The sequence below is a fragment of the Gobius niger genome (assembly GCF_951799975.1).
Source record: "Gobius niger genome assembly, chromosome: 9".
NCBI lineage: Eukaryota > Metazoa > Chordata > Actinopteri > Gobiiformes > Gobiidae > Gobius > Gobius niger.
The window spans coordinates 12,553,952-12,626,040 of NC_136860.1; positions in this window are offsets into that span (position 1 = coordinate 12,553,952).

The window sequence follows — 72,089 nt, forward strand, 5'->3', positions numbered from 1 at the left end:
TAATTTACAATTTATATTATTATTCATTTCACGTTAAAGTACGTAAAGCTTATTTTGATTCATTCGTTGGCAAGTAGTTTCACTGTTCTCTGCAAGTTGACTCAAACAGACCATTCCTTCAGCCCCGTCCTCCGATCCCCAGGCTCTCCTCTGGCGCCTGTGTCCAAGAATTAATATGACTTTGATGAGGGATAACCAGCTCTAATCACCAAGCGCTTGTTCTGTTCGTCGTGTAAAAAAAAGTCTTGCCAACCGTCACGGCACCCCCTCCCCGCCGCCGCCGCAACTGTCCGGGCCCCCTTCTGCGAGTCTCTGCCCCGCGTTGGAACCGTCTCACGCTGGAGAAGAGCCAGAGCCCAGTGACAGGAACTTGGACGGGAGCGATTTCTGGACCTCCTGTGTTTAAAGCTTGTTCCGCGGATGCCCAGAGTGTGATAGGCTTTGGTCCACATGTCAGTGTTAGCAGACTGGGGGCTGACAGGTGCCCATAACCTCAGAGCCTGAAGTCAGAATAAGTATGACTGACATCGAGAAATAGAACGGACAAAACTGTTTGGTCTTTGGGTAACTTGGTCCTCAACGGGGATGACTTCTGGACCCACGTGGATGGCTAGTTCATACTTCATATTTTTTCTAGTAGTGAAATGAAATGTATCTGGTCCTTCAGTGTGTTGTAGACATTTGTGAATAAAGATGTCTACGATGAAGCCTTTTTATTGACAGAAAATTTCCAGGATAGCGGTTAACAAGTAACAACAGCCAAGTGTGATGTATGACTATCGAAGGATGGGTCAAATGCAGAGGCCAGATTTCCCTACGGGCAGAATAAAGTATACCTTAATCAGTTTACACACAGTTTAAATAAAGTGTATGAACAATTACTTTACAACTTCAAAAACACAAAAATTGCACCCGAATTGCTGTATGGCAACACGACAGGGACAAACCTTTCTCCTTGTTGTGAAACAATGGCATCAACAGAAAATCTGCACACTGCCACCTGTTGGCCTGGAATGTGCATTTTAAGGCTTTTAAAATAAGCCATACAAATGTATTTAATAAGTAATAATATAAAAAAACTTTATTATAAACTTTATTGCTGTACCTGGACCCAACAGGCATCAAAACTGATTAAATCTGTTTTTGACACCTTTTACATTTTGTTTTCCACTACCAAACCAAATTTTGTACATTGTCACTTTATAACAAAGTGTAATATCTTGTACCTATTGCTGGGTTGCAGGTGACATCACAGCGTTCTAAAGGCCTATACTATTATATAGAGGAAAAATTATTTTGTTTTTGAGGAAATTTTTGGTCTTGTACAGAGAGATCTTGGACCCAGTGACTGATATTAAAGATCATTTTTCAATTTCATATATTTTCTTTTTAGCTATGACTTGTGAAAGTGTAATGTTATTAATAGGAAAAACTGGCTCTTGCCCCCCGCTGGGTCCGATGACATCATCACATTCTAGAACCTGCAACCCAGCAATAGTATACACAGTGGGAAAATGTGTATTTGTACTTAAGAGGTACATAATGTAATACGACATAAGGCCCTTAGTGTTAGGACTTGAGGTAAGAGATAGTGTCTTGTATCTCCAAACTACAAATACATATTATTCCATTGTGTCTAATCCATAGATAAACATTATTACACATGGTATAACACATTGCATTGTACTAAATTTGGTAGGTAAAATGTATTAAGGGTAGTATGTTTGGTATTACCAGTAGTACCAAAGTAAATATATATATATATATATATATATATAAAAAAAAACAAAAAAAACCTAACTCTTCCTCACCCTCCGCGGGCGGTCTCTCTTTTTCCTCCTGCTCGGGTCCTCTACCAGAGGCCTGGGAGCTTGAGGGTTCTGCGCAGTATCTTTGCTGTTCCTAGAACTGCACTTTTCTGGACCGAGATGTCTGATGTATTTCCTGGGATCTGCTGGAGCCACTCCTCCAGTTTGGGGGTCACTGCCCCGAGTGCCCCAACGACCACGGGCACCACTGATGCCTTCACCCTCCAGGTTTTCTCCAGCTCTTCTCTGAGCCCCTGGTATTTCTCTAGTTTCTCATGTTCCTTTTTCCTGATGTTGAAGTCGCTTGGTATTGCTATGTCGATCACAACGGCTTTCCTCTGCTCTTTGTCCACCACCACAATGTCCGGTTGGTTCGCCATTACCATTTTGTCCGTCTGTATCTGGAAGTCCCACAGGATCTTGGCTCAGTCATTCTCAACCACCTTTGGAGGTGTTTCCCACTTTGACCTTGGGGTTTCCAGCCCATACTCTGCACAGATGTTCCTGTACACTATACCAGCCACTTGGTTATGGCGCTCCATGTAAGCTTTCCCTGCCAGCATCTTACACCCTGCAGTTATGTGCTGGATTGTCTCATTGGCCTCTTTGCACAGTCTACACCTGGGGTCTTGTCTGGTGTGGTAGATCTGGGCCTCTATTGCTCTGGTGCTCAAGGCCTGCTCCTGTGCAGCCATGATGAGTGCCTCTGTGCTGTCCTTTAGTCCGGCTCTGTCTAGCCATTGGTAGGATTTCTGTATATCCGCCACTTCAGTTATGTTTCGGTGGTACATGCCGTGTAGGGGCTTGTCCTCCCATGACGGGACCTCCAGCACCTCATCTTCTGTTCCCCATTGTCTGAGACATTCACTGAGCACGTCATCTGTCGGAGCCTTGTCCTTGATGTACTTATGGATCTTGGATGTTTCATCCTGGATAGTGGCTCTCACACTCACTAGTCCTCGGCCACCTTCCTTACGGCTAGCGTACAGTCTCAGGGTGCTGGATTTGGGGTGGAACCCTCCGTGCATGGTTAGGAGCTTTCGCGTCTTAACATCTGTGGTCTGTATCTCATCCTTTGGCCAGCTTATTATTCCTGCAGGGTATCTGATTACTGGTAGGGCGTAGCTGTTTATTGCCCGGGACTTGTTCTTGCCATTGAGCTGGCTTCTTAGGACCTGCCTTACTCGTTGGAGGTATTTGGCCGTAGCCGCTTTCCTTGTCACCTCTTCGAGGTTGCCATTTGCTTGTGGGATTCCGAGGTACTTGTAACTGTCCTCAATGTCTGCTATTGTTCCTTCTGGGAGTGAGACCCCTTCTGTGTGGACTACCTTCCCTCTCTTAGTCACCATCCGACCACACTTCTCTAGTCCGAATGACATCCCAATGTCTGCACTGTATATCCGGGTGGTATGGATCAGTGAGTCGATGTCTCGCTCATTCTTAGCGTACAGCTTGATGTCATCCATGTAGAGGAGGTGACTGATGGTGGCCCCGTTCCTGAGTCGGTATCCATAGCCAGTCTTGTTGATTATTTGGCTGAGGGGGTTCAGACCTATGCAGAACAGCAGTGGGGACAGGGCGTCTCCTTGGAATATGCCACATTTGATGGAGACTTGTGCAAGTGGCTTGCCATTGGCTTCAAGGGTGGTTTTCCACAACCTCATCGAGTCTGCAATGAAGGCTCTTAGAGTCCTGTTGATGTTGTATAGCTCCAGGCATTCAATGATCCAAGTATGTGGCATTGAGTCGTAGGCTTTCTTGTAATCAATCCAGGCAGTGCTCAGGTTAGTGTGTCGGGTTCTGCAGTCTCGAGCGACTGTTCTGTCTACCAGGAGCTGGTGTTTGGCACCTCTGGTATCTTTACCGATTCCCTTCTGAGCTGTGCTCATGTATTGATCCATGTGCTTACTTATCTTAGCCGCTATGGTGCCGGACATGAGCTTCCACGTTGTGGAGAGGCAGGTTATTGGCCGATAGTTGGATGGGACTGTACCCTTTGAGGGATCCTTTAGGATCAGGATTGTGCGCCCTTCGGTTAACCATTCAGGGTGATTCCCATCCCTCAGCAGCTGGTTCATTTGCGCTGCCAAGCGCTCATGGAGAGCCGTGAGTTTCTTAAGCCAGTAGGCGTGTATCATGTCAGGGCCTGGTGCTGTCCAATTTTTCATACCTGAAGCTCTTTCTTGGACGTCTGCCACTGTGATGGTAACTGGATTCTGTTCAGGGAGGTTGCTGTGGTCCTCTCTCAGAGCCACCAGCCACTGTGCATCACTGTTGTGTGCTGCCTCCTTCTCCCATATGCCTTTCCAGTACTGTTCAGTTTCCAGCCTTGGTGGGTCTGCTCTGTTATTGTTACCCTGCCACTGAGCGTACACTTTCGCTGGTTGAGTTGCGAACAGACGATTTACTCGACGATATATATATATATATATATATATATATATATATATATATATATATATATATATATATATATATATATATATATATATATATATATATACATGAGTACATTTACTTAATTACTGACCCCCTCTGGTTTGCGGCTATAGCTTTGGTTCAACATTCAGCCTTACAGTGAGACCAGACATGGACCAGGCCACACACAAACACGGGGTAAATGGCCTCTTTGTGCGACACTGGGGTCTGCTCTGTGGAATCCAGGTCTGGTTGCGTTTGGTGCGTGACAGCTGCTGGAAGATAAGAGCGCAAACACTTAACCTGCACTGTACTCCACTGTACTCCATCGAAGGCCGCGGCATTTATCTGCGGAGCTAATCGCACTGATGAAACCTCAACACAGCACTTTGTTCCACTCAAATCTTTAATTTCCTGGAGTGAGATATTTTGGACCAAAGCTGCGTGTGGATGTGTGAGGTTGGTTTGGGATGCAGACATCTGGCCATGGCAGCTAGAAGCATATAGGCGCCGTGTTATTTCTTTCCAGTTCAAAAATAATGCTCAGAATATCGACTCAATAAATAAAATCAGACTCTACACGGGGAGCTTGTTGTAAATTGCTCCACTCAAGGCCGTAATTTCCCAGAGTGAGATTTTTTGGAGCAAACCTGGATGTGGACGTATGGAGATGGTTTCAGATACAGACAGCTGGCCAGATGCTTCTCTGCACAAATGAGTGCTCCATTCATTCTATTGTGGCATGGCGCCTGTCGCACCTCCTCCCGCCAGCTGGTGGCGCCGCGAGTATATAAGCGCAATGCACTCACTCCTTCGTTCTCTGACGTCACTCACTTCCTGGTCCCGCCGGTGTCGGCGCGTTCCTCGCTCTTCCGAAGGACAGGTAGCGTTTGCTCTAGGTTTTCGAATTTAATGTAACTAATTACTGGCCCTAACTGGAGGTTTTGTGGTCTAGCTCCCCGTGGTAACGGTTCCGCGATGTAGCCCCAGATGCTCCATGGGCAGGGATGGTGTGCGTCTGCTGTCATGGCTCCACACCCGTGTGTTGTGCCCTGCGTTAGATGGTACGTTTGGGGCAGAGTTCCACTATTCTACCAGTAAGGCTAGATGTTAACAGTTTTAATTAATTTACAGGTGATCTGGCCGCGCTGGTGCGATGACGGCGCTGTCCATGTTGTTGCCTTGTCTTTTAACCTGCTTTTAATCTGCTCCACTCACGGACTTTACTTTTGTTTTGAATACTGCCAAGTTGTGGTAGTGTATAAAATGTGCAAATGTAAATCTGTGTATCAACCGAACGTTTTACCAACGAAAGAGAAACAAAGTAACTTATTGAAGCAGAATATATAATAGAAAATAAAACATGTATTTTTGCTAAGCTTGGACTCTGCCTGTGTCTATCATAAACGAACCTGCGTGCCTTAAGGTCCGGAGCCTTCTCTCCGGTGGCGTTGTCAATATTTATGTTAAAAGTAGTTTATTTTGGCGGAGATATTTATTTATAAATCGCCACTACCGCTCGTCTTGCTACATTTGGCGTTGTCGTCGGCCGGATTGATTCCCAACACAGGCATGTGTTCCATAGCCTACTGTTTGTGTCAGGCAATGCTAAAGCTAAATTGTCAGTGTAGCAGTAGCCCTGTTTTCATAGTAGGCCAAAGCCTCTCCTGACCTGCCATTTGTGTTTTTGTTGTACATAATTTGTTTTGCATGTTGTGCTTTTGTGTTTAAAAGCGTGATCTCATGTTTTCTGCATGTACATTTAAGTTTATGGTGGTCATGTGACTTACAAACCTACATGAATATGGTGGTAATGCTACTGTTTCAAACGCTTGTGCTACGCCAGAAAACAGCTAAATCTTCCAGTAACTTGAACATAACGATGTCTGTTTTCTGTGTTTTTAAAGACAAGGCAACAGCAGAGGAGTCCAGTTTAGCTGAGGGGAACTTGCAGGACTCTAGTGGGTGAGGTCACAGCATCCTGATGCCCGGTCCTATAGTCCCGTATTTGGTGGCCTCTAGTGGGTGGCTCAAACCCCCGAGTAGCGGTGTAGGTAAGGCGAGATGTGAGTTCCTCGATTAGCTACTAAATGGCGCACAGGCGCGCAGCCGCTGTTACCACTGAGATGGTCAGAGGTAGCCCAATATAGCCTTTAGGGAGCTCAGGATTATTTTAATCATGTGTAGTTGCTCATACCTGGGCAGCGGTGGGTGCATTGGGAGGAAGGATGCCTCAATGACCCATTTGCGTCAAGCAGCCGTTGTAAGAAAGCTATGGAGCCTCTAGTATGTATTTGTTTTGCGCTATCCGTACTCAACACGCCCTTCTGCGGCCTTCACGGCACCTAGTCTAGCCCATGTGCACGGGTTGTACGACTTGGAGATATGCAGTCCTGGTAGTTGGTTGCTTTAGTGCTTCATCTTTTATTTCTGGGAGAGCAGTGTTTGGTAACTCCTCTCTCGCTGTGTGAATGAGTCTGGTTAGTCGGAATCGTGGGAATGTTTTGGTTTATCGTCGGGGCGACGATACAGTTGGCCGGGTGGAATGTGGCATGGCGCCTGTCGCACCTCCTCCCGCCAGCTGGTGGCGCCGCGAGTATATAAGCGCAATGCACTCACTCCTTCGTTCTCTGACGTCACTCACTTCCTGGTCCCGCCGGTGTCGGCGCGTTCCTCGCTCTTCCGAAGGACAGGTAGCGTTTGCTCTAGGTTTTCGAATTTAATGTAACTAATTACTGGCCCTAACTGGAGGTTTTGTGGTCTAGCTCCCCGTGGTAACGGTTCCGCGATGTAGCCCCAGATGCTCCATGGGCAGGGATGGTGTGCGTCTGCTGTCATGGCTCCACACCCGTGTGTTGTGCCCTGCGTTAGATGGTACGTTTGGGGCAGAGTTCCACTATTCTACCAGTAAGGCTAGATGTTAACAGTTTTAATTAATTTACAGGTGATCTGGCCGCGCTGGTGCGATGACGGCGCTGTCCATGTTGTTGCCTTGTCTTTTAACCTGCTTTTAATCTGCTCCACTCACGGACTTTACTTTTGTTTTGAATACTGCCAAGTTGTGGTAGTGTATAAAATGTGCAAATGTAAATCTGTGTATCAACCGAACGTTTTACCAACGAAAGAGAAACAAAGTAACTTATTGAAGCAGAATATATAATAGAAAATAAAACATGTATTTTTGCTAAGCTTGGACTCTGCCTGTGTCTATCATAAACGAACCTGCGTGCCTTAAGGTCCGGAGCCTTCTCTCCGGTGGCGTTGTCAATATTTATGTTAAAAGTAGTTTATTTTGGCGGAGATATTTATTTATAAATCGCCACTACCGCTCGTCTTGCTACACTATCAACATGATCAGGTCCAAATGTCCACAGGAGGAGGACACCAGTGGGTGCAATTTGGGGAGGATTGCGGTCAATCAAAGCAAAACAGGTAAGATTTTGACTGCTTTTTTTGTGTGCATGGCTTTTGTCGTTTCTTCCAATTTGTATGGAGCAAAAAGAAAGCATTCATTTCCATATACAGTACACATGTGAGTCGGGTTGCCATGGGAGAGTGCTATGTATTGCCTAAACCGGACACTTTCCTTGGGAGCGGTCCCACCACACCCACGCAGGAGGAGCCATGTCTCTCAGCTGACCTGAAACAATTCTTCAGTTTATAAAAAAGGCTTGTCTTTTGTGCCTCCACATCACAGCAACCTCTGTCCTCATGTCTCTCTCCTGGCTATCTGTAAAATGTCAGATGTATTTATTTTTCGGTCTGATTTGTGAATTAAATGGGGTAGGAGTTTAACCTCTTAACCCCCACTTTAACCGAGCACATTTTCTCCAGTTTGACTTGACCCAAATCTAAAAGCTTCTTGACAAAAAAAAGGGTCAAAATAGCGACAAAAACAAGACGCAGTCAAACAGGTGACAAAAGCCTCATGACCCCTTCAGAACCCTAAGCTCTGCTGGTCATCCCCAACACTCTGGGACCACTAAAGGGACAGTCAACTAAACCAAATAAGCCTTTGTACCAGAGAAACATTTCATGACAAAACGCTGCCTTGTGTCATCCTTATTGCTAGAAGATAGAATTTGGAAGATTGGAATTTGTTTTTTTTTTCTATAATACCCACTGGACATTTGCGCCATATTTACAGCACAGTCTATCTTACATAATATTCCTCTTCATGCAATTTCACCCCGCGTTATTTTTAAACACGACCCTCCACGCTTTAGTTTGATGCCGATGAAATGTATTTTCTACTTATGCTAAACAGCCTTGCCTCAGCCAGGACCTGCAGTCTCCAAAGGGATCGCGAAGCTTCATCTTTCGCTTTACATACTGTATCCTTTCATCTGCGCTGCCTTTCATTTCTACAGCCTTTGCGCGTACATTTATGGCATCAAACCCTGCGTAACCCGCAGTTCAGCCGGGGTCGCGCAAACTTCGGCTGAAATCTCCAAGGAGCCGCTTCCCTCTCGGTTGGCATTTAGACGGCTTTTATGTACATGTCTTTATGTCTTGGCGAGAATGTTTTGAAGCTTCCGGGAAAAGATGTTGCGTGCAAGAAGAGGAGCAGTGTGAGGTATGTCGAACACGTACCTCGGGATATTTCAAGCACAGGTTGTCAGTGTGTGGTAAGTTGAGGTTTTTGGGTTATTTTTCCAGTGCTGGGGTGTGCTCATTTCTAACATCTGCCTTGTTGTAATGAAATGCAGAGAGTGCGGTGCTTAATGAGTTTGGTTGAGCACCTGAATGATCTCAGCTATGTTGTGGGGTGCTTCGTAGGGACTCCCCTGGTAAAAAGTCCTGATCAGATGGAGAGCAGTTGGTAAGAGACCGACAAGACCAGTTCTGTCGCCTGGTGCTGAACCCAAAGGGGCGTTGTGGGGCGTAGCTTGGCAATCCAAGAAGATAAGAGACCCCTGCGGAGATAAGAGACATAAGAGGCCCCTGCGACTAGAGATAGGAATTGATAAGTCTATGTTTATAAGTTTATAGAGAGGACAGAATCAGGTTGACAATATTATAATAAGAGACTGCGGCACAATTCAGTATCGAAAAGAAAGTAGACATTCCGATTGATTGCTCAAATAAACTACTTTGAAAAAACGTTTTTTTTTTTATTCCCATTCCTACCTCCGACCCATCAACAGATGAGTGGAAGAACATTGGTGTGACCCAGCGTTTCACTAGAGACTAGTCTCCAAACTTCGTGGTGGAAAGCTGCATATAATGCCACAGCTGCCGTGAGACAGAAGCACGGCTGCTAATCTGCACCATTGTCATTTTTGGACCCTTCTAACCACCACGAGTTCACACATTGGTGCTGAATTTGAACAGCTCCCCTTGTGATCAATGGATGAATGCCCTTATGCTCACGATTGGAAAAAAAAAGTTGCCCCTCCTGGAACCGCCACCTTAACATGGTGGAGGGGTTTGAGCGCCTGAATGATCCTGGGAGCTCTGTCGGGGGCTTCATGCCCCTTGTAGGGTCTCCCATGGCAAACAGGTCCTAGGTGACGGGTCAGACAAAGAGCGGTTCAGAAGCCCCTTATAAGAGACCAACAGGCGCGGTTAGAATCGTGAGGCTGTCCTTCCACCCACCACCTGCAGGAAGAGCCTTAAGGGGCTGGTGCAATGTGACAACAGCTGCCCCCACAACCCGGAAACAGAAAAGTGGAAAAAAATGGATGGATGGATGGATGGATGGATGGATGGATGGATGGATGGATGGATGGATGGATGGATGGATGGATGGGAAAATAAGTTCTCAGTTCCTGTGGGTTTTCCGAGGATTGTCTTAACAGTACTTCTGCGTTCAAAGAGTGACGCTTCTTGTTACAATTTTGGCTCGAGCAGCGAACAATGTCGGGCTGACCAGACTAATACCCCTGTTTATAAAAAATACACATGGTTATCATCATATCAGAACGAAACAGGGTAATCTCATGTTCTATGGCTTTTGGTACTGGTCCCTTTCATTAGATTTTACAGCACTGGAAAAGTAGGACTTCAAAGCTCGACTGAGTAAATGCCGTGTCTGAAAGTTCATCTCAAAGACAGCTTATAACATACTAAATTAATTCTAATTATGAATGTGTGTCATTTCAACATTTGTCTTAATGCCATGGTAAATGTTAGGATTTTGTGATCTTTCATGTTCCCAGAGTTAAATGTCACCGGCAAAGAATCTCATACAGTGAGTCACCAGACTGTACTATCGGGAGGACACGTTGTTCTATGTGGAAGATTCACTCGGCACAGTTTCATCACATGCGGGAGAGAATGACTGTAAGAACAAGCTGTGACAGAAAATAAGAAGCATCTTTAAAATTACTTTTCTAGTTCTAATGTAAAAACAACCTTCTGATTTGGTGTAAGGCTGATGAACAAGTTCAGATTGAGAACATTTTCTCACAAACTTTGCAAACTGCTGCAGTATGTGTGGGCCAGTGTATGTAAGTAAATATTCCCACAATCCCATATGCATTAAGTTAAGTTTGTTGACTTAGAAAGTACAAAAACTGCTTGAAATAAAGGCAACAAATTCAACTTATTCACATCAGCATGCAAACCTCTGGCACAGAAGAAAGTGAAACATTTTTGGGGTAACTCAGCATTGAATTTAACATTTTAGGCTTTTGGCTATATTCACACCAAGACAAAACGCTTTTATTTTCAGAAACCTTCTTTGTAAGCACGAAGCCAGCTTAGTAAATGTGTGCGTCCACATGGGTCAACTCAGGTCTGTGAAAACGGCGCAATTCATCTTCCAGGCCTGTGTGAGGCGCTGTGACGCTAACACAGAACAAGATGCAGAGGGCACATGTGCAGTAAACTTTTGTAGAATGTAAACAGTGAAAATGAAACTGATTCAAGGATTTACGATCTACAGAAGAGATGAGGAGGTGAGTTTTCTTTTTCAGATGTAACAGGACTAAAGCAGAAAAACTGACTTTTACTGTCAGTCCAAAAACACAGACTGACTCGGCTGTGTTTTTCTACTTGTCACCTGTGGCTTGTGGACTGCAGAGGAGCAAAGAGGAGCGGAGTAAAACCATCATAGATCCATGAGTATAACTCATTATAAGGTCAGTAGATAATGGATAACAGACACCACATTGTGATGTCATCGTTTTAGTAAAAGTTGCAGAGATGTTGTAACAACGGCATCACGTAAACGCCGTTTTGAGATCTTTCCACTCTGGGACCTAGTTTGGAGAGTGTTCGTCAACAGACCCCCAAAATGCCGGGCTCGTATGGACAATATACTGGATTGATGAAATATCTTTGCGTTTGGTCTAAAATCCTTTCAGAACAAACTAGTACTTCTCTCGGAGTGTTGTAGTGGTACGTTTTTTGAATGGGCAGAAGATGGTTTTGTTTGTCTTGTTTATGTGATTTTATTTGTCATGTGTTTGTTTTGGGTAAGTTGTGTGAATCTCTGACAATGATTACCAGACTACACCGCTTTATATACAAGAGGAAAGCATGTAGCCTGGCAAATGATATATTATTTATGTCTAAAACAAAGAGGGAACATTAAAACACGGTTGAAAGCCCCACCATAAGTATATTTTGCACATTGAAAAGATAAAAGACTGGGAACCACCTGGTCTTTTTTGTTAATAATAATGAAATACAAGGACCTTTCTGGACCTAGCATTATGTCCCCCCTGTGGTGGCTCTGGTGTTTATACAAGACTAAATTAATACATTGGGTTTTTAAGATCAAAAGGCCAAGGAATAAAGTCTGATCCATCTGCACCGTGGGTTGACACAGCAAGTGATTCACACGGGTAATCTGATACAATGTCGGCCGCCTGTGAAGACCGAGGGATCCAGCCTACAAGAATAACAAGGAAAGAGTTAGTATTTTTAGACAACGGTTCAATTAAGATTCAACACACAGGGAATATATTTAATGAGGTGTTAAAGTTGGGGCAGGACATAATTGTGGCGGTGAAGGTTGGCGGTTTGATCCCAGCTCTGGTCTGTGCTTACTGTCGGTTCCCTGCCTGTGGTATCTGTGTTCGCTCATCAATTTACATTGATTTGACATTTGAAATGTGAACATGTAGCTATTGCTAATAACATAAAGGCATGTAGCTATTAATATTGCATCACTTGTCAACTTTGTATGCCTTGAATTACCATAATAACTATAAGCCATGGAAAGTTCCTTGCTACCCTCACTCACTCACTCATACTTCATTCATGCACAGGTAGGCAAAGTGTCTTGCCCAAGGACACAACAACAGCCTGTACCTGCAGGAGCATGGATTTGAACTGCCAACCTTCCGGTTAAAGGACAACCCACTCTATCACCCAAAGCTACGGTTTTAATTGGGGGTATAATCTGGCCTGGGGGGGTAGGAAATAGCTTAGGCCATAATATACTGTACCTCGGGGTATTTTATGGCCTAGGCTATTTTATACCCGGGGTATGAAATGGCCTAGGCCCCTTTAACCCCCGGATGTAGTCCAGATGGGGGGTATACTCTGGCCTGTTACACCGGGTCGTGGGGGCCGCTGTTGGAGCTGCCCAAATCACATTGCACCAGCCCCTTATGGCTCCTCCTGCAGGTAGTGGGTCCACAGAAGCACGGCCTCACGATTAACCGGGCGTGTTGGTCTCTCATAAGGGGCTTCTGAACCGCTCTCTGTCTGACCCGTCACTTAGGACCAGTTTGCCATAGGAGACCCTACCAGGGGCATGAAGCGACAACAGAGCTCCCAGGATCATTCGGGTGCTCAAACTCCTCCACCACGTTAAGGTGGCGGTTCTATAAGGTGATGAGTCAAAAGGTCCGATCTTGTGCATCAGAACGGAGACGATAGCGTGACATTATGCGCTCAGTAGGAGCGCACTTTGTGATCTTGCCACTCCAGACTTACCGCATTTAAGTGGGTGGAGACACACACATTTTCCTCCAACCAGATCGACTCCGCGTCCAGGAGAGTGGTTGTGGGGGGTGAACATGTGCTTTTGTTTTGCTTCGCGTTCACGCCAAGCGTGGGCCGATCCGCGCCACAGCGGACGCTGTAGCTCTTTTTCTCTCGAGATGTGAACATGGTTTAGCTCACGATGGGGTAAATAAAGTTTTTAGTTTGACCTGTGAGAGCCTAAGGCTTAAGAAAGAACGCAAGACAGCGCAATGTAAACGAGGAAGTGAATGTCAGCCGTGTTTCCATCAGTGCAGTCACCTCCTCTTGTGACGCCCCCTCACAGGTGGTGGAGGCGAATGGCACATATAGCGCCGCCACTCGGAAAATAATTCGCCAAGAGCCTGCGCCGCCCCGTGCGCCGCCACAAGATCTGGCCCATAAACTGAAAACTGTTCTGATCTGGGGTGGCTGCAGTTGGTCAGGTCTAGGCTCAGCAACACAATGTGCTCGTAGAATGAGATCAGCTGACTACCCTGAATAACCAGGTGATTCCGTCAATGGATTTCCACTCTGATGACACAGGCATATTCCAAGATGACAATGCCAGTTCAGGGAGCACAAGACATCATTTTCATGGATTGACTACACCAGGAATGTCTTTACGTTATAACATGGTATAACCTCAAAAAGCCAATTTTACCTGATACTACTATGTCCCATCAAGTCAAATCAGCTTGTGTAAATGTGTGCCCCTCCAAAGTAGCACAGCACACGACCCAGTCAAAAACCTCCAGCATTAGTATTTCACGTATGCAGTTTGGAAGATGACTTCATTCTAATAAGGCCTTTCCCGCAGAATACAGTCGAGACAACGTTCCCCCTCTGTAACAGAAACCAGGCGTATTCCTCCTGACAGCAAAGGCGGAAACATGAATCGCCGTGTCAGAAACGTAGCTTCACTTTTTAATAGCGACTTTTTCTCCCCCCCCCCCCCTCCCCTTCGCCCCTCTCACAGACGCGTCACTGTTCCCCCCCCCTCTCCCCCCAAAAGTTGAAAAAGATTCCATTTTCTTTTCTCTCCCCACTATTTCAGATGTAATTCAGGCCACCAGACTCCCCCGGTGAACGAGTTTTAATGTAACCACCGCCGTACGCAGCGTCGGCCCATTTGTCAGGCGTAATGAAGAACCCGAAATGAACATAAGAAAGTAAAAACGGGGAGATTGATATGGCGTTGTCACGAGTTGGGGCGCGCCGGGGAGGAGAGGAGATGTATGACAAAGATCCCTCCTGGGTAAAAGAAGCGGAGAAGAGACACATCTGAAGTCTTCCTGCTGTAATGTCTGTATGAGCGCACTGCGACTTTTATGCTTTTGTGTTGTCATTTTTGAAGTTACGTTTAGAGCAACTCTGTGCTTTTGGGTGTAGCATCTGCGCTGTAGCTATTTTCAATCTGTACTATGTCTCAATTGCCATGTTTTTTTAGCCTCATCTTTTTTGTCATGTGTCCTTTTTTTATGTCAAAGGGCGTGTGCTGGGCTCTTTTGTATCGAGCTACATTATTATAACTTAGAGTGTAAAACTACCAAGCCAAAAACAAACAAACAAACACAAAAAACAAACAAACATCTCTTTCACCTACTACTCCACAACTTCATATCTCAAATTATGGATGTATTTTCTACCAAACAGAGAAGGACTAAGTGGTTCAATGTTCCAAATTTGTCCATACAACTGCGAATGCTAACCATAATGCTAACACTAGCTCCATGCTACATGCTACAGGCAAGATCGAGTGCCGTTTTTTTTTGGCTTCTACTGGACAATATAATGTGTCAAAAACATTCATTAGGAAAGACTTGACTTTGTGTGAGCCAAATAGGCTTATAGTTTGCAACAAAACGTCTAATAATGATTTCCTTTACAGACTTCCTTGCACCTCGCTCGGCCACGCTGCCATGTACTATGCATTGGCGTCTGCTAGGGTTGGGTGGATTGATACCATAGTATCGCTGTATTGATACAAAGCGTCTACTTTTTAAGTATCAGTAATTGGTAAAAAGTATCGATACTAATTGGCATAAAGCAAAAAGCCAGCGTGTGAGCAATAATATACACAAAAAGACAATTCATTTCATTGTTTGGTTCCAAAACGCTCCACAACAGCAGCGGATTGGACTGAGTTTGTCATCAAAGTATTCATTTTAAACTTTGCTATGTATATGTTTATAAAATAACCAGTTTTAGAAATTTATGTTGATTGAAATGCATTCACCCATATGAAATGACCAGTATTGGTATCAATATTGATATCGACAAAAATGACCCCACAAGTATCAGTATTGTATTGATTCTAAGGCAGGACTTGAATCTGGCAAAAGTTTTTTTAATTCTTTGTTCAGTCGTCTTGAATACTGTTGCAACCAGTCATTTTAAGACATAGGAGTTATGCAGGTGATTGAATCATAACAATTCATCAGAAAGAAAAGAGCAAATATCCATACCGTGTATACTGCTACAGACACACCATGTCCAAAGTTAGTGCAAAATGCGCATGTTTTAAATTTATTTTCTAGTGCCACTAGATTCACTTTTCCTTCAAAGGAACCAAACCACTCACCCATCTGTACATGCCAAGTTACACAAGAACAGCAAGCACTGGAGGGAATTGGAACGGAATCACGTACGGGAAAATGCTACCAAACCAGCTATTGCTGCCTCAAATGAATAACAGTTATTTAATATGTGTAAAACTGTGTACTTTGACCCAGAGTCCTTGATCTTAAAGCAGCAGCAACAGATTTATTGTATGATATGCTTTTACTACATACATTTGTTAAGTGTGACATCTCACACAATAATAAGCTACTTCTTTATCTGAATCTCCTGCTGAAATTAGAATAATTTGAATAATATAGCTCATCATTTCTCCAGGCAAAATTAATACTATATAGCATTTTTTTTTTTTAAATAAGCCTTTGTTGGTATGGAAAACATAATTTGATAATTAAGGCCAGAAAAGCATTATTAAAGAAAATTCAGGGTAAATTTTATATTTCTTTGTGATCAGATGTTTAAATAGAGCCTTGTAGTTGGCTCTACAACAGGTTAAAGCGAATCCCAAATCCCATTGCAGTGAATAGGGCTAAAGTTGGACTCGGAAATGGGCCGATGACATAATCACTTAACAAACGGATATAAAAAATGACATTCTTATCAGTTACTTATGCGCAAGTAAGAACAGTGCATTTACTAACCTTTTCACCGTCGAGTTGGGACACCAGTTAAATGTTCACTCTCAACTCATGGCTTGAAAACGTGCTTATTGCAGGCTTATACGATGGACCTTTTATGGATTCTACACACAAAGAAGTCAGAACGTACATCTTTTCCGCTACGAAATGTACATTTTCACCCCATACGTCAAGCAAAAGACGCCATGAATCTGAGGAGATAGCGTTGATTTCCCTTCAGCGGCCCCGCCTCCTCTGCTCCGCTCTCCCCCAGCTGCAGTAATGGTGTTGGCAGACATCTGGAACTGCTTTGGCCCCGGCGCTGGAGGTCACTGTCTGCACCAATAGAGTCCGCTGCTCAACCTTTACGAAGTGACAAGTCTTCATATATCTCCCCATACCGTCAGCCCCTATGTCCCGATGTCTTGCCCCCACAACAGCCCACCCCACCCCGCGCATTCCTCCCACTCATTTCCTGTGGCCCTCATCTTCACAAGTGTAAAAATGCATAAAGACAGTTCAGAGGAGGGGGAAAAAATAAGCTAAATACACTTAGATGAAGGCTCTTTCCTTTAGGACTGGATTAGTACATGAGGTTGCAATACTCTCTTTGTAGCGTGAACAGTACAAATGTGTGATACAGGGCGTCAGAATACAATTAAGAGTTTTTCACAACCAACTTTCTGTTGGGAATTTTGTCTTCTGCGTTGACCCATCCTGTAACAAGTCCTGAGAAACTGGTTGAAGCGACCCATCTCCAGGTCTTGAGTGAGAATCTTGATCACAATGACTTAGGTTGAGGTTTCTAGCCATCTGTGCTTGTTTTCTAGTTGTAGGGGAAACCAAAATGCAGTTTTATGTTTTGTTGAAAGGTCAGGGATAGGAACGACACGGAAAAGTGGAAGAAAATGGATGGATGGATGGATGGATGGAACTTCAACCTACTCCTATGAAGCGAGTCTATGTTATGCTACTCAAATAAAACAAAAAAGCCAAGTGAAACAAGGGCGACGGATCAAAAAAACGTGACCTTTGTTGGTGTGAAGTGAAGGATTTCTTAGTCAGCAGCAGTAGAGATGGTCACGACACTCGGAACTCCAGCCGACAAGCCAAAAATCCATCAAGTTATGCACAACACACATTTCCCTAAACAATGCATACATATACACTATTTTCTTCATAAGGACCAAATTCTGCCCAGAACTTTCAGGTCAAAAGTGGTCTTTATAACGATGGAAACCACCCAAATCAGAACGTGAGCCTCGTTGTCAAAACTTGCACACACAGAAATACACAGCGAAACACGGAATAGTGAATACTGTTTAACCGACGAGATGATGAAGGTGTGTTCACTTTTTGCATTGCGTGCTGTGAGTGATGAAAAACCGTGGTCAAAGAAAGAGTAGTTTTACGACTGTTTGCTAACCATGAATTTGCAACGTCCCAACAGAGATCGTGACAAGTACGAAACGTGTGTGCGTTTAACTGAGGAGGCTACGAGAAAATGAAGTATAAGAACTGTGATGAGTTAGTGTCTGTTTTCCTGGTACAGGTGATTACGAGTGTGGCAAATTGTAGGACATCATGCATCATCATTGCAGGAGTGTCTGCAAGTTTGACAGAACAGCCAGGTATATATATAACACAGAGGCTGATTTTATAACCCTAAAACAAAGCATCTTTATCAAAAGGACACTAAATACACATCCCGTGTCAGATGACTACTATCAGATGACTTCAGTTCCCTGATTAGCAATGTCCTGATTTCCTTTGTCACTCATGCCATTCTGTTGAACAAGCAGGTCACATACCTAATCTCATGACATTGTTATACTAGAGAGCTAAAGAACACATAGTATTTTCAAAATGCATAAACAAAAAGACATGTATTTCCTCAAGTCCAATGTATAAAGATGCTCACATTTACTTGCACAGGAGCTGGAACCCAAGGAGGAAATTAGGGTTTTTGCAGCAACAAGGTAAAATTCATCCCTTCCTTGTTGTAAATGTGAAATCGTACATTGTCCCAGGATAAGTTTGAGGTTTTTTCAAGAGCCATGTTTTGGAGAAATTAGTTTGTCGCCATTGGCATTGGCGATAGCAAATATCCTGTCATTTTTATTCAGAATTTCACATCACGAAACTAGGACTTTCATTAACTATAGCCTCTGATACTGAAAGCATCTTAGCTTTACGCATGAGCTTTACACAAACCAAACAAACTTTGGCATTTTCTAAAAGCCATGATATTTTATCCTGCCCTCTGAGTGTTCACAAACTACCAAAAAAAAACAACTTGGGAAACATCACACACTCACTGTCGAGTATTGGTACGACCCCTTACTTTATTTATTTACTTCTTTCGCAAACCCCGTGCCTTCTTTGCATCTACAGCCCTCTGTCCTCTGTAGGCCCCCTTGTCTCGAAGCATGGCAAAGTCATGTTTTAAGAGCCCATATTGTTTTACTGTTTATTTGGAGATGGGCTGGTTGAGCGGGGCTGGGTTTATTTGGTTTGTACGAGCGCATATGGAGGAGTGGTTTGTTGACGACTGCAAAGATTTATCCGAAACACTGACCTTGTATTAAAGAAGCCGCGTGTGCAGATGCCGTTTGCGTCCTTGACGAGCTGGAAGCATCTGGAAAAAACGTGGCAAGCTACTACTGTACTTCGCAAAAAAAAACAAAAAAACAGTGGAATGCTTGTGAATTTTGGACTTTATCAGTGTAGCAAACACTCCTGCCCAATGGAAAACACACACACAAAAAAGTGCATTGCGAGACTAGAACTGCCCTGTGCATGTATTATTTCTCCTTCATAAAGACTATACTTGTGCTGGGCCTGTTATTATCTCGTCCTTTTTGTGCAGAAAATGACTCTGCGTTTATGTTTGACAGAGCGGGCGTGGCGGGACCAGCCGTTTGGGGAGGATGTGAGGATATCTCCCTCAGCTGTTTGGGAGACAGACGGACAGCTCTGTTTGTCAGGAAGGGGCAGCCAGCATGCGGGCGCCGCCATCTTTGTGTGGGATGACACCTTTCACACCCATTCATCAGTGTCTGCCGCCGAACAGCGCTGACCTTGGACGGGGGAGGAGGGAGGGGAAGACGGGTTGGAAAATAGGGATGTTCAGGGGTGGCATTTTTAGTTTGTTGTCCCATAGGTTGGAGGGGGAGGTGGGAGCAGGTTTGCAAACAATTGTCAGAAATTTGATCCCACTAGTGCATCATTTTGTTGAGTCCTTGGGCAAGAACATAGACCGTAAAAAATGACAGACAACTCCTCCTCACTCACTACGTTCAAGGGGGGCGGATTCCTCCTCCCCAGCCCTGACAAAGCATGTTCCTAAAAAGGGCATAAGGGCGGGCTCCTTACTGTACACTCGGCCTCGTGTAGTTCACGCAGCCCCAATGCTAACAGTCTGACCCTCATTAGAATTTGTTTTACGAAAACCAATCTGTTTTTTTTTTTAATTGTAACTAGCCCAGCGTTATCACAGGAGGAATATCTAGCTGTAGAAATTTAGGAAAATTAGAAACCTGGCTTAAATGTTACTTTTAATGTGTGTAAAGTGCAATGCATTCCAATGGGTGACTAGGGGCTATATGGAGGTACTACAGCAATTTCGGAGCAATGGCGGCCCCCATATTTTAAAACCGTCTTTCCTTCAGGACAAAGTTAGCCGAGGAGATAGGCTCCTAACCCGGACATGATCGGAATGATGACCACTAATTTGCCATAGGAAAGACCAGGTTGTCAGTGGTTTTTTAAACTGCCGACTGCTAGCATTAGCCGCTATTAGCTTACAGCCTCATAGCCTAACTTTTTGCTCTGGTGGTTATTGATACGAGCGATTGTAACGTCGTCATGTCCGAGACTTTGGTAGACAACATGAAAGTACTGAATAAAAAATATTAGCTCCATGATAGCATGATGTTTACAAACAGAGCTAGGTCCCCCTTTTCGATTGGATTTTTTTCTTTGAAAGTAAAAAAACAATAAATATGGTCTTTTCTGTTTTGCCCTTCAGACGAGTTAACGCAATTTTGAAGCTGATTTTACACGTAAAATCACCAGGTCCTCTCGTCTGGTTGCCACATGTATCATCCTTGCTTCCTGTTTGCTTGGGCCGAGCATTTCCCTGGGATTGACCTGACAGGCGCTGCAGCATTGCGCCGTCCATATTTTTTTCCACACAGGACTGGCCAATTCTCCTCTATTAAAACGCACCACGCGAATATCGTGATCGACCTTTATTTACATCTCGATTAGATTCAAATTCGATTCATTTCCCAGCCCTGCTCTTGTATGACACATACAAATTAACCATTTACAGACATTTTAGATTTTCCTCTGAGTTTAAAGGAGCTATACCTGATTGTACAAAGAAACAGGGTCACTCAAATTTCAAATAGCTATTTTCTGGTCCAAACTCATCTCAAACTTTCCTAATGCATGTACAACATCAAAATTCGTCACAGGGACTGAGTTTAAACCAGGCTTCACAACTTTCAGGGAGGAAAACTGTCACTTCACTGTAAAAAATGCCGGCTAGTCTGACATTTTATGACTGTTTAAATGGCTTTGAAACCAGTGTTTTTTGGATAAATGTCTGCTTTTACCATATACAAAAGGACAAAACAAATTGTAATCCAGTACCAGAGAATTAAAGAGGGGGTATTATGCTTTTTTCAATCACATAGCACCAGTCTATATCACACTACAATGATGATGATGTTGGTCTGTAAATGCAGTAAATTAGAATAAATGCCTTGTATAAAATTGCTCTCTCAAAATGGCTGTAGCGAATGTCTTGAAATAGGCCTCTGTCTCTTTAAGAACCTCTGACCCTTTCCAACACGCCCCCTCCACACGCTGTCTGTGGCATCAGTGGGGAGGGGGTTCTGCTGAGGAGCAGTGGTTGGTTACTCGGCTCGTCGGAGGCGTCTCCAGGAGGTGGGGGCGTTCCTAGGAGGACTCAGGCAAAGCTATCCCTAAAATGGCCGCCATCAGAGTTTTTACAGATTACTCAAAAATACGTGAATGTGCCAAGACAACACTTCAGGCATGTTTTTAATGAGGGAATGACATAATAACATGATGTGAAGCTTGAAAAAGTCGATTTTGCATAATACCCCCCTTTTAAAAAAATCAAAAATCAAAGAAATTAGCTTATTAAAAAAAGTTGTCTTCCTGGCACTGCTCTTTGGGGAAAGCTCTGTCGATGAAGGTTGTTGTTGGAGCAAAGTAACCTGGCTTACTCTAAACTGTACCAAGTTCCTCCCTCCAAAACATACAGTAAAATGCCTAATTCACACAACGTTGCCTGATATAAGTTAAGTATTCAAGGACAGCTATCTACATATTAAAAACTTGCACTTTACAATTTAAGTACATAAGAAAACTTTACAGAGCACTCGTTTACTTAACGTCATTAAAACTGTCCGTAACAAGTCGACAAACAATGAAGAACAACGTAGATCCCAAAATATGAAACATATGAAGTAACAAAACGCATACGGCAGAACTATATTTAAAGATATTAAAGTTCACCTTGCTCATCTCGTATCAGTAAAACTCTTGATTGTTGACTACGTTATTTCCACCCCTGCCACTGCAAGTCTGGCTCATGTACATCAGGCTTCAAAGACATCTGGCGACTTAGCATGGAGTATATAGAATGCGCCGCACCATATGCAACGCCCAGTGTGACGCCCAAACAGCTTCAGCTTCACGAGACAAGCGAGTCTTTATCACAGGCCTCGCGTGTTGCTCCATTCGTCTCCGAAATGAGGTGCTAACTTATTCTCGTCAACGTGATCGAAAGTCAAACATTACCGTCCATTTGTTATGCTAACGTCTTGATAATCTTGGCCCCGACATAGCGGCAGACCTTCCAGGTGCTCGGGGGTGACAGATGGCTCGCCGGATGGGGGCCCTCCTTTTCGGCCTAGTCCTGGTCATCTTCTCTTACACTCCTGTGAACTCACAAGGAGAAAGCGGCAATTACGCAAAGCACTTTTTGAAGGAAAAGGGGGAGAGAAGGAGTTTGATTATGATGAGTTTTTGGCCCGGGATACAGCAGGAGTTGGGTTTTTTTTGGTGCGACTGGGGAATGCGAGGAAGATGGATGATGCATTTTAATCACGAGGAATTGTTTAAAGATTCCTTCATCGGAGAACCTCAGCATTGGCATTTCACATCTCGTATCTGAAAATGTATGCATGATTTTTTTGTTTCATAAACGGTGTCGATGTGGTGCCATACTCGTATTCCAACATGGCAAGACCTCAAAAAGACTGAAAAGCAAAATACGCGCTGAAAATGAAAAGAAAAAAGGCTAGATTATGCGTGGGTAGAGCAGGAGTTGTGGTTCCAGTCCAAAGGCAAACGTGAGAAAGATGGATGGCACACTTATATCGCAAGAAATCAGTTAGTTTAAAGGATTTGGAGCATTTGTTGCTACACGAGTTGGCTGTAGCTACAGGAAACATATGGTTCCGATATACGACTGGACTTCTTCATATGTTGCGGCTGTCTCGTGAGAACAATGCATTTTAGGCAAGAGCATGCAAAAAGCTATTACATATAGCAGAGATGCACTTTATTAAAGATATGAAGCCTTTTGGACACATCTTTTTTGCTGTCTTAAACTTTGTTGGTCAGAAAATGCAATATTGATCTGTAAGAGTATAACCCAGATCAAGCCACACCCACCGAAGCACACTTTTCTGATGTCTTCAAATAGTAGACCATTTACATTTCGATTTTACATAAGAGCATGTTTGTGTGTGTCAAACTCATTTTGGTCGTGTGCCGAAGAGAAAACATTTTTCAATAAATCAATGATAAAAATGAGCTGGGATTTCAAAATAGTGGCCCGACAGAACTGTAGCCTAATAAATCATTATAACGGCTTGCATATGTTGTGCATTACAAGTTTCTCAAAGTGCTACATTCACCACGTGGCTATAATGTGTTGTTTATATCCTGATCTCTTATTATGTCAGTGCCCTCTGCTGGACACACGTGGAATTATTTCCCCATCTTTTGTATCTAAGCCGCCCCCTAGTGGTTGGAGGAGTGAGAATTCTGGTTATTTCTTCAGAAACGTATAACTCTGCATAGGAACGGGCTAGAGACTTACAGTTTTCTTTTTGCATACTCATGAATGTACGCTAAGTCGATGCTAATGCTATAAGTCGGAGTTGTGTTTGACACATGTGAACTATCGGGGTAGTACGGCTATGCCTGGTAAAAATCCCAGCGGAGTCTGAATTTTTTTGGGTCGTTTTCAGAGCCCATTACATGACATAGATAACTGCAACTTGTATGATTTGCTAATTGCCATAATTAAAGTGAAGAAGAAGTAAAGGCTGCAACTTGGTTTGCAAGGACCCGACCAAAACATTGAGTAAATCGGCAAAACATGCCTTCGAAATTTCTGAAAGCATTTTGTTGGCAACTTCGCAAATTGAAAAGCACTTAAAAGTCAGTCAGAAAGTAAGTGTGTTTGCAAGGCCAGAGCCCAAAGAACAAAACTGATTAAATAGTCAGTCAATGGTCAAGCGTGTTTTAATATTATTTGAATGTAACTGGTTTGGAAAGTTGAAATTAAAAAAGAAAATCACTAAAATTGAAAATTAAAGATTATTGGTAAAGCTTTTACCTTGATCAAATACACAAAATGTAGTCACCATGAGTTGTGTGAAAAACTGGATAATAGGTAAAATCCAATTTCCATTCTTAAATTGAAACTATACAAGAAGTTCCATAAAACAATTTCTTATTAAAAGCATTTGTGAGAATTTACTCAGTATACAGTATATCATGAACCTGTGTGACACTTTCTCCTCCACAGTGAACCCTGTAAACATCCTTTTGCTCATCTCCTCCGGCAATCATGAGATTTAATTTTTATTTTTTACTAATGAGGCTTGATTACCTAATGGTCTCAATTACATTGGTCATTAACATTTGTTTTTGAGAGGCACTCTCAGAGCTTTTCCAAGGATCGTTGAAAAAGCCAGAGCTCACAAACAAACATTTACTTGGTGTTCAAGCAAACTAAGCAAGCCGGAGTTTGGATATACGGGGTCTTTCAACACGTGTCTCCTCAGTGCACCAAAGTAGCAAAAAAAACTTTAAAAGGACAGGAAACCGAGGCCCTCAAATAACGTTGTTAATAGGTCTTTAGTTTAGTTCATTAAAACATCACTGACGCATTTAGGCCCTTGTGGGTCTTTGTTTCAATCAACTGGCCATGATGAAAAAAGAAAAAGGCCATTTATTTTCTTTGTGTGCCTCAGTTCCTCATCTTTTTTAAAGATTTACCTTTTTGTAAATCTTGCTCAAGGTAGCTTTATCTAAAAAAAACAAATTACAACTTTTAAGGAAGCAGATGGCGACGCATACGTTCCATCCGTCCAACCAACAAAAACCCTAAACAAACATTTGTTCCAGGAGCGTCATAGAGGCTACCTGACCACTCAGCCTCTGGGTTTCTTGAAGGTCAAATCCGCATTGGTATATTTGTTTGTTTTTCTTTGATTGAAAATTCCATAATGCACCTTTAACTTGCAAGGGATAATGCAATTGTCTGGATCATTGGGACACAATGATCCTGATGATTCTAAGGGGATGCCAGGGCACTGAACACTTATGCACACTGAGACGCTTTGACCCGCCTCCTTTATTTTCTATGACAGAACGCTCACCTTGGTTGCAGTGAAAACACATGCTTTTAACCATTCTGCAGTTTGTCTGTGACAGACAGGGAGACCGCTATACACTTTGTTTGGAGGGGCAAGAGGGGCTGCTGATAAAGTAAAAATTAGGGCTCAGTCTGTGCTTGGGAAACTCGTGTCTGATGCCATCTCGCTATTTACCTGCATCACAGACATACGTGTCTTATTTTATTTAAGATGAATGTGTTAATCACGCGTTTAAAGCACCGCATGTTCTGAGAAAAGCCTTTGAAGCGCCATGTTCTGGTGTGCGCTGACCTTTAACCCCTTAACTGCCACCTTAGGGTTAGGGTTAAGATTAGGGTTAGCAATTATTTACATCCAGATTTCATAACAAGGAATTGTGTCTAGAGATATTAAAAAAAAAAAAAAAAAAAAAGTGGATGTCTTTTTTTTGGTCCTATTTTACATTACCCTTCGCCTTTTCCATTTAAAGCCCGCACCACTCTGTCTGAAAACTTTGCCGCAGGACGACGCATAAGTCAGTGGGAATGGAAGTTGGCCCCGTTGTAAATCTCTCCGGTGTTGACTTGTATATGAGCGCTTTATGCCGTGTTTACGACCGTAGACAAATCAGTTATCCGCGGGGCATTCACACCCCCGTCACTCCGAGCTTCCCTGCTGCTTCTGGCCCGCCGAAGTCCCACTAAACCACGGGCACTTCTCGCATGCCTGACCCCCCCAAGCTCATGTGCTTTCTCCCCCATTATTTATTGTACAAATGTCCGGCCGCCTTCCGTCCAATTAAAGGCGAGTGCAGTCTTTCGCGCGGACGCCAGTTCATCACGCCTCTCTCACGGGACCCATCGGTTGAAGCAACGTCGAGGCTTTTTTAAAATTTCGTCTGACCTGCTTTCTCCGGGGGTCACCAGAGCCACTTGCCTTTAAGGAGAATGCCACTGGATTTCATCCCTCAAATATATTAGAGGCGCGGAGCTCTCGACAGTTCAATTTGCGGCGGCCGGAGTTAAAGGCGGTCTGGAGACGATTCATTACGAGGCGACACGTGTCACGACGTTTTTGAGCGTGAGAGTTGTGCGTTAGCCCCGCGTGTTTTTTTCACCCCCAGATGTAGATGTGAAGTCAAGAACGCTGGTGATTGCCCCATACGTCTTCAGGTTGCATGCCATACAGGTGGTTTATGCTGGTGATTAAATGAAACATTGCGTCATTCACCAGTTTGGCTCCAGATCCTAACTATTGCGGTTTTGTTTTCACGTTTGGGAGGATGAACGGAAATGTGTAATTCTGACCAACATGAGACTAAATGGAGTCTAAAGTGAAGGAAAACCAAGTCAAATGTAAGCAGCAAAACACAGACCTTAAATGCACTTTCTCTCATTAAAATTCAAGAAGTTTAACATTGCGGATGACCCTGAGTGCCATCTGAACAAGCCCACGTGTTGGCTGCACCTATGGTTTCCACGGTTTGAAGAAACATACTTCCAAACGATGTTCCTGAGTGCAACATCTGCAGGGCTGCCATCTATCATGCTTTCACACATGCTCTCAGGCCAAAGGGTGGTAAAGTAGACATTTTAAGCACTTTTACTCCATGCAAGTGCATTTGGTGATGAATGCTTGTTCCCTTTACGACATTTTGAAGACGGTATCTGGACTATCTACTCCACTGCAAAAGTAAAAGCCATTTTGATAGAGGTTTGAACTGATTTTCTGCGAAGTCTTGCTAATCAGAAAATACAGTAAACGGTGGAAGATTTAGTCTCTGATGTTTTCCTGGTTTAGACACAGCTACTTGAGTGAATGTCACTGAGTGCTACCCACGTCTGCATTTGGATTAAAGCTGATGTGTTCAGTGTTATGACGATCAAAGCTGGTGTTTGCAAAGTTAAAGCGATCAAACCTAGTGTGTTCAGTGTTATGATGATTGAAGCTACTGTGTTCAATGTTATGATGATTGAAGCTACTGTGTTCAATGTTATGATGATTGAAGCTACTGTGTTCAATGTTATGATGATCAAAGCTGGTGTGTTCAGTGTTCTTATGATCAAAGCTGGTGTGTTCAGTGTTATGACAATCAAAGCTGGTGTTTGCAACGTTTACGTGATCAAAGCTAGTGTGTTCAGTGTTAGGATGATTGAAGCTACTGTGTTCAATGTTATGATGATCAAAGCTAGTGTGTTCAGTGTTCTTATGATCAAAGCTGGTGTGTTGGGTGTTTTAATCATTAAAGCTAGTGTGTTCGGTGTTAATATGATCATGGCTGGTGTGTTCAGTGTTGTAATAATCAAAGCTGGTGTTTGCAACGTTTACGTGATCAAAGCTAGTGTGTTCAGTGTTAAAGGAATAGGCCACCGTTTTTACATACTGAGATATGCTCTTACCTCACTTTAGCCGAGTTAATATATCCCCGTCTGGTCTTTGCCCGTGCGCTCTGCCAGGCAAACGGAGCACATACGCAGCCTCTCCCACATGTCACATAGCTCTAAAAAAGCTCACGATAGAAGCTACCAAGCTCTTCCACGTGTTCCCTATTTAAATAAAGTTACGTGAAGTGTTTTCATGCGAAGTATATTTACACAGAAATGTAACATGTCGATTTTATAAGCAGATAAAAAGGGGGACTATATTGTGAGGCGTAATGATACGAGGAGCAAAACGTCCGCTCCTAAAGACTCCTAAAGACTCCTAAAGACTTCCCCCTGCTCACTTCCGTCAATAACCTTTAGAGACCAGACGGGGATATATTAACTCGGCTAAAGTGAGGTAAGAGCATATCTCAGTATGTAAAAACGGTGGCCTTTTCCTTTAAATGTTCATGGCTAGTGTGTTTGGTGGTGTAATGATCAAAGCTGGTGTGTTCAATGTTATAATGATCAAAGCTGGTGTGTTCAATGTTATAATTATCAAAGCTAGTGTGTTCAGTGTTAAATTTTCATGGCTAGTGTGTTGGGTGTTAAAATGATCATGGCTGGTGTGCTCAGTGTTGCAATGATCAAAGGTGTGTTAAATGTTATACTGGTCAAAGCTAATGTGTTTAGGATTATAATAGTCAAAGTTGGTGATTGATGTGTGCTTCCTTTATTAGTATTTTTATAGTCGACGCAGAGCAGACTTAAGCTTGTTGTGAATTACTGTATTGGGGATATTCACAGTCTTTGTAAAGAATGTGATCTTGCACATGCTCCATTGTTGGGAGCGGTTTTATTGTATTTGGCTGGTGGCGACAAAACGACATTTGGACTCAAGTCAAGCAGAGAAGGTTTCGTTTTCTGTTGAGTGTGTGGATTTATAATCCTGTCCGGGCCACTGCTGGGAAGTGGTACCTCCCAGTTATTTCAGTTTAGACTTATATGGACATTGGACACATATAAATGTATTTTATCGGACAGCCTTGGAAGTATATCTGTTCAGTACACACTTCAGTAACTTAACTAATAATGGCATAACTGAAGTCATATTATAATCAGCAAATAGTCAATAGAAAAGTACCTCATCTTCTCGCTCAAGACAATAAAAACATAAAAAATACAAAATGATTGCACATATGCTTCTGATTAGGCCTATTTAAGTCGCCCACGAACTATAACTAAACCAACTGAAGAAGCAACTTCTAGGGTCGACCCGGACCATTTAAATTTTCGAGCGTTTTTCTCTACAGTTCATTACCGCTCCATCACTCTTGACCCACCTTCACATCTGTCTCTCCTGCCTCTCTACGGAACAGCCCCTCCTTTGTTAAAGTTGACAGCAGTTTGGAGGCTAACGCAGCGGGTCGTCGAGCTGTCTTCTTGATGCTTTAGCGAGGGGACGGGCGCATAAACAAAGCGTGGCCTCCAGGACCCGAGAGGACTGTTAGCAGAAAGACGAGCACATAAATGGACAAAACGTAGTGCCTGCGATAAAGGCTGTATAGTCTTAAAGTCAACAGAACAACAGTAAAAGTGCATTGATGAAGTTATGAACAAGGTCTGGAGTCAAGAGGTTAGGTAGAGTGTGGTGATGGCAGGGCAAGGCTCCAGCCATGTGAATATAAAGTAAAGATAACCTAACATGGCGTCGTATGAATGTTTTATCGAAAAAAATACTGTGTTTTTGTGTCCTTTTTGTTTTGAATTGTGGTAATGTGATTTTGTGCATTTTTTGTGGGGAGATTTTGGGCTATGTTTTTGTGAACTGGAGAGCACATATTTTGCTAGACGCAAGTAAGCAACACATTATTATTTTTTTAAACATAGACAAAGCTTAATTGGAAGTTAATGTGATGTCATCTCTCCAACTGGGTTTGGGTCAACCCCAAACATGCCAACAAGACCAATCGTGACCATACCGCCTTTGATCTGCCCGATCACGTCAGACATTAGAAGCTAAGCAGGAAGGGCTTGGTCGGTACTTGGATGGGAGACGGTTTGGGAACACCAGAAGCCTGGGTCAATGTAGTGAGTGAGTGGTTTGGTGATTGTCGGAGGGGCCTATAGCACAGACTGGACTAATGCAATGCAGAGCGTCTTTGAGTGTCAAGAAATATGCGCTATATAAAACTGATGGATTATATTATCAATCCTCCAGCTGCGGGTACCCTCTTGCCAAGATACTGGCCCAAAGTCTGAAGAGTTCCTGGGTGCTGCAATGCTCTTGTGGCCACCACATTCTAAATCAAGTCTACAGAATAACCACATGGTCAAAAAAGTCACTGGCGTAATTTTGTTTGCACTGTATAAGAAAGAAAATGAACCTATTGAGTCACTAAACAAAAAGAAACGCATCTTTCTGAAGGGGGTGACCACAGTGCAACACTTAGTGACTCTTTTCCAGAGTACCTATTCTATAGCAGGAGGATTAGCCATGTTTGGATTCTAGTGATGTGTTTACTTATTTTAAATTCAAACTGATTCAACTGGCAGACATTATCTAAATCAAGAAGAGACATTAATTTAAATTATTTCAGTTTATAAAAAAAATGTCTGATACAAGAGTAGTTATGAATTGTTAAAGGGACTATACAGAGTAAAATGTTCCTTCCTCTACATGTTCCAGGCATGTTCTAATGTGTAGAATGAGCTCAGACCTATTCACCACAACTGCCTCTAAAATCCTGCACTGTCTCTCAAAAAGGTGTAACTTCGGGTCCGAAGTGCCGTCATGCACGAGCTTAGTATAGAGAGTATAGTATAGAGAACCTGCAGTTACGCGTAAGAACTGAGGTGGCAGAAGTGAGTATAAAAATTACCAACCTGCATTTAGTCCCTATAAAAAAAGGCACTATTAGTAAAGGATTTGCAGTATCAAGCAAGGCTGTGGAAACCCAGAGTGCTGTGAGTGCTGTAGTTTCCCCTGGTGGACTGTTTGCGCATTGCAGAAAATATTAATATATAGGAAATCAGCAAATTTGGGTGCAATCTAGTCTGTCGGCACCTCTACCTGTGCTTAGTCAAGTTTAGCACTGTGTCTGCATTGCAGTATTATCAAGATTCAGCCAAAGATGCTCCCAATGTTATACCCCAAAACATGATTAGTGTCCGGGCGTGATCCAGAGAGTTACAGCATTGGTACCAATTTTTTCCTCGGCTCAGTTTTCTCATTCAGCCATCACGACCACTGTCAGTCCCTCATTATGCAACAACAAGTCACGACCCTTTCTAATGACATACCAGGGTCGTGGTTAGCATGCCCAATCAGTTATACGGGGCAGTTTCGGGGTCAGAGGTGGTTTCCCGTCATGGAGAGAAGGGTATAGTTGTAACTCCGTTCTCCACGCACACATACATCACAGTGACATGCTAACCCGGCACAGGGGGCCCCCCCCAGAGGCCTGACCCACCCCGGGACGCAGCATCCGAACCGGGGGCATGTCAGCACCGTGCCCCGGGTGTACACCACAGAGATGGATCTGTTTTCCACTTTTAACTCCCGGCTTCACCTTTCGCCACGTTTCTCTGCCTTTGTTTAAAACATAGACTCCAGGTAGGTTGTAATCCCCACAAGGGAGTCCATCAGTTTTCCGTTTTGTCTCTACTTTGCAGCATTACAGTTGCAGAAAAAAGGACTCTGGGAAAGAATCTTGGGAAAAATATATGGTATTTTCTTCTTGCTTACTGTCAAAGTAAAGACTGCACACGGCGTTGGGGAGAATACTTAAATTGCATTTAGTTACAGATTACTGCCTTTTATAACGTAGTTTGTGACTTTGTCCAATCAGAATACTGTCTTCTGAATACTTAGAATACTTTCACACTGATTTGCTTTATATTCATGAATAAATACGACATATTATTAATAGCATGTTGGCTAAACTTGTCACACCGACTATCAGAAACTCATTTACTGTTAGGAATGCAAAAAAGCATTTTGAAAATGCCCACAGCTCAGAGCGATATGGAGCTAAACCTTCTTTGCGCATTGGGTCTTTTTTTTCCTTTTTTGTTTGGACCTTTTCTTTCCTATTACTGTTATATGAACCTGAAATGTAATGATTAAGTGCTGCAACGTATTCCTTTGATTTTCAGAAAGTAACTACATCTAAATACCTTCAAATGAAAGAGTAACTGTACCTGAATACAGTTACTTAAAGGAACAGGCCACCATTTTTACATACTGAGATATGTTTTTACTTGAGCTTAGACAAGTTGATGCGTACCTGTCTGGTCTTTGTGTGTGCGCTCAGTCACACAAAACGACCAAAGATGTTGTTAGCATTTGGCCTCTCCCAGCACATTCCTATAGCTCCAAACGGGGGTGACGTTGGAAGCTACCGTGCTCTTTCACGGGCACACACAAAGACCAGACAGGTACGTATCAACTCGTCTAAGCTCAGGTAAGAACATATCACAGTATGGAAGAACTGTGTGCCCTCAGTCATGCAAAAAGACCAAAGATGTTGTTAGCATTTGGTCTCTCCCAGCAGATTCCTATAGCTCCAAACGGAGTGAAGTTAGAAGCGACCAAGCTCTTCCACGGGCTCGCACAAAGACCAGACAGGTACGCTTCAACTCGTCCAAGCTCAGGTAAGAACATATCTCCATATGGAAAAATAGTGGTTTGTTCCTTTAAAATGAGTATTGTCACACGCAATTTGACAGTTTTCAGCCTGGATTTGACTATTTTCAGAAATAAGGCCTGTCTCTAGATTTTAGCTGCTCAAAAGTAAAACCTGGCCTCACCGGAATTGGTGTCGACTCTTGGCACCAGCTGGAGATCAGCGTCTGGAAACCAGTGCGGAGACCTGAGCACTGGACTAATACGGTCGTATTTCCTAGATTGAGTCAGGACTCCGGCGACAGCGTTCTGGATGTAGCACATAGAGTCGATGTAGTAATCAAATGCAAGCTGTGTTGAACCACGCCGCAGCCTACTTTATATGCATATGCTCTATATAATGACTTGCTATTAGTGTTGGGCTTGCTACATGTCGGAAAACATTACTTTGGTCACTTACAATGCTATTACTTACACTTTTTTTGTGTGTGTCTTTGGCAGCCTTACCGACCTATTAAAATAAAGCGCTAACTGAAACACATTCGGTCTCTTTTCTTTCCTATTTCTCACCGTTATGCCCAGACATTGTGTTTACGCTCGAGTGTGGCAGAAATCCAGATTATTAGCATTCCATGTGCTGCAGATACCCGCACATATAAACAGGACTTTTTTTTTTCTCTCCGATAAGCCTCTCAAATTGCACTGCGTTTGTACGGCGCAAAGTAGGAAAATATACAGCCTCCAGCCGGCCCGGTATTTTGTCAAACAATCTTACTGTAATCTTACACAGAACATACCCTATAGAACGGTCTCCAAGAGGTCAAGGAGCGTTTAGCCGGCAGCTGATTGTACTTCATCAAGTCGCAAGTTCGAGGGGTTAACTGTTTTAAAATAAAGTTAACATGAATAAAATATTGTAAATACCGTGGGCAAAGCAGCATAATGATTTGGGCAGGAGGGTTTTACTGCTCCTGGACATGCATCCAACATATCTATGACGTTATGTTGAGTTGCATCTCCACAGTGACCATCTCGCTCTCTCTTTCTTTCTGTGGGGCGCATTGTGACCATCAATCACTCGCGGGAAATGAAACGTCTCGAGGCTGGCTTTAATTTGACGCAGTAAGCAAACACGCACACACTTTTGACCTCATCACCGTGCCGGACCTATCGCTGCGATGCCTGCGCCGTGCCACCGACTCCAAGATTGCAATTATTCCTTTGTCCTCTCCTGTAATTACATTTCATCCTTTATTTGACTCCGTAGTTCTCTACCTGGGAGTTGAGCCCGCGAGATAATTTCAGAGGGCAGTCCGATCACACGGCAGAAAAAAGAACGTGTCATCTTGGTTCTAAACAGGGCGGGACATCTGTTTCGAGATATCCAAATTGCACCGTTGACGCGTTGTGCGGGTGACGGTTGGCAATAATACAACAACAAATGTATTCTCGTAGTTTGAACCTTTTAGTAGAGACTGTCGTATGTTGTTTACTGGAATGGGGGCCATTTTGGTGGAATGGTGGCCTGAGACCCAATTTGTGTCCACTGTACAATGGGCTCCTCAGATCACAAGGCTCTCAAGTGTCACCCCCAGTCTAGAACAAAGTCTATTTTAATTAGTGAAATGTGATCGGGATGTGGCAGTTGAAGAATAAAGCAAATATCCCTGGTATCATGACATCCCGCCATGTGTCAGGGCAACATTGTTCATAGACTACTAGATTATCTAAAAGAGCTGTGGAATGACTACATTAGCTGTTGGATCACGACTGGTAAATACATATTGTTCATCCTTTATATTTGTTTTCATGTGCATTTTAGTCCTTTTCTTAAATAAGTGAAAAAAATATCCCTGAATGAAAATGATACTGATCTGTCAGTGGCATCATTTAATTTGCTTTTAAATAAAACAAGAAACTACAGCCCTATTTCAAAAAGAATAAATCAACCCCATCGTATCTATAATTATAAAAACTATAATCAAAAGTAATATTCAGGTGACAGTGTTTCGTCCAGGTGCTTAAAACTAGCGCCGCACTCTACTGTTCTGACTGAAATCTTGATCATTATTAGCCTCTATTGTCTGAAATCAGTGGCGCAATAATATATACATGACCCCATGAAATGCATCGTTTTGGAATCATATCGTCCCGCAAAACATTGCGATATATTGCTGTCAATATATTGTCACACCCCTAGTGTTTAACCAGTTTTACATGTGACTACAAGAAAGAGAAGAAATTGTTGTAGATGTTGTAGATATCTGGTTCCAGTGTATATTTTCCTGGGTTGTGGCAACGTAACCTGCTTCATTACGGCTGTCTCTGTGAAATATTTTTATTCTTCTTCTGCATGTACCGTAGGCTATAGGTCATGTTGTGTGTTCCTAGTAGTGCCCCCAATGCTAACGGTACTGTTATATTTTACCATGAAGCTTAAAGGGACTGTACAGAGTTTAAAAATGTCAAAATTATGTATTAATGTGTTAATGTGCAATGTGTAGAATGAGCCCAGAACTATTCACAACAACTGCCTCTAAAATCCTGCACTGATTTGGGCGTTAATTCGGGTCCGCAGTGCTGTCATGCACGGGCTTAATATAGAAGGTGCAGTTACACGTATGACCTGAGGTGGCAGTAGTGAGTATAAAATGGCTAACTTGCATGTAGCCCCTTTAACCAACACTTCCGTCGCACCTCTGTGACACCATATTGTCTAACTCCCTCCCCACATCCATCTCCCGCTTCCTTTCTCCCGCTGCACCATTCTGTTAAATGAGCTGTCATATCCGCACATGATTGACGAGTTACGGAGTGGAACCCTTCCGCCGGGCGCCGCGTTCTTCCAGCTGACGGTGTGAGTTTGCAATCGCACTGACGCTGCAACTCCGAAAGGGCTGGCCAACTCCATACCGCTCCAAGACAGCTGATGATGAGATTGCCTCAACGTCATCAGAAAATACAAAAAAATAAAAACGCTGATGTTGTGGAGGAAACGACTGGGTGAGTGTAAAGGAGCGGAAGTAATTAACCGGGGAAATGTAGATAAGAGAAGGCGGTGTTGTATAAATATATAAATGAACGCACCAACAATTAAAACCCCACCGTATAATCATGCTTATGAAACGATTCCATCCTGTTTTTAGTCATGGATTGCAGTGAGTTTAGATGTTTTTTTTTCTAAAACCTTTACCAAAATACACAACACTACACAGCACTAAGTATGTAATAAACAAAAACTTCATTATTCAACATACAAGAATGGGGTGTTTCCATACTATTGTGATGCGAACAGACTTCTGGGCTCTGATTGTCGAACAAGAGAGAGGACAGCCTTGAAAACAGGCACGTCACAAGGATTTAATATTATACAACATTGTAAAGGTGATTTAAGCACAACCTTAGCTGGTGTTAGCATAACATTAGCATGTAGATTACTTTCATAGTTAGTCTTTTAGCTGCTTCTTTCTTGTAGTATTTGCCTTGACACCTCCTGAATAATCCCATAAACTCAAACTCCACCAACTTTTGTCCACATTGTTCTCATCATGGCTCACAAAACTTTTCATATACATTCCTTTTTTTTTCCTTCAGTAATGTGTATTATAGCATGAGCATCCATGGAAGCATCACCCACAACAACTGCGGTCCATTTTTTAAGTGGAAACCCTTGCATGTACTGAGTAGAGTTATTACGTGAAAAGGTGGTGTGAAATTATCCCAAAATACCTGACAAAACAAAACCTAATATCCCAACTTTAAGATCTGGGCGCCGTTTCTTTAGCCATTATATCATCGGCATACTCCTTTTGAATACCGTCGTGGAAGGAAATGGCTGTCTGCGCTTTAACGAGCAGGCAGTAATTAATAGTGGAAGCGCGGATAGATAGGAGAAGGTGGTGTTGGAAGGAGCTGCCGAGGATTACAAGCAAATGTCACCGACAATTAATTTTCTATGGCACAAAGGCAGAAAATGAAGAGCGGCGTAATCTGTTGAAGTCAATCAGATTGCAAATCCCTGTGACAGCGCGGCGGAAGATGAAGAGGCTGTTTCCCGCCGACTACGCTGCACCTTAATTAATCTATTTTATGTTGTCATCAGGTTTTGTTCAGGAAGTAATTAGGAAGGCACGCGATGAATGCACACATGTAGAATTTGCATAGTTATTTAATGGTTAGCTTCTCTGGCATTTCTGTTGTTAAGACATATACAGAGTAATTAGCTGTTGTGCTAATGTGTAATAGAATTTCCCAGTGCCTCCGGTTTGATGAGACATATTATTTGGAATTGATTATGTATTTCATGGCACAGAGTTACAAAGCCTCACCCACTTCTGGAAGTACTAAAAAACAAAAACTTTGTCTAGTATTAAGATTAAACTCATCTAAGCAAGTTAACCAGAACATTTTTAACATTAATGATAATGTAATTCTTTGTTGACGAAGTTGGACGGCATGGATCCTCAATTCATACCCCAGTGTATGCTAATCACACATCCATCCATCCATCCATCCATTTTCTTCCATTTTTCCGTTGCCGGGTTGTGGCAAATCACATAGCACCAGCCCCCCATGGCTCCTCCTGCAGGTGGTGGGTCCATGGAAGGACAGCCTCACGATTCAAACTGGGCCTGTTGGTCTCTCACAAGGGGCTTCTGAACCGCTCTTTGTCTGACCCGTCTCCTAGAACCTGTTTGCCATGGGAGACCCTACCAGGGGCACGAAGCCCCCGACAACAGGTTCCAGGAGGGGGCTAATCGCACATATTCAGAATATTCAAGTGTGAAGATCAATAGTGAAGACACTGTTTAATGCACTATTGTAAAACCTGTTTTTGTAACTTGAACCAATTTATCTTTATGAAAAGAAGACTCTTATCGTCAAGGGATGTTTGTTCAGGCACCCATTTGTCCAAGAAATACTCATCGTAGTGAAGATGAAATCGTCCACTGGATTTGGTTTGGTTTAGTTGAGGACATTTCGCTTCCATTCGCAGAATAGAATTCCTAGCTCTCATGACCAAGCTCGATAGGCCTATTGAGATCAGGAAAATGACTGACCTTTGTTCATGCTAACGGACCATCACTCTTGGCATCGGAGCAGAACAAAGACTTGCTTGAGTGACACTGTAAACGACATCAGTACATGGGTGTAGGTAGTCTTGTTCTCTCCTCCTGCGTCATATTTAAGACCTCTCAAGCTTGAGTCTAGCTGTCACAATTTCAGACTCCAAGAGCCAAGAAAAAGGTTCCGCGAATAGAAGCGTAATGTCCTCAACTCAACCAAACTCTGTCCAGTCGACGATGTAAACTTCACCACCAGCACGGGTTGGTTTTGATCTCAATGTTTTGTTGGACTGTAATTAAACTGTGTTCTCTTCTATTCTCCACTTTAAAAATGTGGCGAACACTCAGGATGGAGCACTCCATGGGAATTTTTAACATGGAATTGTTATAATAATCGTCCATTTTAAGATTAGCATACAGCATACAGCATGGTCATGTTGTATGCCGTGTGCTGGCTTTGAAATAAAAAGTGACAAATTGGACATAAGGGGAACTTTTTATTTTGTCGCTTGCTAAAAATCCATAAGCCACACTTTGAAAAAGACATTGTAAGTCTGCGCTCATGAATGATGCATCGAGGAATAATAATCCTCCATAGGGGCTCTGGGGCCGCTCAAAACCCGACGAGACAAAGTTGTCCAACAGAAGTCGCTGTATCATTCATCCATCATTTCCCACTGTTTGTCATGGTGTAAAAAGACCTATCTTTGGTCTCTCCGTGGGTGTCATTTTCCTAAAAAACCATTACTCACCGCCAAGTTATGTACGACTTGTTGCAAGGTGTTCCGTGGAGATAAGTCATCTCTCAGGCTGCCAAAAAAAAAAAGGGGAGAGGGGAAAAAAAGAAAGCAAAACTCTCAGCAGCCCCTCCGTGATGAATGCTCCATTGTGATTGTGTGTCATCATTCTTCTTCTATACGTCAAGCAAACTATAGGCGCCCGAAAGCTGGGAAGCATTTCAGCTACGCATTGTGTTGACCCGCTGCTTGTTCACACAGGCTTTTTTTTTTTTTTTTTCAAACATCCCATCCACGTTTAATTGTTTTTCTTACACGATTTGTGTGACAGAACATGAGAAAGTGCCCCGGTCGACTATCGTTTCCCCCTCTTCACATATGGAGGTATTTAAACGGTAAAATGGTCAATTGAAACTTTTTTTTTTTTCTTTTTTCAAGTGAGACTGAAGCTTTATTTTCTCAGCTTATCTGGTCTTCGGAATCAACACGGCCAACTGCGCCCGGACTCGGGAGTGTTTATTCAAAACGGAGCGAGGGATAATGGCACTCAAGATGTCAAATATGCGAGGCCCATATTTATCTAATGGCTTTCTGATTTCCAGGGTGAGGGGGAAGAGACTTGATACTCATGTGTACAAATGAATTAAGGAAACTTAAAAATGTGCTGCGTTACAGTTTCTAAAAATAAGCTCAGATAAACCATTGCTCATAGAGGATTTTGAAAAAATAAATATAAGGTGCCATCGTGTCTCTCAAGTAGCTAGTGGAGCACAGAGATGCGATTTCTTTCCTTTTTCCCAGAAATATTCTGACTTCAGTGATGAAAGGTTGAAGAAATTCATCCCCGAGGCGAGTGGGGTAGTGTTTTTCACCAAGATAGTATTTCTCCAGTTACTGTGTGTGGACGGTTGTTATAATGATGATTAAAGGTAAAGTACTTAAGCATCTATACCGGTAAATATTTCATGAACAAGACCTATATAAGGACAACATGAGTGATTATTCAGTCCAAAAGTAGAATGAGACACATACTTCAGGGTTGCCAGATCCTGTTCCTTAAACCAGGAAATGAACATTTAAGGGCTGAACACTCGACCAACGTGGATTGTTTACCAGATCTGAGTCAACCATGTTAATCAGCCTGAGTATGTCTATTATTTTACCCTGTAGAAAGGGTTCAAAACATTATCTATCTATCGGTTGTGGTCTTAGTTCATTATCTGTTTAGCAAAGTTTATTTTTTGTGTGAAGCATACCAGGTATTTCCTACTAGCATACCTGCTGTAGCTAGTAGGGCTGGGTATGGTTGAATTTTTTCCAATACCGGTATTTTAGCGATACTTACGATATCGATACCCGAATTATACTTTATTCAATACGTACACTAAAATGTTTGTCATGTCTCCCTCTGGGGGTAATACAAGTGTTAATGGGATGATTGGGGGGTCCTTCATCTCCCCCTGGTGCCTCTGTCCAGAAAACCACAATTGCAACTTCACTGCTTCCGGGTCGGGGCCACCAATACACAGTAATGGAATCATGAAGAAGAAGCTAGCAGGCTAACTGCGGGCTAGCGCCACTTAAACAGTATTTACAGCCAAGTTTGAGTGAAAAAAATGATCTCCATTGTGTAATTGGATGTACAATATTCCTCTCTCCCGTTGTCTTTTCTGTCAGCGTAGTATTTACTCTCAGTGACAATTAATGAGCAAAGAGTAGAGAGTTAGAGTAAATACTACGCTGACAGAAAAGACAACGGGAGAGAGGAATATTGTACATCCAATTACACAATGGAGATCATTTTTTTCACTCAAACTTGGCTGTAAATACTGTTTAAGTGGCGCTGAAATCAATTAACCGTGTGTTTTCTATGCTCTGCTCTGTTTCCTCAGAATTTAACAACAGGTTTCAATAAGTATATTTCTACTGGTAAAATGGAAGCTACTTAAATAATATCAAGTGCAGCATCCAGTGGTTAAAGCTCATGGAGAGAAATTCTACATTTTGTGTCCTTATATTTAGATCAGTTCTCATGGATGTTTTCATGTGCTGCAGTAGGTAGGGTTTTTACACCAGTTTGTCCATTTTGAAAACATGACTTTTGGCAAATTTCCGAGAGCACCTCACTCATGTCCTAATTCTAAAACTAGCCTCTCAGCCCAGTAATCCTCTCTTTCCCCCGTGGATAAACAGAGATTCCAGGTGGCCCGATCCGTTTGGCAGGTATTCCGGCCTGTGCTAAGAGCTCTGTAGAGCTAATTAGCTTTGCCCATGTACAAACAAAGTCACTCACCCTCACAGTGCTAATCTTCATTGTACCTGAGCAAACTGCAGCCGGGGCGTGTTAGCTGTAGCGCTCTTGTGTTCATTTTGATGAATTAGCTTAGCGGCTAGTTTGCTACTTAATGATGCAAATGTGGTCATTACTTTGAACTTTCAAGAGCAGTGCTGTAGTGGAGTGAAGTACGGACGGGCGTGTGGGAGGGCATTTGTCAAAGGGAAGCTAATGGCTGACAGGGCATTAGCTTTAAAGGAATGACTGCAAGTGAGCCACTAGAAGCATGCTTGTGATGGGTTTTGTATGGTTTATTGTAATTCAACAAAACAATGCTATGGTATGGGATAGTCAGTGCAATATGCTAGGGGCTCATTAATACATATTTGGGGATTAAAATGGTAATTGCCGATTTGTTGATATTGGCCTATCGGTTTTTACGAGTCACATGACAAATTCGCCACCATATCGGATGATGTCAAACTGAACCCTCAAAGCTGCTAGCTACCCAGATAACCATGGGGTATGCTGCACAAAATATAGCAACATCTTGAAGCAGAAAAATATGTAAATTAAGTATTTTGCCTGAAACGTTATAGAATAATTAGCAACTGTTAGCTTACTGGTATAATTGAATGTGTAACTTTGCCCCATTTGAGAATTACGACTACATTCCACTTTATTCAGTGTCCCAGCTGAATAAACTCAAAGGTTAACAAAATAGCTAATGCAGTTAGCTAATAAGATGCTAACGTTATATGAGTGTTTCTCCACACCAGCTATAATTCAAAACATGCAACATAACGTTATATATTGAAGGCTGTGACCAAAAGTAATGTTCACGTCGCGGATGCAGTGGCTTTGTCAAAGTCAGCTGCACTTCTCCACCGGGGGCCGCCATTGCTGTCTTCGTCTGATAACTGAACTCGGAGCAGTCTGGCCATCTCCGAGTGCACATGTTGTAATTACCAGTTTTAGCGTTGTTCGACAGACATTACTAGGAACGCACCATAAGTTTGATGGCAACTGAAAGTTACCATATGCCGTGTATATGGGAGTGGTGTTGATCAAAAGGGAACATGGTTTAACTACTATGTCAGTGTCTGCCCACTGTAAGTCCATGAAAAGCCGTCAGTTGTGTCGACTCTCCTGTGATATAGTGATGTGTGATTCAAAAGCTCACTTTGCTGAATTGAGAGTCATGATTCATCTCCTCCATTTGGTGCTGTTGGTCCTACATTAAGAGTGATCCTACACCAAACTTTATGATAAAAGTCATTGAATATTTCTGTACCAAAGGGATGTGAGAGCGCTCCGAAGTCCTATGCGGCTCAGAATGAGTGAGAGATCTGCTAATATGAACTAGCAGAGTAGATATCATACAATTCCAAGATCGTGGATTACATAAAATGCTACTTTCAAATCCTCAAATGGCATCGGTAATGATCAATTACAATAGAAGCGATGTCATTCTGCATGTAGGCTACTGTTTTTCCTTCTGAGATTTGCCCTGTGATTTTTTTTTTCCATTGGTTTAAAGGAACAGGCCACCGTTTTTCCATGCTGAGATATGTTCTTACCTGAGCTTAGATACGTACCTGTCTGGTCTTTGTGTGTGCCAGTGGAAGAGCGTGGTAGCTTCCAACCTCACCCCCGTTTGGAGCTATAGGAATACATTGGGAGAGACCAAATGTTAACAATATCTTTGGTCGTTTTGCATGACTGAGGGCTCGCACAAAGACCAGACTGGTACATATCAACTCGTCTAAGCTCAGGTAAGAACATATCTCAGTATGGAAAAACAGTGGCCTGTTCCTTTAAACCAAGGGTCACCAACGCGGTGCCCTTTGAGGCATTGCCCAGTAGCCCTTGAGACTTTTTCTAAGGTGTGAAACACTTTATTTTCTTGAATCTGATTCTTAAAAATACAATTATTTTTGTTCTTGTGACTCAGGACGACTTTAAAATAAAGCTATTGATATAATATGGAGTCAATACAAGTAAACGGTGTACGTTTAAGTCTTTAGGGTTGTTTTTTAACTGGTAGCTCTCGAACAACTCTATGCTCTTGAAGTAGCCCTCGGCTGAAAAAACCTTGGTGACCCCTGCTTTAAACAGTAGTTTACATGACTCACTGAATCAGATGACTCAAAACGCCCAATTCACTTTGGTGAGTGATTCATTTGAACTCAAGTCAGTAAAATGTATCCAACTTTACACCGTAGATATCGGCTGTATTTTGCATGAACCGTTTGCATGATTACAAATAAAGCGTTTTCATTTATTTTTTTAAGAAGGCAACCTGTGCCTTCAAAAGCAGTCCATGGTCACAAGAAAAGTAAAACCACTTCTCCCAACTTTTTCATTATTTTCCTAAACTTATTCCATCCAAATTAAAACGTTATTATGACAAGCCCGCTCTGTTCCCGGCACTTCTTCAGAGAGGACCTCCGCAAAGTAATTTAACTAAAGTCCAGGACACTTTCCACGGTTTCCCCATAGAGCTCCCAGCAATGAAAACACTTTAGTCCAGCACTCAATTTGCAAAACTTCCCCCACTTTCATAAACTGCTTGTTTATAGATTGCTGTAAAAGTTTATGCATAATCCATTAAACCATATCAAGATGCCCCTATAGACCCCTATCTATCACTCCTACTTCTTGCAGTACAGTTTGAATCGACCCCGAATGATACTTTTTAGCATGCCACAGCCATTAACGCAGAAATGATGCAAACGGACAGCTAATTGTTTTTGACACGTTTTGGTCACTGAACCGTTTCGTCTTCACTCCTGCTGTTTGCGATCTCGGGTTGTTTGTGTTGGGTAAAGGATAGGGATTAGGTCAGTGGAAAAAAGGCGAATTTGTTGTGTCAAAAATAGTACAGAATTTACGGGAGTAATGTTTACCGCTGAGGTAATGGGGATAATAATATGTGTTGGGGAGGTCAGGCACATTGAAGTGTTTAGCGTTATTGGCTAACCTGACTTGAACTTCCCTTTGGAATAATAAAAAGGTAAGCCAATTATGACACACCATTTTCTCATACACTGACTTTTGAAATATTTCATTTCTCCAATTGAACCCAGTTTGTGAGCCTGGATGTAGCCTGCATCACAGTGACTCTATTCTGTTCTTTTTGGGGATTTTGTTTTACTTTAAAGCCACACTGCTTGACATTTCACCCAATAAACAAAACACAAGCCTTAATTTCAGTACCAGTGTTTTGTTGGAGTAAACAAACAAAAACCTGTCCGTCTGAAGTGTGAGCTCGCCTCTCCTCAGACATTATGAAGGGAGCGGGACGTCACCAAGTTGCCTCTATGGAGATGTCGCTGCATTGCTTTGACTGCAGGTAGTCAAACATGAGGTTTAAATATGTTGCGTTCACTTCCAAACACTTTATTTTGACAACACCAAAATGGTATTGTCTGTGTCTAGCTAGCTTGTTGGTGGTTGGCTATGTATAACCAGGAATGATCCACAGTGTGGCTTTAAAGGAGACAAAAGAAGCACTTGTGGAATTGAGACATTTGTTGTTCTGGAAATAATTTCTTAAAACAATATTTAGACTTTTTGTGAATTGTATCTGGAGATTTACCATGACTAACACGCTACTCAAGTTTAGCATTGAAGTAACAAGCTTAGAAAGTAGGGTATTGTTTTCCAGTTATAGCTGCAACAACCAAAGCTCTTTAATACAACTCTAGATAGGACATGGCCATTGTAATACGTTGGCAATTTTGGAGGCCATGTTGTGACTGTCCCTTCTAACCCAGTGCAATGCAATCAAATGGGAAACACCGCTTATTTCCTTGATGCTGTTTTTATCTATTTTCAATTATTTTATGAATCTTTGATAATTGTGATGACATTTTGTGATATCTGGCAAGAAAACTGTTATTTCAGTTTTAAAGGATGCCAAGACTTTAGCTTCATGGATTTTCTTCTGTTAAACACTTAAAATCATTCACTTCTATTTATATCAAATGTAACATTTGTTTCCTACTTTTAAATGTAACATGTGTTTCCTACTATCAAACAGTATTTCTGTACTTTTTAACATGACATGACCAATATTTATTGAACATGGGACAGTGATACAATGAATGCTAACCACCAGAATGCTAACCCCTGAACCCTGGGAATGAATGGGGAAAACGACTAAAAAACGAGACGTTTCAAAGAAATTACATCAGACAGATATCCTGACATGGAGGTATTATAACCATTACATACAACAAGTGTATTGTATGATATTATATGACAACAGGGAGGTAGTGCATCAAGCAGTCACACTGAAAACTGAACTGAAATCCAGAATGAAAATGTGAAGCGAACAAATTGTTCTGAAAGCAGAAACATGATCTTAAAGTATTCTTCTTGGTCTGTACTTGTTGGTTCGATTTAGTGAGAAGCCACGGCATTTGAGCAGTTGTAGGCTTTGTTCCAATATTATGGCTCCGACTGATAAGACCAACTGAGGAAGTCCCGTCCCAGCTTCACAGGGGCCGAGGGGGAAACCAGAGATCAAGGCCCATACGCCGTCCGATAAACTCTGTCCCAAATCCTGATATGTCATTCTGCTGCCAATGCGCTCCGCGTAACCTTCCAGTAACAACAGTGTCACTGATGAGAGAGACATAAACAGAGACGCAAGATGGAAAACACGGATAAATGCTTGAGTAATATGACTTTAATATAATCACAGATAACCTCAATGGCCTGTGCTTTTGTGAAATCCCGCATTGTTACGGAAGAATGCATGTGATTCATTTCTCCTCATGGTAGAGGTAGGAAAATGCATTGTAGACGGAGTTGTTGAATTCTTATTGGTTTGGAGCGCCCTCTGCAGGCAACAGAAACAGAAATAAAAGAAAAATGCAACAGCATACTAACAAATCAGTGTATAAACTCCTGGACGACCATTCTGCTTTCTATCTGTTAACGTAATGGGAAGTCCCAAATGGCACAGATACAGATGGCATCGCGTCATACTAGATGGTGCAGCCAAGGAAGTGTGCTATTTAAAAAAAAAAATCACTCTTTTAGACATAATCTGACAAACTATGAGCATATTTACCCCACGCACATAAAGCTGAGTCCAAATCTGGTCTTTCTGAATGTTATGACACACCAGATTGCTCAGTAAAAAAGAAAAACCGGCATTCAAATTTAGCGGTTAGCATAGGGGGACGTTAAATGGTCAAACTGTTTGGTCATTCACGACACAATCAACACTGAGATGATAGACATTCTAGCTTTTAAAAGAGTTGCTATGAAAACGTTTATTTGATGCACACATGGTTAAAAATCCTAAAGCTTCAAGTAAGAAGAGCTGCTTTGGTGTGGCACTGGAGAAAACTTGGGACCCCTGGGACAGAAGTTGTGTAAAACTGGGACAAATCAATGGTTTGTGGGAATTTACGGGAACATGGGACAGAGGGCTCAAAACTGGGACTGTCCTGGGTAAACTGGGACATCTGGTCACCCTCGGTTAGCATGTAGCATGAAGCTAACGTTAGAAGTATGGTTAGCATTTAATTTATTTATCAGGGACGATACAATCAACATAGTTACAATTAATATTTGCAGCTGATGCGATGCATGAAGAGCTTGTAGCTAGTGCTAATTCTCAGCTCATGTCCCTGGTTGGGCCTTTCCCTGTTATGTGAACAAATGAAGGCCGTTGAACCACTTTGTCCCTCTCTGGCTCTGTATCCTTATTTGGTAGTATCCATAATTCAAGTTTTTAAGTAGTTGTGGAGTAGTAATAGAGATGTTTTCTTTTTCCTCCGTTTCCCCCCCTCGAATGTGACCATTTGTGGCCATTCCCAAAGAAGCCGTCTGTATCTATAGCCAAGAAAAAATGCCTCTGTAAACTGTATTATGAAAAATGCTTGAAGAAAGTGGCATGCTTCTACTTCAAGTATGTTTTTTTTAACGTTACGACATGGGTGAAAGCTCAAAACAGTCAATTTTGCATATGTCTCCAGAATCTACTAGCATTCAATACAACACATGATAAGTATTTGCAATTGTTCAACCACTTATCCCTCTATAGAAAACACTGGTGCCATTTTCTTCTCTCCGTTCCCACCACTGCCTGTTAAAACGACTGCTTTAAACTTCACTCTGGGAGCGCTCCCAGCCAGGTACCTGCTGAAATAATTGGCATATTACTACAAGTGATCACTCTCGGCGGGTGCGACGGAACAGTCAAAACACTTTGTAATGAAGCATGCATCAGCAGTAATTTTGCACCTCTCAGGCCCGTTTTGAGTGCGGCCCGTCAGGCGATTATCGATGCGTGCTCCAAATGGCTTTACTGGCCTCTGGCTGTCATCTGACAATCTCTGAGACAACAGCTAATTAAATTTACCCTTTTCCAAAGTCACTCCCGCACTGTTTTTACAAGCGCGCACTTTGGATAAATTAACTTACAGAGAGCGGTTAAAAAAACAACACTTTGCCCGAACAGTGAATGATGCTCTACGTCAGCTGGTGTGACGTTGGGCCCCGCTTCACCCGAGGATGACAAGCCATGACAGGAATGAGAATTGAATTAGTTGTAGAATACATTTTATTTCCTACAAATGACTTATGACTAAACATAAGTTGGACACCACAGTGAGTTAGATGTATTTACCAGCAGTAACTCAGCAGCTAGAGTTGTTCCTCGGATATTTTCTCCACTTTTATACTGTTTTTAGCTAATGTTAGTCACTCTTTTTAGCCATTGTCTGGCGAAATATAAACTTATTTATCACATACAAATAAAATAGTCTAAATCGGGACCATATGGATGTTTATTCACAGCAGATTGTTCAGTAGAAGCGAAAAAAAATGCAGTCATAGCAAGCGCTAGCTAGCGTTAGCATCATGCTAATGCTAAAGCTAGCTAGCGCTTGAGAGCCATTTTTTCTACAGAACAATCTTCTATGAGAAAATATCCATGCCGTCTGTATAGCCTAGTTTAGAATTCGGGAAAAAACCCTGTTACCATGGAGATCCGCCATCTTTGCAGCTGTTACCATACATTTTCCATAGACGAACATTAGCTAACATTAGCTTATTATTGATGCTAATCCTATGATGCTTAGCGTTATGACATCACATTCCCAAACTATAGATACATGCAGCCCACTGAGACTGTGAGACTAGTTGAGGGGGAAAAAACAATTTTATTTTTTGCTCTTTTTTGCCGTTTTCTGCTGGACTATAAACATATTTATCACACACAAACTCAAGTCCAAATCGGGTCCATATGGATGTGTTTTTTCCACAGCAAATTCTTCAGTAGACGTGAAAAATGGCACTCGTTTGCAAACCTTTGCATATGCACCCTAAAAAATATAGGACAGACTTGACAAAAAAATGCAAACTATGCAGTATAATGCATCACAACAGGGGCTACTTTTGTTCCGTTTCACAAAGCCCGTGATGGATAGCTCTTTTGGATGAGCCCAGCTTTAATAACGTACTTTTGTTTTATGCACTTTCTCATGAGCATGATTTCATCTGAACCCTTTCATTAGTGCCACTCGCCGCGTATTTTGTTGCTCAAACATTCCAGCCTTAATTCGGTGGTCAGGCAAATAAAAGTGACCTTGGAGTAATAGCTCTTTTTAAAAGCGTCCGCGGCGTCCAATCTCGGGCCTCTCCCACTGGCACACAGCCATCAGCCAAATACGAAATATCAATAAATAACCTAATTGTTGGTGCGGGCTGTATTAGCTGATGGGGTTCATGTCAGTGGAGAGGTGGGGAATACGGATGGCAGGGGAGAATTATGGGTACATTAGTGACGGCTGCCTGCCACTTAAAAGCTATCATAAAAGCCCAAAAGGAATAATTGCGAGTCTAAATGTAACAGCCAAGCCAATATCTGCAGAAAATGGTAGTGGATTGGGAAAAAAAAGCTTGATTATGTAGAGGTTTTTATATTTCTTTTTGGCGGCACTATGGACATAATAAACATGTTCAGTTGCTCAGGGTGTGGCAAGTTCAGAAAGGTACGACTGTTGGCGCAGTAAAATGTAAAAACTCACAAAAATCCATCTTGTGCAGTTTTGCTGATTAGTTTCAGTCCACAGCATCAATGGTTCAATTCGATTGACTTGTTTACCTTAATAAATCCTTTTTGTAGTCCCTGTGGGGGTAATGCAAGTGTTAATGGGATGATTGGAGGGTCTTTCATCTCCCCCCGGTGTCTCTGGTTAGAAAACCACAATTGCAACTTCACTACCACCGGACCGGAGCAACCAATACACGCAAATGGAATCACAAAGAAGTGGCTAACAGGCTAACGGGCAATGCTAACTGCGGGCTAGCGCCACTTAAACAGTATTTACAGCCAAGTTTGAGTGGAAAAAAAAAAATTCCATTGTGTAGTTGGATGTATCCCTCTCTCCTTTTGTCTTTTCTGTCAGCGTAGTATTTACTCTCACGGACAATTAATAAGTTTAAAAAAATCGCTACTTGCTACTAGCCTGATAAACCACACCCACCTTCTTTCTGCACGAAAGAAGGTGGGTCTGGCCACGCACGGTAGACAAGTTGTTGATTGGCGGCTAAGGCCGAGCCGAACCAATCACGACCGTCACAGAGAAATGAGAAGGTTACGTCACTCGCTGCACCTCTATGTTTTTAGTTCAATTAACGTTAACATCAGCCAAAACTAATCATTGGATGAAGTAGTCAAGGATTTTGCCTCGCGTTCTCCGCGTGAGTTTATATTCACTTCATATTTGTTTAATTGGACACAGCTGTCGTCACGTCCGCTAATCGCTAATTGGTTTATTTCACTGACAATCTGTGCGCGTTAGGCCCGCCCCTTCAAACTGCTCCAATTGCTCCGTGACCAGACTAATTCCCTGCATGGAATGGACAGGGAAGAGTATGGCAGAGCCAGGCAAACTTGCTACGACACCTGCAGTTGTGCTTATGGCCTCTAGGGGCATGAGTTACTTAGTGCTTGCCTGGCCTGCCAAACTGCATGCTTTTTTTCATAGATATTTCAAAGACATAGTCTGGGAGCAAGCATGATCTCAACACAGTGGGCGTGATTGACAGATGGCATCAACCAATTAGAGCAAAGCTAGATACGTCGCAGCAACAAGCAGCAGGAAGCCTTTCCAAAAACATCCTTTCTTTTACGAGGAACGCTTCGAACGCTGTTTCTTGCTCCGGTTTTAGGGATTTAATATTTTCCAAATGATTTCAAACAGACGAAAGAGCAGAAGAAAACAGTGTATCGGCCGCCGCGCCGCCATCTTTAATGTTTTGGAAGAGAGCGTGGTGGTGGTGAGCAGCCGCCCAGATTGTTCTTCTTTTGAACAGAAAGGAGGAGTGTCTGGCAGGCCAGGCAAACTTAGTACTGCTTCAAAACAATGTATTAAATTAAAGCAGTTGCTGTGATTGGTTCAAGCTACACACACTTCGGCCAATCTGCAACATCTTTTCCGCTAAAAGTCTATCATCTTCGCGAACAATTTCAACAGAAGCCATCCTATTGATATTACTGTGCTAATGTTATCTGCGGTGTAACATCAAATTGGCTTTTGGCAGGCTAGTTTGTCCTCGTCTATAGTCTCATCGTTCCAAATTTATTTTAATTCCCGTAATTGTAGCTATCCACACCCCTGTCCTCCATGTCCTTTGTCCCTTTGTTAACTTTTCTACAAACACATGCGTCTTCTGTTAGTGTGGCGAAACGTTCATGACAGGATCTTTTGAACTAAATGTCTCTGCAAACAACATTTTGAAATATTAAGAGTTTACATAGACGACAGAGGCTCACTACTGTACTGCTGTTAAAACTACTGACCATGACGCAAACGTTTCAAAACTTCGAGTCCTCAGATCCGGCATTAAACCTTTTACAAAAAAAAGAACAACTCTTTGACAGAAATAAATTCCCAAGATTCCACTCCCATTACAGAGCCATGAATCCCATGAGCTCTTGTCCCTGTCACACCTTTTCTATAGGCAGACGTGTCTTCTGTGGTCCGCTCTAATGAATGCTGCTGGTGCCATGTGTCAGCCTATTAGCAAAATGCCTCTTGCAGTTCGGCGCGTCCATGCTCACACGCGCTCTCCACTGCTCACATCCGCTTTGCTTAATGAAGAGCCGCTCAATTATACTCAAACATATTAAAGCTGCTGTGTCTCTGGCCCGCGCTCGCTCATTATTACACACCGTTCCCGCGCAGCGAAAGGGTAAACATTAGCATACCGCGAATTAGCATGGCAGAAGAGACAAATAATGACAACACAATGTTTAACCTCGCATTTGCATATTTTGCCATTGCTGACGGTGTGGTTAGTTGTAATGAATGCCTCGTGCTTATTTTGTGTTGTATGTAAATAGGGTTCAGAAGAGTTGAGAACCGTTTCATGAGGGCTGTTTTTATTGGAAGAAAATGTTGGCCTAGTATCCAGAACATGATTTATTCACAACAGACAGTGAACATGTTCGAAGCTCTCAATCGTAGATGAGTTCTCCATAGTCGACAGATGTTCTTGAGCTGCCTTCTGTGCTCTGTAGTGTAAGAGTTGGACTCTTCTCATTCAAGAAGCTTTGTTAGCAACACTCGCAAGATCATTAGTGCCGCTGATGAAACTTCTACAGATCAAGAACCTTTGACTACAGTGGCCCGAGACAAAGAGTTACCATTCCCAGGTCAGTCTGGTCAAGTGTTTAGCTTTGTTTGCGATTTCCATTAAGTGGAAGCATGTTGATCGCTCAAACAGCGCAACGAAGAGGTCTGGTGCCTTCCCAGGTCAGGTGGGGTCTTTCTCTATTGGCCTGACCAGTCAGTCCAACTTCTTTCTGATCGAGAGAAAATGGGACTGTTCGCAGGCACTCCAAGGACTGAGGGACTCCCATTGGCCCTGGGTCTCTACAGCCTGTCCGTCCATGGAAGTGGATCTCTCCTTCTGTGGTTCTCCCCAAGGTTTCTCTTTTCCCCAAGGTTTATTTTTATCTCCTTGCCGTGCTGGAGAGTCTAAGTGCTGGAGAGTCTAAGGGCAGGGGACGCTGCTCATCGCCACCTGCTGCCGACGCTTATTTGGACATATGTTTGCCTGGATGCTTAATTCGCCTGAACTTTACATTATTTACTGCTCTGTTTTATTGCCTTAATGTTTGGTGCAGCCCTGTGAGGCGACCCCTGTTGTGATATCGGTCTTTACAAAACCATTGATTGATTGATTGGCTACTGAAATCTGTAGAAAGTCAACCAACCCAATCATGAGAGCTCAACGAACGAGTGTAATGCTTTACTTATTTGAAGTTTTTCAGCCGTTCTGCATGGGGTCTTCACTGCCTTATTTTGATTTCCAACAAAGTTAAGCCATAAGGCAACCCCCTGCGAAATTCTCATTGGATGACACTCCAAATGCAGCTTTTCCAGTTAGCTTTATTAAGTTAATATTGGAGTTTTACAAATGTTTAGGGTTAGGGATTGAGGTTGGGTCTAACGTTTGGGTTAGGGACAGGGTTATGGTGAAGGTTAAGGTTAGGAAAAGAGATTTGGGTAGGGTTAGAACATTGTAGGGGGCAGGACCGTGGTGTAACTGTGTCGGAAGGAAGAGAGACACGGGCTTGCTTGGGGTTAGCTTAACAGCGGATTATTGTGCTTCTATGACCTGGACAAGTACACGTAAACTTCAGTAATCGACAACTCTTAAGGAGAGCTGTGCGGCTAAATGCAGCTAGCTTACGTCTCATTGTCCTCTTTCAAAACAGAACAACAAACACACTGATTATGTAGTGTCCTTTTCTTCTGTCTTGTGGAAAAATCACACCAAATTCTTCTCCAGAGCCACTAGTGCGCCGCCATGTTTGACTCTATCGCTCTGCCTTCGTCAACGCCCTCTGTTTGTCTACAAGTCACAAGTCCCGCCTCCCGCCTTGAAGCTGCTTCTCTTCCAGACTACTTTATGGCGGTTCACCCTTCTTCTCAATCTGTCACCCTTCTTTCTTTTCACCTGCCAGCGAACTCCAGTCCCAGAACATTACGTTTCGTCACGTCAGTTCCAATGGCCATTTGATTTGAATATGAACCCTCCCCAAAATAAAAGCTATCACACGCTAGCACACGTGTCGTCGGCGGAGTGACTTGTCAAAGATGGATGCCCTCCCTTTGTGGCCTGTAATCAGTTTGCAAAGAGGGAATGAGATGGAACGCCTATTTCCCCCTCCTCATCTTCTCGCGCTGTTGTCTGCTGGATGGCACTAAAGCAGGCACTGACGAATTGTAGTTGTCATCTACCGCAAGAGGAGCCCTGGCTTGGCGTATTACCCCATTTCTCCATCAACTTAATGAAAATTCCACTTTGATACCTAGGTGCGATTGATTTTTCACTCCGTGAGAGCTGAAATGTCTTTTATCAGTCACAAAGCTCGACCTTAAATGCGTCTCAAGTGGCTGAACGCGAGAGTACACCCAGGGCCATCACGGCACATATGGTGGAAATATGCTAAATAAGGGGTTGTTATTCTCAAGAGAAATGCTATATTCACATTGATGCAGCGCTTCGATGGATATTGCTTGAGGAATTGAAGGTTGCTTATGCAGAATGATTCTTTTAACAATGATGTAAAGTTGCCGTATGATAAGAGCGTTTCATTGCGGTCAGTGGGAGTTCAAGGTGCTCATGTTTTTGAGAGACCAAAACAGCAAGTCCAAGTGAGAAATAACCGTTTGCATCTGTGGAAACAAATCAATTTCAGACAATTGAACTATTTTGGTGATATTGTTGTTGCGAATTCAGAATAGCGCTGGGTATTTGGGTCGTGTTAAAACGACATTACTGTGATTGAAAAAATACATGAAATCATATTTTGATGTCAAACTTTGGATCCGAAGACCAACACTGAGACACTGCAGGCAATCATTTTGTTTTGTATATATATATATATATATATATTTATATATATATATATATATATATATATGTATATATATTGTACAGGACTGTGGCCGTATAAATAGCAACAGCTGACACTTATAACGCTTTATCAGCCTGTGTCACCCAAGTGCTACATCGGGTCATTATTCATTCTCTCCACACTCACCACAGCCGCCATGGGGCAGACTGACCATTTACCATGTGGCTATAATATGCTGTTTATATCCTGATATCTTGTTATGTCAGTGCCCTCTACTGGACACGGGTGGAATTTTTTCCTATTTTATTTTTTAAGCTGCCCCCTAGTGGCTGGAGTGAGCAAACTGGTTATTTCTTTAAAGATCCATAACTCCGCACAAGAATGGGCTAGTGACTTACTTTTTTTTTTGACATGCGAGTTTATGCTCCTCAAAGGGCCTTGGCCTTGACACGTGTGATATCAATTTTGACCTTTGCCTCCACAATAGGTTGTTTCACTGGTTCAATTTTTCTCTATTCATTTACATGGGAAATTGAAAGGCCTTTTTCACAAATTATTTGTCCAGTCTTGTGGCCACACTCTTTATGGGCTGCACATTGGAGATAAAGGTGCATGTTTCTGTAGTATTGTGGTTATAACCCAGCATGTTTACATCTGCTATTGTTGTTTCAAAACTAATTTATATTCATGTGCCCTATCAAATAAAGATTTTATAAAATAATTTCTAATACGTGACCTTGGCTGTATCCATTGTTTGTCGGCATAATCATCAGCATTTTTGTTTGTTGAGTTACATATAAAATGCTCTATTCTCATATGAAAATATTACAGAAAATGTGCAATACATTTCCTAACATTTATGTCCATAATCTACACCAAAAGTTTAAGAGAAATGTATCAAAATATACCCCGTCCACCCATTCACCGGCAGTGTCGCTTCATAACGGAAAACTAAATGGGTACAATTAGGTTCCCCTCTGAAGCCAGGGCTCTGTTGTAAAAGAGACTGTGTGTTTCAGCGCTACTTTCATTGACAAATATATAAACCATAGTCAAAGCTGGGTGAGAGACTGGCTTGGAAGCTAATTTCATCTATGGAATGATAAGTCGAAATCTTGATATCTGAGTGGCTTAGTGGTGAGGCTGCAGCACATATGCAAAGCTTACCTGTCATGAGAGGGGAGGGTTTGCCTCAGAACGACACAGCCTTGAAACTAAATAAAAGTAAACACTCCTAATTAGCAGAATGTTTTTGCCCATGCCAAAGACGCTGGTGTGTTTCATATGCACTTGAATGCATTCGGCAATTAACTACATAAATGGAAATTCCAGGGTTGTGCCAATGTCCGTGACATGTTCTATTAGTCTTGCCTCCAGTAAGCTACAGCACACGACTAATTAACTATATTCCTATCGTATTACACTCGCCAAATGAGGCTGCGTCTGCGGCCACTTTACAGAAGGCACGTTAATCCGTTTGCGAAAGGTCACTTTAAGCTGGGAAAAACTTCGGACTGGCCACGGACGAAAATAACTTGTACATTGCCACGTTAATGAGGGAGTGTGCCTTTGGGTAAATATTAATTTGTTGTGAGTTGGTTGTTAATGAACAGCAGGCTGCGGGGAGTTCTTTTTTGTTTTTTTTTAACAACACAAATGACTCTGGTATCGAATCAAACGCGGTGGGGCTACCTCTGGATAGCAATTAGCATCCAATTTAGCTTGTAAAGTCCCAACTGTTGTGTGCCTAATAGCAGAGCGTGGCATGCGCTCAGTTGTACTGCCGCTTGTATGTTAGGCCTTGGGGAAAGTCAAGTGTTTGTTCATTCTGTTCTCTTTTTTTTTTTCAATGTGTGTGCGTAATAAAACAAATCGGTTGTATTTTTAGTCTGGAAGGAAACCAAGAACTCAAAGACCAGGGGCTGGTGTTGGAAGAATTTGACAGAAAGTCAACTGAAAACTGACAACAAAAATGTTCTGATAAAAATGTTCCTGGTGTTATTAGGATTTGAGTCTCCAAACATCACTATATGTCGGTCTACAGTCATTTCTGCTACGGTAGTGACAAGTTGATGGCAAAATTTGGTGCTATTTGTGAGATAATAGCAGACAGAGAATGTATAGTTTGTATTCCTTTTTGTTTGGCTGCATTTTATAAACGTCAATCCGTTGCAATTTGACTTTGTATTTGAAAATGCAATGAAAGAAGAAAATGTCAGGGTTTGGTGAACGCGAGACATCCTTCCTGTCCTGTCGTAACTAACCATGACTGTGACTGGAACGTGTGGCTTGAATCGGTAACGTTCCGATTCCCTGATGATTGCTTACTAGTGCACTACTTCTATCTCCATTCATTTAATCACTAAGCTACAACAATAACACAGTGGGAGGAAAAAGTGAGTACACCGTGTGGAATCTCTTATATTTCTGCCTATATTGGTCACTAAATATGGTCCAATCTTTATAATCGATAGATCGGTCACAAGAAGGATTAAACAGTGTCTGCTTGAACTAATACCACCCAAACATTTACATTTTATCATATTTTTATTGACCACAACATGTAAACATTGACAGGGTAGGGAGGATTAAGTGAGTGCACCGCCTGAATCTCACTGAACTGCAGCAGAGGAATGGTCCAAGATTCATACTGATCATTGTGAGCGTCTAATCTGCAACTACAGAAAAGCAGTTACTGCAAAAGAAGCATCAGCACACTTACTTATTGTTCCATTGCTGTTCCATTTTTCCTCCACGCATGACGTTGTGTGTTTCTCCCAAAATATTCAACTTTGGTTTGCGAAAGAGCAGAATAATTTGGGAGGAACACACAGGGTCGTGTGTGGAGGAAAAATGGAACAGCACATAAACATCAAAACCCTATCCTCACTGTGAAGTATGGAGCAGGGAATTTTGGTTTGGAGCTATTTTGTTGCCTCAGGGCCTGGAAAACGTGATATCATCAATAGAAATATTAATTCCCAAGTTTGTCAAGATATTTTGCAGAAAAACCTGAGACATTCACAACAGCATGTGAATAAGTAAGTGAACCCCTGAATTAAATAGCTGACTGACCCTTCTTTTGCAGCAATAACTGCTCTTCTATAGTTGCAGATTAGACGCTCACAACGATCAGGATGAATCTTGGACCATTCCTCTTGACAAAACTGCTGCAGTTCAGTGAGATTCAGGCGGTGTACTTACTTAATCCTCCCTGTCCTGTGAATGTTTGCATGTCATGGCCTATAAAAATATGATAAAATGTAAATGTCTGGGTGGTATTAGTTTGAGCAGACACTGTTTAATCTTTCGTGTGAGTATTGGACCACATTAAGTGACCATTTTAGTCAGAAATGTAAGAAATTCCACACGGTGTACTTACTTTTTCCTCCCACTGTACTTTCAAAAATACACTTATATGTCAAATGAAACACACCATAGGGACTAATTAGCTTCACTTTAGGCTTCCCCAAACCGTCATGTGCCATATTGTAGCATGCCCTCGCCGCCATTGTCTTCCGGGCCTTGGGGAAAGTCAGGCATCCATCTCTCCGACGACTCGTTTTTCCGAGCTATAAATGAAAGCGAGGCTCTTTATCGAGTCAAGGCCGATGTGCTATCATTCCCTCTCCGCCGCGTGCCATTCACACACACACAATTTTTATTACATGATCTCAAAATATCACCTTCACCAAGGTCAGCCGCAGCCTTATCTATAAAGCCACAGCCTCGTTTATAGAGCGCATTCATTCTTTTCAAGTGTCGAAGGCTCTTTATGTGCGTTAGGACGTTGTTTCAGGACGGGGAAGACGTTAATGACTAAACTCCAATAACAGTAGCTACTCGCAAACCTCGCTTTGAAGCAGCAAGTCATGATGTCATAGCAAATGAAGGCCCAGTTTCTGAATGAAAGGCTTCAATCAGCAACTATAAAGTTTGAACCTTCACATGGACGGATCTTGTGATGTAAATTTAGAGTTCTGTTCTTATCTTGTAACAGACTGTCTCAATGCCAAATAAAATCGATGTATCTTCAATCCAGAGGGAATGAGTGGGGTTTTAGGAGATACTTCTCCTGGAGTTATGCTAGGCTTTAGGTTAGGCTTTCCAATGGCCAGTTTGTCCCTAGGGATGGGACGATAATCAATAATATTGCTAATTGGGATAAAAAGAGGGTACGATTGTTTCATTCCATCCCCACAACCAAGCTCCAAGATGGCCAAAATAGGACAAAACAGGATAGCGAGCACAGTTTGGAAAGGCAGAGGAATTTTAGCCATGATGTAATGCTATTTCCTTATCAGAAACAAAAGTGTGCTCCAAATTATAAAATCATGAACTCATTGAAACCTAATCTGCAGATATGTAGTCAAATATATCCTAGCACAGCAAAAATAGCAATTGAATAGAAATGGTTTAATAATTAGCTTGACAATATCGCAAAATAGAATCCGTGATTCTACTGAAATGTGAACCCTGGCCTCCCAGACTTGTCGTTTCACAAAGACGAGTCAGGTGGACATCTATATATATCACACAATATTGAATAATTTTACAGTGTGAAAAAGAAGGGCTATGTTTTTGTATTTTTAATTGACCTCCCTGTCGGCAGCAGTGGGTACAACAATGGCATTCTGTAGCAAATCAAGTTGAATCAAAGCTGCAAAGTTCACAGTTTTTGCTAAAGTGTTGCAAAAAGCAGGTGCTGTTGAAAGGATAAATCGGGTATTGCATGGTTTAAGGCGAGACACTGGAGGTGAATAGGGAAAAATGTATATTTACAGATATCAATTTGAAACTTTTGCTGTAGATCACTAACCTGGCTAACTCCAGGCTGCTGTGTGCGCTCGAATTATTTCGAACTGCACAACAGCCTGGGGACCATGGCCACATCTCCGGTGGATTTGGGAACCAATCACAGAGCGAGGAGGGACGGCAAGACGATGACGCGCAATTCGATATATGGAAGCTTGTAGTTTATTTACGGATGATAAAAAAAAAAGTTTATTTACGGATCCAACGTGACAGCAGCAGACACGATGGTATTTTTTGATCAAGCTTTAGACCTTGTTCTAAATAGTTTATATTCAAAAGTTTACAGCGGGTACGTCATACGTCATCTCATACGATGATACGATTGGCCATGGCTACGTGCAGACGCGAGAGACTTTTTTTTTTTTTTTTTTCGTATCGCCCAATAAACGAGTATGGACGATCGTAAACCACACCTCTCCTACGAGAAAATGAATTGGTGGTCCCCAGACTAAATATCACTTGTGATTTTAGTCTGGTGTTAGCCAGGCTAGTAGATCACTGGCATAAATGTGAGAAAAAATACATTGCAAGTTTTCTGTCATTTTATCTTTTCATATAAAAACAAGGTGTTTTATGCCTAAAAATGCCCCAAATTTCCCATCTTTTCAGTGACGAGATCTGAATAATGGATAGAGCTACATTCAAATGTGTTGTGTCATTTTATTGATAAATGAGCTACCAAGACTTTTTCAGAGGGGATTCAGGATTTCTTGTTTAGTTTTAAAATAAGCTGCTTTTTAGTGGAAAATTTTGTAAAAAAATAATTTTCGCCTTATTTTTTGACATTCAAAACTCAATAAATGGGGCTAAGGGATTAGATGATAAAAAATCCCTCTGAAAAAATCTTCCAAATATTGTTCAGTCCAAGGCTGGAAAATTTGAAGTCTTTAGGTCCGACTGACGTGGACATAGTGTCGCCACAATGACAGAAAAATGTGTTTTGAGAAAAAGGCCCTTGAAATTGCATTGCCCCATATAAGTCTATGGGGGAACATTGAATCAGCTCAACATTTAAACATGTTATTGTGAAGATTAGGCATAATTTCTGTTTCCCGGTGAAAGCTTGTATGTTCAGAGACCAATTTGGCCCAAAACCTGAAAACTGAAAAAAATGAGTTTTGCCTGTAGTGTCTCCCCTTAAAGCTCGAGAAAGGTGATTTTACGCGATGTCTCCTTAACTTGTGCAGGGCAGGCTTGTGTGCTTTCACCATGGTTACGGTAACTAAGAGCTACAGTCACTTTACTCCTGGCCTTTAATCTAAACACCACCTCCACTCCACTCCTCTCCCAAACATCCTTCAAAGTGCCACCTTCATCACTGTCATCAAGAACACTTTGAACGTCCATTTGGAAGAAATGGATTTCCAAAGAGTTTGATGGCTCCGAGGGCCGCTAGCCAAATGCAGGGGCTCAACAATTGCCTTTTTCCACCTCGATTCTTTCTACATTCAAAATTGCTTTTGGTGCATTACTTAAATAGCAGCCGCGGCGCGTAGATAAAGAGAAAACAGAAAAGCTATGATTTTTATCGGCCATTTGAAGCCTCTTTGCCGCTCCTCTGGCTGGCACTTTGTGTTTTATCCGGATGACCCCTCTCACAGTAGTGCTGCAAAGTGCCGGTCTGAACCCGGAGTAACCTTTGGTATCAATTTTTCCTGAAAAAGAACATGGAGTGACTAATAGTGCTGCCAGCTTCAAATTTAAAACAGACAGACAAATAACAGTTTCCAAAAAAAAAAAAATCATTCAAATGGTGGGCTTTGAAGGCTTTTGTTATGGCAAATGGGAGTTTAGATGTTAGTAGCGTCAGAGCTGTGCTAATTCAGGCAACTGTAAAAAGAATGAATGAGTCTACCAAAATAATGTACCTTTGTGTAGGTAAAGGGGTTCCTCAAGTTTAAATGTATGTTTTGTCCTTTGGTATCCTGTGAAAGCAGACATTTGTCATGGAATTCTAAAGCATGCGTGTCCATTGTGAGCTAGCAAGCAGGCTAGTTGTTATTGTTAGCATTACCGCGACAGTAAAGCTCTTTGCTCACTGAAAGTTTTGAAGTAAACTTCTAAGGTTAGCCTTGTGAGGAACTGGGATGCTAGCAGTGCAATAGATAAATTAGTACTGACTTTGGACCACAACAAACTATTTCAAATGCATGCGTCCCCTCTTTCATTGTTTGTAAAAATACAGGTATAGGGCCTTTAAAAGAACAGGCCACCGTTTATCCTTACTGAGATATGTTCTTACCTGCGCTTAGATGAGTTGATGGGTAACTGTCTGGTCTTTGTGCGTGCGCTCAGTCAGATAGATTGCAAAGACATTGTTAGCATTTAGCTTCTCCCAGCATGTTCCTATAGCTCCAATGGGGTGAAGTTAGAAGTGACCAAGCTCTTCCACGTTTTCCCTATTTTCTACATGTTTAAGCTAAATGCTAACAACGTCTTTGGTCTCTTTGCGTGACTGAGCGCATGTACAGAAACTAGATAGTTAGGCATCAACTCGTCTAAGCTCAGGTAAGAACATATCTCAGTATGGAAAAACTGTATGTTCCTTTAAGCAACATACAGACAGTCACTATTCACCTGATTCCGGAAGTTCGCGTGGGCGTCGCCATGAAGTGTGCCCGCCCCTTCTCTCCTATCTGTTAACATGGGGCTGGAGAAGTCCACATAAAATCAGTCACTATGTGAAAACAAACCGTTTTTTCGGCCGCGCTGACAAACGATGCAGTCTTGACTTGTTGGTGCAAATGAACATTGGCCATTTCACACACAAAAAATAATAAATAATTATTGATTTGTTTGGTCGGGACAGTGCATGTTAATGAACACACATAGGTCTCATGCATGTAAACACGCCTTGGGCTAATTTCTCTCAAACACTCTCATTCATCCTGGACTATTTGTGGGGTGGACGGTTGTGAGTGGAAGAGAGCGCATTTATCGTATAAGAAAATCTGATAATTAATGGTTTACTTTCAAGATTTTTAGCTAGTTTTCTCCCTTAACATCTTAGTTTACATCTTACATTTACATCCACATGTCCTGTACAGGGTCCCCGGTATGACACTTTAATCAAAATATGGTCCTTTCTTTCTGGGAGGCGCCCGGTACAGAACAGCAGAGAAACGTGTCGCACAGGCGCACAGAACATTTTTTCAGAGGGATTTTTTCGTATCTAATTCACAGAGATTCACAGATTTATTCAGCTTTGAACCCAAAAAACAAGGCACAATTTTTGTTTAAACATATTCTTTTCACTCAATGATGAGCATATTTTCACTTATTGATGAGCGTATTAAAAAAATAAACAAGATTCAAAAAAAGTGGAGGTTGGTCCTGATGGAGAGGAGGAGGTAGAAAAAAAAACATATAATACCATTTTTTTTTTCTTCAGATTCTTTAGTTTGTCCTTGAGTATTTACCGACATAGAAAAATTAGGGTCCGATAAGTCCCGCGGGCCTTGAGTTATTTTCGACACCTGTGAGTTATTCCCCGCATACGTGCTCCCATAAATCAACACCATGCTCACCATTTTTTTTGTTTTTTCTTTTTGCATTTGCACATTTGCACCCCGTTAGTATTCGGACACACATGTATGACCACAGATTCACAATGCATTATTCACGCACAGCTTCTGCCGCTTTGCCTTCGCCCTTGTCCCGGCCTGACCTCCTCCTGGTGGCTGTTCCGGTTCTGTTGCCTGTAGATGGGGGGGGGGGGGGGGGGGGGTAGAAAAAACAAGATACAGTGAAGGGGAACAGCATACAAAGTAGACCAGGCGGAGGACAAGCTACGCTCACACCTGGATGGGCAAGAGGTCGGCGAAAGGTCCCAGACGAGGCTCGGAGCGAGGACGGATTTTCGAAAAGTTGCACGCTGAGATAGGCGCCGAGTCCTACAGTAAACATATGCGCAGGCTTGCAAAGGCAGCTTTAGGGACTGCCTTTCCCTGGTCACGAGGAAGAGTGCGATCGGATTATGGGCTTTGCTGGGGTAATTTAAGGTTAACAAGAAAGCTACACCTTAAGTGCTCCAGCCCAGGCGACTTTCCAGAGAAGAGGAGATTGAATTGAATACATCAAGCCGGTGGCAAGTCGTCCTTTTTTATCCCACAAAAATGAAAAACCGTCGGCCATATTCAAAGCGTTTACAGTATTCACGAGCGGCGGCTTGCACGGCGGAGGCTCCGGCAAATGTGTTAGAGTGTGACATTGCTTTGTGGATTTTCAATCATCCCAGGAATCCATCTAAAAAGACCACCGTAATTCCTGGACACGCTTTGAACCCTGCGGCCCGTTCACCTTATTCCACCCCGCCCACTATTGCCTCATTTCGCCCCACGGATCGGCACTTTGTCTTGACATTTCCGGTAGAGAGCGAAGTCTGTTCACTAAGTGGAGAATGCTGCAGTAGATTGATTTGTGGAAAATGTCCAATGTTTATTTGCACCAACAAGTTAATACTGCACTGTTTCTCTGCACGGTGCCATGCCATTGGTCCGACAACCCATTAATCCGATGTGTCATTATGCCGAAGAGGTGCTATTAGTCCATCTCTAACCCATTTGTGTTGTGGATTAGAGACCCATATCCAACCACTGGCCCTAACCTTAAGGTCAGTGGACTCTCGCCTAAACCTAATTTTACTTATCAACCCCTACTCAATGGGACATTTTCGGAATAATTAGACATCGGACTAATGGGTTGTCGGACGAATGGGCCGACCCCCTCTCTGCACGGGCTGAAAACTGGTTTGTGTCCGAGTAGTAGCTGCTCTTCTCTTGACGTCTGCGGTCCTATGTAAACTAATACAAGTGAAAGGGTGGGCACAATGAATGGCGGCATTCCAAGCAATTGCCAGAATAAGGTGAATACAATGACGCAGCGGTTAGCGAACATGCTTCACAGCTAGACGGTTCCCAGGTTGGATCCCTAGACGGGGTCTTTCGGTGTGGAGTTTGCACGTTCTCCTCCCAACCACTAAAAACATGTACCAGGATGAAAGAGAGTGTGCTTGAGAGTGCAAGTGGGGGACAACGGTTGGAAATTAGCCCAGACCAATGCATTGTGCCGACCAAATAAAGCAATGAATAAATAAAATAAAATAAATACGGGTGCTCTAGCAGGAAAAACTGAAGTGAGACAGACGGGTGTGCTGAGAAAGAAGCAAGTTTTATGTCATTTTGCACATCCGGCCCACAACCTGATCATCAAAACACATGAAGACATATGGTGATGGCGACCAATGACTTTTCTGGTCGGCTAAAGTGATTTTTTTTTTATTTGGCGTGTTCCATGTACCATCTTTCTTTCTTTCAATATCTCATGTCCCAATGTGGTAGGGATGGGCGGATCGATACCAAAATATCGATATTTCTGTGCAGTCCTGTGCATGTAAAGTGTCCAGCTAGTTTGGTTGACAGATGAGTAGGGAGTCTGCTAGCCTAGTCAGGTAGGGAACTCCGCCGGATTAACCGTGGCATGTAATTTGCAACAAGTGAAAATAGAGCGTTCATGTGGTGAAGGCAGCCATGGTGAGTGTCCAATCATGATTATGGGAGTCATTTACCAAGTGCTTGCTCAAGTGCAAAATAAGTCACACATGCAAAAGTGGATTAGCAACTGTGTCTTTTCTTTCCTAACCCAGCACTCCTGCATTTGCATGACCTTTATACGTTATACCCAGAAAATTGCATATTTATTTTTCTTTTTGCACTTGTTATAAAGCACCTGTCTTGTTAAATGGCTCTTTTTGGTGTTCTAAGCCAGAATGTAGAAGACTGTTTTGATCAGCTATCGATGCAACATGAAAAAATCCCAAAAAATAAAATACTTCCGGTATCGGTATCGGATAGATATCGACCTTTTTGCCCCAGGTATTACTTGGTATCAGATCGAATCCAAAATGACTGGTGTCGCCCATCCCTACAACGTGGACACCTGTGGCTTATAGACAAGTGGAGCTTATATATGTTTCTTTGTTTTTTCAATAGTCCGAACATTTCCACTGGTGACTTGATCAAACGTAAAATTTGGTAAGAAAATCTTTCCACTAACGCATCAACCTTGCTCTGTTCCACATCGCAGGGAAACATCAGTTGTACATTTGTAAAAACCTGGCGTCATCCAGCAACAACAGCCTGTTCCTCACTGTGTTGTGCTCATTTTCATACCCCCCACCGGCCCCGGCACCTCCATGGGGCAAGCGCAACAGTCCAAACAAATGCACGCTATACACAGGGCATCTGTTGGCTAATTTGCTAAACACAGCTTTTCACACAACAACAACAATGTTAATGCAAAAGTGCCCATATGATAAATCAGCGTCCGTCTCTCCCAATCGTCAAACCTCTGAACGCACTGCCACGCCCCGACATGTTTGCGTATAAACCATAGATTGGGGTGGCCAACTCTCTTAACGTTTCCCATTCATTATCAATGGTAAACTCTTAAAGTATGGATGCAGTACACTCCTTGGCCACCAGGGTAAAATTGGGGGCGCTGTTTCGCTTGTACAGCAAACTTAAAGGAACAGGCCACCGTTTTTTTCCATACTGAGATATGTTCTTACCTGATCTTAGACGAGTTGATACGTACCTGTCTGGCCTTTGTGTGTAAAAACGGTGGTCTGTTCCTTTAAGGAAACACTGTTGTTGCATCAATCACAGAGCGTCGTAGCACATCGACTATCCCAGTTTTCCAACTTGTCTTGCAAAGGCTGACATCAACAAAGGTACGTGTTTATGCTGAACTGACACTTTCAAAATGATCTAATATCGCATTTTCTTTTTCTAATTAATTAGGTAAAGTCATAGGAGGTATTTTCAGATATGGGTGTCACAATGACACTAATAAGCACTCGTTTTGCCGCAGTGGAAAGTAACAAAGTAAAACAGTCAACGTAAAACTACAAAGTTTGGTTAGCACTTACATCTGTGAGCAGACTTTTAGTGTCATGACCCTCAACAAATACAGACTCCTTGATGACATATGAGCCAGCTGCAACCGACCCTTTAATAGGCTAATAATGCCCAAAGCCCAGCTTCATGTCTCTCACTAAGCAGTTTGTACTGTTAAAGATGCAAGGATTGTTGTTGTTGTTTACATTTTGCACTGTATTTTTTTGCAATTTTGTGGCTGCAATTGTTGATTTTGTTCTACTAAAACCAGCCATAGTTAACATTTGTTGTAATGTAGCATATTTTTTGCACAGATAGAATAAAATGCAAATGTATACCGAAAAATAAAGTGTCATCATTGGCAGTTTCACGCTTGAAATCGCTGTGTTTGGCCTGCAGCTCACAGGCACATTCAAAAGACAAAAAATGTGGGTGCCCCTGCCATAGATCATACATCTTCATCTGACATGATCATTTCAGCACTTCAATTGCCTTTCACAAGCAAAACAAGGATGGCAAAATGGAACGTAACGAGGACAAGCTACCATACGTCAACCTCAGTGATTCCTTGTGGCTTCTTGCGATATGGCTATTGCGTCACCCAATAACAATATTATGGCAATACATTGTGCGTGCCTTCAATGTAACGCTAAGGTGTGCAAAAACGTATTTAAAAAAAAGTGTGAATAATGCACAATACGTGACCTTTACGCCTCACAATTAGCCCATGCAATTATTTCTTAAGAAGCCGAGCTCCGTTTCTCCCGGGACTAATTAAAGTCATATTTAGAAGAAAAACACCACCATCTCGTATCAACCTGCGAAGAAGAAGTCAGTCGAGGCAATTCCTTGAGAACAACAAAAGCATATGTAGAGTACAAACCCATGTTGGGGTGGTGGATGCAGACAATCATTCATACTGTCAGCGGCTAATTTTGCGCTAACCCTTGAAGCCCTTTTTATCCGCTACATTAACGGAAGGTATGGGGAGGCTCGCGGCTCCTAATGTGCTTAACAATGCATTAAATGGCGGCGATTACGGGGGGCCGAGGAGGACGTGCGAAGCTTTGGTGCTCCGGTGATATAGGCAAAGGGCTTGACCTGACAGGTGAGATGTACTATGTATGAAGAAAAGGTATTGTTGGAAATGAAGAACAAAGGGTAATGGCAAAGACTCTGGAATGGGTGATTCGGAACTTGGATCAATTTGATGGAGCCTCTTCAACCTCCTTAACCCCCAGCTTAACCGAGCACATTTTCTCCAGTTGTTATCCAGGTATCCAGGCATTACCCAAATCAAAAAGCTTCCTGGAAAAAAGTATCAGAATAGCGACAAAAATGAGACGCAAATGAAGATGAAAACAAAGGAAACGTGACAAAACACACACACAAAAAAAAAGTTACCAAAACGCAAAGTGATGAAAAAGCAACAAAAAAGTTACAAAAATGCAAAAATAAAGACCACAATAAAGCAACAATAACGCAACAAAATAAGTTACAACAAAAACGCAGCTATAACATATAGAAACACAACTTGGAATAATCTTAGATCGGTTTTGTAGGTCTTGGCTTTCAAATGAGGCGTTACACTGGCCTGTAGGCTGTAAGAAGCTTTTAGATTTGTGCAAAGCCGAAGTGGAGATAATGTGCTCCGTTAAAGTGGGGGTTAAGAGGTTAAAGAAGAGAGAATGCATGGGTTGCCAACTGTTTAGTTTATTGGTCCATGATCAGTGGTACACCTCGATCTTAAAGGAACAGGCCACCGTTTTTACATTCTGAAATATGTTCTTACCTGAGCTTAGTTGAGTTGATGTTTACCTGTCTTTGCGTACCTGGTCTTTGTGCGTGCCCTCAGTCATGCAAAACGACCAAAGATGTTGCTAGCATTTGGCCTCTCCCAATGTATTCCTATAGCTCCAAACGGGTGAAGTTGAAAGCTACCACGCTCTTTCATGGGCATGCACAAAGACCAGACAGGTACGCATTAACTCGTCTAAGCTCAGGTAAAAACATATCACAGTATGGAAGAACTGTGTGCCCTCAGTCACGCAAAAACGCCAAAGATGTTGTTAGCATTTGGCCTCTCCCAGTGTATTCCTATAGCTCCAAACAGGTTGAAGTTAGAAGCGACCAAGCTCTTCCACGTATGCGCACAAAAGCCAGACAGGTATAATATAAACTTGTCTAAGTTCAGGGAAGAACATATCTCAGTATGGAAAAATGGTGGCCTATTCCTTTAAGGCCATTACAGTAGGTATACTTGATATCAGTGTGGTCAAAATTCTAGCTAAAGAATAAGTATGGTTTGAGCATAGACTGTGGATGTACATGGACATAATTACGCTATTAGCTGCAAGAGTGAGCCTATCGGAAATGGGAACTGGCTCCGATGGACTTCCCATTAAAACTAGTTTGTGCTATTTTGTCTGGATTGTCCCACAGCTGCGCACCCACACCAGACTGTCATTCACCCTGGTCTATTGTACTTGTCTTTAGCGGTGGAAGAAAAACAAATCGCTGGAGGAAACTGATGTTGGCACGAGCGATCGAACCCTTATTGCTGAAAGACAAGATCGCTAATCCGTTAGTCAAGTGGTCATCTCCTAAGCAGCAGGTTGGTAGTTTAGTTACATCCTTGTCATAGCTGTCAAGTCTCCCGTTTGGGCAACTGTCATCAAGGTCAAGTTTATTTCTATAGCACATTTACAACAACCACGGCTGCCCAAAGTGCTTCACAACACAAACAAATAATAAAAACTATGAATACAAATACAAACAAGGCATAGTAAACTTTGCGTCAATTAAACAAAAAATACAATGGAGAAACAGTTGAACATAATAAAAGGCCTGTGTAAAGAGGTGGGTTTTAAGGGAGGACTTAAAACTGCTTAGAGTCGGGGCCAAACGGATGTTGAGGGACAGACCGTTCCACAGTCGGGGGGCAGCGGGCAGCGGAAAAAGCTCTGTCTCCTCTGGTTTTCATGTGCGTTTTGGGCACATCCAGAACGAGCAGGTCAGCTGAGCGAATTGCTCTGGACGGGGCATGGACAGATAGTAGCTCAGACCGATACAAAGGTGCCAAGCCATTTAAACATTTAAAAACGATTAAAAGAATCTTAAAATTGATTCTGTGACAGACAGGAGGCCAGTGCAGACGGGCGAGCACAGGTGTAATGTGCTCACGTCGCCTGGTGCTGGTCAGCAAGCGGGCCGCTGCGTTTTGGACCATTTGTAGCCTCTTAATGGACGCTTTGTCCAAACCACAGTACAAAGCATTACAGTAGTCTAAACGAGTGGTAATGAGTGCATGTACTGCTTTTTCAAGTTCGTTATTTGAACCCTCTTTCCCGCCACCTGCTGTAGCCTGGCTGGCAGTTGTCACGATGTAGCACGTCATGAATCATGGAAATTGATTGATCATGTGTGATTTTGAAATGCTCAAAAGCAGTTGTTTAGGGCCTTCCTTCAACATATCATGGCAAACCTTCAACCCGTGAAGAAAAGAAATTCCATTTAGAAAATGCGGTGGAACATCAACATCAACTCGCTTGAAAATACATTCATCAAAGAAGTAGTAGTAATTTTAGGCAAAGGTCCTGGCCTATCTATTGAAACAAACACGATTACAGTACCCAGTCTTCTTAGGCTTCTTTTCAACATACTGTAATGCGCAACAACAAAGGGTTTCAAGGTTCAAGCGAAAGACAGAGACGAGGATGGAAACGCTGGAGCGAGTTTTAAATAATTCAATCAAACATAAAATATTAGATAACACGGCGCTGTGAACTCTAGACGTGGAAAGATATGGAAAGAAGATAAAGTTTGGCGTGAAAAGTTACCTCCGTAGTGTGAGAAAAGTGACGGGGGGAACCGCGGAGGCTGGCGCGCACTGTCGCCGCGCTCTGATGTGGTGGCCCCGTATCATCGCGCTCTATGATTAGCGCTGAGCCTTGGGAGGTGTTTTGGCTAGCGCGGCTGCCATATTGGTGGTCACATTTTCTGCATGAGTAATGATGCTGAATCCCGCCAATTTGGGGCGCCACCGCTAAAGCAAAAAAAAAAAGCGTTTCTGGAGAAAGTCGTGTTTCATTTGCGCTCTCCTGAAGCGGTGGAGTTTGATTGCCTGGGCATGTTTCGGATTTGGTTGGCTATAACGTTGAATCATGCTGTAGATAATGCTGGGTCTGTGAGAAAGTCCTCAAATTGATGTCATATGTTTTTTGCAGTAAGCCCCCGCAAGCTGGTGAATGTTGGTGGGCGCGTTGGTTTATCCTGACAGACAACCGAACGCAACACAAAGTCAGTTCTTAAGTGGAAAAACGTGTAATTTGATTGACGGAAGATGAGACAGCTATATGGCTATACGGCTATATGGAGGTACTACAGCAATGTCGGACCAATGGCGGCCTCGAGTGTCGTGGTCTCGAAGCAGAGCAGCCAGCGGCCATTGCCCACACCCCTCCTCTTGCTCCCTTTTGCTGCACAGCTGCTTCGATAGAGTCGAGGAAGGAAAAAGTGGGCGTGCTTGTAATGAAGCGATGGTGCGTTTTCAAATTGCGATGAAAAGATTGCTTAGCAAGAGATGGAGAGGTGTGGAAGGTCGGGAGGAGCTTTCTGGGGGCTATCGCCGCACTGTTAGCCATTTGTCAAGTTCAAAACATTACTGAAAGATGTGCTAGTGGCTTGAAACACAACACCGGGTATGTTTTTTTTTTTTTACATAATACCCCCTCCCCTTTAAATGGTAGATCGAGGAAAGTAAAGAAAATACTCGGGAAAAGTCCCTTTACTGGCGCAGAGTGGCCCAGAAGAGGAAACTGATCCTACGTCAAGACTCCACAACAGGCAGGAAGACATTATAGCTCCCAGTGTCTATTTGCAAAACATCTCCAACCCTTATTTAACCTTCCGAATCCCTGAGGTAATGCGTTTTACCTCATTCCTGACACCTTAGTCGATCTTCTGCTCTCTTCGTCTTGACTAGCGGATAACCCTCTCGCCGGGGTCATCCAACCTTGTTTCACGGCTATAGCTCGCAGTCCTGAACGGCACTAAATGACTTCCCCCTGTTTGTTATCTTAAAGCTCAGTCTGAAAAGGAAAGAAAGACACTGGGCCAAGTTGTCCCGCACATTTCGGGACCGTATCCATGGCAGAGGTAGCTCCCCGGCCCAGCTGTGATAACAAGAGCCTGGATGACACTTCCTCTGGGTTGGGAGGACAATTCCAGAGGTCAGCAAGCAGCGCCGAGAGCCTTTTGCTCCTGACACCGAGCGTGAGTCAAAGACAAAGGGATAGGGGAAGGAGGAGGAGGGTGGCAGAAGGCTTGTTGGCAGCACTTGAAAGACCGGGGCTGTTCGCTCCAAGTGGCTTGCCTCCGTCAAAAAGAACGACCCCCAGGCGAGACACAACCTGCCACCGTGTTAAGGAGGTGTGTGCGTGTGTGTGCGTGACTCGGCCGAGATGGAAGGAGCAGGGTTACGTAACTACAGGCCATTGAGTAGGTGTGAAAGATGCTGCTTAGTCATCACACTATGAACTCTTATTTCCCTGCAGAATACGGTGACTAACAAATAAAGTACAGTCTTAGATTTAACCAAAGTTTCTGGATCAAGCATCGGGGAGTTTTCTTAGCCGATTTCTCTCGGACTGTAAACATGTTTATCACACACAAAATCAAGCCAAAATTGGGTCCATGTGGACATTTTGTCAAAGCAAATTGTTCAGTAGAAGAGAAGAAAACGGCTTTCATTGCTAACATTTATTTATTTATTTAATTATTTAAGATGGGACAGTGCATATTAATTAACATGAGTCCTCAAAGTCCACATGTAAATATGCCAGAGTAGTAGTCCCAGGGCAGGTTGCTGTTCTCAGAACAACAAGCGCAACAGACATGAACAAAAGACCAGATAAAATGGTTAGTAAAAGACATTATAAACAAAACGACACAGACAAATAAGATATTTTAAACACTATTGGTAGACAGCCTACATGTGACTGCCTCACACTGTGACTGCAGGTTTGATTGTCCAGGAGCCAAAGTTTTACTGATCTAGTGAAGGTTCTCAGTGTTGGGATGTTCCTGATGTGAGTTGGAACAGTGTTCCAGGTGTGAGCAGCCCTCACTGAAAAGCTCAACTGACCAAAACATGTTTTCCTGAAAGGAACAGCACAATCTCCTCTGCTTTGGGCTCGTGTGCCCACACTGTCTGTTAGGTGGATGAATTCCTGCAGAGGGGGCGGGGCCAGTCCATGCAGTATTCTATAAACCAGTACAATGTCGTGAAACCGTATCATATTCTCCCAACTAAAAAAACTATATTTTGAGAGAACATGGCAATGATGGCAAGAGTTATGCTTTTGATCCAAAACCTTGAGTGACTGCTTATAAACTCTCTCCACTGACTGTAGTGTTGTTCTACTTGTTTGACTTCATGTCGTCAGACAGTAGCGAATGTGTGACATAATCATGGCGCTAAAGTACGTTTTTGCTGCATCTGCAGTTAAATTATTCCGTATTTGTCGAAAAGTTCCCAATGTAAATTTTATTTTATTTGTTACTTTTTTGGCTTGGGATTTGAATGTGAGTTTAGAATCAATAATGACCCCTAAATATTTATATTCTTGAACCACTGCTAATGCGTGTCCTGCAACATCAACAGGTGGGTCAGGTTCTTTGTTGCGTGGCGTAGTAAAATACACGCAAACCGTTTTATCCATGTTTAGAAAAAGACCTGAATTGTTTAGCCATCTTTGAACAGACACCATTGCAGCTGAAAGCTCCTTTGCAGCTTGGCTTTTTGTCATGAAGCTTATGTAGCTTCCTGGTTAGCATTTATGGGCTGTTGAACCACTTTGCTCCTCTCCATGTCTCTGTATCTTTGTTTAGTAGAAATATATATTCATCATTCAGCATTTGATAAAGTAACGGTGGTTGCTTTGAAAACAATAGAGGGATAAATCCAGTGGGTTCGAATGATTAAACTTACATTTGCTGTGGCATTGTATCAACAAGCTTCTGCAATGTCCAAAGATCCAGCGTTGCATTCATTTATCACCAAGATCCTCTGTTGATGATGGGAAAGTGTGACCACTGCACAAAGCCTTTCTTCAGCACATCCCAAACATGTTGTGGCCAATCCATCTCTTGCTCCCTGAACCACTCTTTCACAATGTGAGCCCGAGAAATCGTGGCATTGTCATCTTGGGACATGCCCGTGACATCAGGGAAGAAGAGATCCATTGATGGAATAACCTGGTCATTCAGGAGGTTCACGTAAGCAGCTGATCTCATTCTTTGGGCACATAGTGATGCTGAACTTAGACCTTTCGGACTGAAGCAATCCCAGATCTTAAAGGAACAGACCATCGACTT